This window comes from Ovis canadensis, chromosome 24 (assembly GCF_042477335.2).
Source record: "Ovis canadensis isolate MfBH-ARS-UI-01 breed Bighorn chromosome 24, ARS-UI_OviCan_v2, whole genome shotgun sequence".
Lineage (NCBI taxonomy): Eukaryota > Metazoa > Chordata > Mammalia > Artiodactyla > Bovidae > Ovis > Ovis canadensis.
The window spans coordinates 56,580,920-56,646,743 of NC_091268.1; the positions used below are offsets into that span (position 1 = coordinate 56,580,920).

Sequence of the window (65,824 nt, forward strand, 5' to 3'; positions counted from 1 at the left end):
GTGGGGCGGCGCGGAGGCCCCGGCAGGAGCCGCGCGTGGGGGGCTGCGCGGGGCCGCACTCGCGCGTGGCCGGCGGCCCCGTCCTCAGCACGGAGCGGGCCCGCTGCGCCGGCCGGCTCCCCGGGGCCGCGGGAGGCCCTGCCCGCTGCCGGCGCGGCCCCCTCCCGGCGGCCGGGCTCCCTCCTGGGCGCCCCCAGGGGACCCCGCAACCTGCCCTGCGGCCCACAGGTGGGAGAGCACGTGCGGGGAGCGGCCGAGGCCCCGCTTCCGAGCTGCGCGCCCTCGCGCGCGACACTCAGTGAGGGCAGCCGCACCTGCGGGGGCGGGCGGCAGAAGCCGCCTCGCCGAGGAGGCGGCACCGGCCTCCCGCCGCCAGAGGGCGCTGCAAGCACCGCGGCCCCGCTCGCCTTCCCACCCTCCTGCCCCGCCCCTCGCAGTTTTGCTTCCGGGTGCTCCGGAAGTCGGGCTGGAAGGACGACTTCCGGCTCCGGGCGGCCGCGGCGGTACCCGGGCGCCACTGCGATAGGCACCTATCGATCTCACCAGAAGGGACTGGGCCGCCTCCGCCGGAGAGACAGAGCCTCCCGGGATCCAAGGCGCAAAGGCGGGGTCGCGCGGCCGCTTCAGGAGTTGCTGCCCGCGGCGGGGCGGAGCGTTCGCCCCGGGCCGCAGTCCCAGATTGGAATGAATGGGCGAGCGGCGGGCTGCTGACTAGCGCCGCTCTTCCCCCCAGCGCGGCGTCGGCAGCGCGGAGCGGCGAGGGCTCGGGGGCAGGATGAACCGGGCCAAGCCCACCACTGTCCGCAGGCCCAGCGCTGCGGCCAAGCCTTCGGGTGCGCGGCCTCTCCCCGCGGCACGCGGCGCAGCGCCTAGGGTCGCGGCTTTGTTTCTCCGAGCCGAACGCGGTTCCTAGGAATGTTGTCTCGGACAGCAGTCCTTGGTCCCGGGGGCCCTGGGAGTCCCGGGACGGGGGTTTGGGACCGCTGCCACCGCCTCCTCGACCCAGGCCGTCTCGTTGGTCTGTGCATCCGAGGCCGCGGACAGCAAGCAGCCCAGGAGTGCTTGGCGGGAGGAGGGGGCGGTACAAGCAGGGGCTGACAGCGGGCTGGAGCCAGACTGGCCTCCAACCCGCGCTCCGCTCCTCCTAGCTGAGTGGCCTGGGCGCTTTACCTAACCTCTCTGTGCCTGGTGGTACTCAACCTGTAAAGTGAGGTTAATGATGCCTGTTTCAGAAACTTGTTGAGGGTGGAGGGAACGGATGCTGATCGGCTGGAAACGGCCTGGTCTGTAGTCAGCGCCGTGTGACTGTGCGTTGTTGCTCACTGGCCAGTCCCAGCACTGCTGTGGACTTGCTGGGTGTCTTGTTTTTTGGCCTGCCCCAACCGGAGTTGAATCCCCATGGAAATCGTGGGAGGTTGGAGTTGTTCTCAGACTCCCTTTCCACCTACCTGCTTTGTGAAGGCGCGTGTCCCTCTATAGGTCACCCTCCACCGGGAGACTTCATTGCTCTGGGCTCAAAGGGTCAGACCACTGAGTCGAAAACAGCCTCCACCCTGCTGAAGCCTGCCGCTTCCGGCCTGCCCTCGGAGCGGAAGCGCGATGCTGCCGCTGCATTGGCGGGTGCCTCGGCATTGCCTGGGCTCACCAAGCGCCCCAAACTTTCCTCCACGCCCCCGCTGAGTGCCCTGGGACGCCTGGCTGAGGCTGCGGTTGCAGAGAAGCGTGCCATCTCTCCCTCCATTAAAGAGCCATCCGTGGTCCCGATTGAAGGTAAACACAGCCTCTGGACATCTCCCAGAAAGCACAGCCCCTGCCTCGTCCCAGCACCAGGGTTCAGAAAGGCTACTTCCAGGCTCAGCACTGGAGGCTCTGGAGAATGGAGGATAGGAGTCAGCTGTGAGTTTGTTTTCCAGAGCATCTCATAGAACCGCACCTCTGCTTCAGACTGACAGTGATGAGAGGTGCTTGGCACTCAGGGCAAGGTGGCCCACATGGATCCGGGGCCGCTGCTGAGTGTGCAGCTCCGTGGCCCTCTCTGGGGAGCAGACAGCCGTGCAGGGGGCTCCTGCATTGGAAAGCCTCGTACGGATTTCTGTTGGCCCTGCTCCAGGGCTGGAGCCGGCGTGAGCCTGATGCCCTCCTGGAGAGCTGCCTGCTCCGGTCCTTGGGGAACAGGCTCACTCTTGTTCCCTTGCTGGTCTGGCGTATTTTCTGAGGCTGACTCTGTGACAATTTTCTCTGAGCACAGGAAGTCCAGGGCAGTGCAGACAGACAGGTGCTGTCCTTGGGGGCTGTGCGTCTCGTGAGGACCCTGTCCACCCAGGATGAGGTGGTTCCTGCTGCCTCATCCCTCTTCCCAGTTCCTAACAATGCAGAGTTTACCTGCGTGCTTTCTATCTCTTAGCTGATGAGGTCTCATGATAGCATTAGAGACAGGCCTAAAGCTTACCCACAGAAGCTGTCAGTTCTGCACCTGACACTCCCCTGTTTTTCTGGAGGTCGGGTCTGTTTAACATCACACCAGTCCCGGGTGTTAAAGTGTACAGGTGATCACGAGGCAGCCGGGGAGGGGAAGGCCCATCAGGGAAGCGGGGAGAGAGGAGGCCCGTCGGGGACTGTGGCAGGAAACAGCCCGACAGGCTGGCTGGGATTCGACTGGCAGTGAGAAGCCGTGGCGTGGCGGCCTTCGTGCTGGTGGAGGGGCCCGTGCTTGGGGCAGGGCCGGGGCTGCGCTGGGCAGCGGTGAGACCAGGGCGGAGGCTGGCCTTGGGCTGCGCCGAGTGGTCGCCGCCTCGGATCTCGTCTCAGGGTCCCTCCCCGGCAGCTGGGCCAGGTCAGCGCTGGGAGCACTTGAGGGGCTGAGTCCCAACTCAGGCCACAGCTCTCTCCTCACTGGCCGTGCTTCGGTTTTACTGTCACACAAGCCCCAGGTAAGGTGGCTTTGACGGTTACGTGGAGCATGGTTACGAAAGGCATGTCATAGAAGAGACGCATTTAGCAAAACAGAAGAGGCCAAGTTCAGGCGTCTGGCACTTGGAGTGTCTCCACGGCCAGGACCTTCTGAGCGCCACCCCTCTGTCCTGTCTGTCTGTCTTTCTCCCTGGCACGTGGAAATCACTCGGGGAGTGTCGTCCACCTCTGTCCTCCATGCATTTGAGTCAGAAATCTGTTGCGTCGCCATCACTTGGGTATCTAAAAACACAGTCCTAAAAAAATTTCTGAGTCAGAGAAGAAATCACAGTGGGAGTGAGAGAGCAGGTGGACCCAAACGGTCACACGTGCGGCACAGATCAGACACGAGGGGAGCCGAGCCTGGCCCAGGGGCCCCCAGAGGTGGGGAGCGGGGAGGGGGGCTCTGGTCCCGTCAGAGAAGGAAGGTGCGGGCCAGGATGCCCAAGCAGGTAGCAGGAGGGAGAGAGCACAGGGCAGCTGTGCGGGGGGAGAGTTGGAGCCCCCGGCGGGCTCTCTCAGAGACGTGGGGAGCAGCCTCTGAGGGGCAGACACGGGGAGGCTGTGGTGGAGGAGGAGGCCCACAGGTGGCGCCCGGCCGGCTCGCTTGGAAGCTTAGGAAAAAGGACCAATTTGTAGAAAAAGAGGTGTTCCTAGGCCAGGTCATCCTCGAGTAGCCATGTGGGTGCAGTGAGAGGGCTCTGGCAGTGCCCGGTGGGCTCCTGCATGGCCCCTCCTGGGGCTGGTCACTCCTGGGGGTCGGCGACCCCTGCACTGCCAACCTGGCTGCGCCCCTACTTCGCTGGGGACCTGGGGTCGTGGCTCCACCCCAGGCCCTCAGTCAGGTCCCTGGAGGTCACCCTTGGCAGCCCCTGGCCTGGGGGCCCCGTGGGGCGGTCTCGCTCGAGGCTGCCCGCCTGACCGGGCTGTCCCCCCGGCAGTCCCACCCACGGTGCTGCTGGACGAGATCGAGGCGGCCGAGCTGGAGGGCAACGATGACCGGCTGGAGGGTGTGCTGTGCGGGGCCGTGAAGCAGCTGAAGGTGACGCGGGCCAAGCCGGACAGCGTCCTGTACCTCAGCCTCATGTACCTGGCCAAGATGAAGCCCAACATCTTTGCCACGGAGGGCGTCATCGAGGTGAGGGCCGCCGCCCCCTCCGTGCCGGGGAGCGGGGAGGGCGCGGGCGGCGCTGGACGGGCCTCCCCGCCACCGTGCGGTCTCCCGCAGGCCCTGTGCAGCCTCCTGCGGCGGGACGCCTCCATCAGCTTCAAGGCCAAGGGGAACAGCCTGGTGTCCGTGCTGGCATGCAACCTCCTCATGGCCGCGTACGAGGAGGACGAGAACTGGCCCGAGATTTTCGTCAAGGTGAGCGGCTCCTCCCGGGCGAGCGCTCTTGGTGAAGGGGGCAGGGGGCTGCGGTCGGGGCGGGGGGACTGCTGGACCACCAGGGGGTAAAGGCATCTGAGGGCTGCGTGTGGCAACCCAGGGCATCTCTCCTGACCTGCTGGCTGTGAAGGGGCAGCCGGGGCCTGGGGAGGCTCCCAGCTTGCTCCTGCCCACACGCAGGGGGTCGCAGTGGAGGGCAGGCTGAGGTTCGGGCTCCGTCCTCACAGGTATACATCGAAGACTCCCTGGGGGAGCGGATCTGGGTGGACAGCCCACACTGCAGGACCTTCGTGGACAACATCCAGACGGCCTTCAACACCAAGATGCCCCCCAAGAGTGTACTCCTGCAGGGGGAGGCGGGGCGTGGTGGCGGGGACCTCAGTGCTGGTGAGAGCCCCTGCGGCAGCTGGGCTGGGGTTCCCTGTGGGAGGGGCCTGGACATGCGGCGCCTGGGGGAGCCGTGTCCACTAGGCGCTCTTTCTGCAGGAAGCAGCCCACACCCGTCCCTCACGGAGGAGGAGGACAGCCAGACGGAGCTCCTGATCGCCGAGGAGAAGCTCAGCCCTGAGCAGGAGGGCCAGCTCATGCCCAGGTAGGTGTGCCACACGCCCCCCGCCTGCATGGCCCCAGGAGAGCACCCCCCCCCCGCCTGCCTTCCTGCCTGCTGCCGTCCCCCCTCTGGCCTAGGTACGAGGAGCTGGCGGAGAGCGTGGAGGAGTATGTCCTGGACATGCTGCGCGACCAGCTCAACCGGCGGCAGCCCATCGACAGCGTCTCGCGGAACCTCCTGCGGCTGCTCACCTCCACCTGCGGCTACAAGGAGGTGCGGCTGATGACCGTGCAGAAGCTCGAGATGTGGCTGCAGAACCCCAAGGTGAGGCGCGGGACGCGCGCGCGGGGCCCTTCCGCGCCTGAGGCCGCGGGGCTGACGGCGTCTCCCTGCCCCCGCGCCCGCAGCTGACGCGGCCCGCCCAGGACCTGCTCATGTCCGTGTGCATGAACTGCTGCACGCACGGCGCTGAGGACGTGGACGTCATCTCCCACCTGATCAAGATCCGCCTCAAGCCCAAGGTCCTGCTCAACCACTACATGCTCTGCATCAGGTGCGCGCGGGGCCGCGGGGGGTGGGGGGGGGGCGGCAGGGGCGCGGGGGCCGCGGGGGGGGGTCGCGGGGGTGGCGGGGTGCGCAGGGCCACCGGGGTCGGGCGGCAGGAGCACGGGAGTCTGGGGGGCGCGGGGGGCGGGCGGCGGGGGCGCAGGCGGCAGCCGCTGGAGCTGCCTCTGCTTGGCCGTGCCCAGGGAGCTGCTGAACGCGCACAAGGACAACCTGGGCACCACGATCAAGTTCGTGGTCTTCAACGAGCTCTCCAACGCTCGGAACCCCAACAACATGCAAATCCTGTACACCGTGCTGCAGCACAGCTCCGAGCTGGCGCCCAAGGTGGGCCCCGGGGCCCCTGCCCCAGAGCCTGGCTGGAGGAGAGGGTGTGGACCCGCGGGTGCAGAGCGCTGTGAGGAGGCTCTGGCTGTGCAGCAGCGGCCGTTGGGGCCAGTCCCGGGGTGTCGGTCGCGGGCTCTCTGGGCAGGCCTCCTGTTGGCCCACGAGGATGAGAGCTGCGGGGGCCGCGTGGCCTGGGGCAGGCAGCCTGCAGCTCCCGCGCGCTCTCTCCGCAGTTCCTGGCCATGGTGTTCCAGGACCTGCTGACTAACAAGGACGACTACCTGCGGGCCTCGCGGGCCCTGCTGCGCGAAATCATCAAGCAGACGAAGCACGAGATCAACTTCCAGGCCTTCTGCCTCGGGCTCATGCAGGAGCGCAAGGAGCCTCAGTACCTGGACATGGAGCTCAAGGTGCGCGGCGCCCCGGCCCCGCCCCCGCCGCCGGCGGCCCCGCCCCCGCCGCCGGCGGCCCCGCCCCCGCCGCCGCTATCTGGTGTGCGCAGAGCGACGGCACCCCCAGGGCCGGGGGTCTATTCAGGGTGGATTTTGGGGGGTTTGGGGAGGCGGGAAGGGCCTCCGGAGAATAGGACTTGGGGCCGAGGGTGGCGGATCTGGAGTGCCGCGTGAGCGGGTCAGCAGACACCCCGTGGGGGTCCTGTTCTCTGTAGGGTAGCTCAGTCCAGCTCTGTGGGCTGAACCTCCCCCTGTGGCCTGACCTGGCCTTGCTGTGCCGGTTCTTGGTCCCTAGCCTCCTGCTGCCCGGCTGGCCGTGGTGGGGGGCGGTCAGAGGGGAGACAGGGATGTGGACCCGATGAGCTGAGCTGGGCTGGACGGGGCTGCTCTGTCGTGCAGGAGCGCTTCGTGGTGCATGTCACGGACGTGCTGGCCGTGTCCATGATGCTCGGCATCACCGCCCAGGTGAAGGAGGCTGGCATCGCCTGGGACAAAGGAGAGAAGAAGAGTGAGGAGCAGGGGGCAGGCTGCCTGCTGCGGGGGGCTCTCGTGGTGGGGAGGCGACCTTGGGTGGGAGAAGGGGGCTCTGCTCTGAGTGTGGGCCTGGGGCGGGAGGGTCGTAGCTGCAGCTCGGCTCCTGGAGTCCCAGGAGCTTTTGAAACTGCTGGTTCCTACTCTGTCCGGGCGGAGAGCAACCGCTCCCAGCCTGGGGTCGCCCTCTGCTGGTTTGCTTGTGCGGGTCCTGGTGCCTTTGGGCTGGGGGTAGGGTGGGGGCCAGGGCAGCGGTGTCTGGGTCAGCCTGCTCTGGGTCATCACTGACCCTGGAAAGGGTTGGCTGCAAGGCCCTTTAAGCGGTTGGCTGGAAGGACACTTGGGATTTCAGGATTTCAGTTCCCTGAGGTGTCCTCAACCCTGGAGGACAGTCAGATACCTGTTCGCTGAGCCTTGCTCCAGCCGTCTCGACCCCGCCCCGCCTTGGCCCCGCCCCGTCTCGGCCCCTCCCCTTTGAGGTCTCAGGATGCTTGTGCCGCCCAGGCGCCATAACCGTCTCCTCCTCCCCAGACCTCGAGGTGCTGCGCTCCTTCCAGAACCAGATCGCCGCGATCCAGCGCGATGCTGTTTGGTGGCTGCACACCGTCGTGCCCTCCATCAGCAAGCTCGCCCCCAAGGACTACGTGCACTGGTGCGGCTGGCTCTGCCCCGCCCCGGCCGGCCATGCTCCCGGGGCTTGCGGGTGACAGGCCACTGGCTGGAGCCAGGCTCTCTGAGACCAGAGGGGCCAGTGGGCAACAGCCAACGCCTCGTGGTGTCCGAGCTTCCAGCAGGGCCTGGGGGAGGCGGGGTCCTATCTGGTGGGGTGGGGCGCCCCCTGTTGGGAGGGGCCCATCTCCTGCCAGCCTCCCCGGCCTCACTGCAGAGCCAGGAGCCCGGCCCTCCCTCTGTGCACAGACTTCCCCGCCCATGGGGGCTGATGGGGTGGGGGCCCCAGGACCCCAGCCTGATGGCCCTCCTGCCCTGCAGCCTCCACAAGGTACTCTTCACGGAGCAGCCCGAGACCTACTACAAATGGGACAACTGGCCGCCCGAGAGTGACCGCAAGTGAGCAGGCCAGCTGGCGGGGGCGGGGCCATGGGCGGTCCCGCCCATACCCTGCGCCGCCCTTTCCCCAGATGCACCGTCTGCAGGCCCCTGTGCCCTCCCGGGTGCTCGGCTGGGCGGGGCCCCGGCCCCACCCCCACCTCCACCCCTCGCGTCCAGGCAGCACACACACGTGCCCTCTCTGCCCTCACCGGTCCCCGAGCCAGGTCACCCTCCCCAAGCTTCCGACAGATCGCTCCCGTCTTGCCTCTTTGGGCCCCACCGCGGGGTCAGCGTGCTCCCCTCACACCGCTGGAGCCCTCCCCCTGTCTGGGGGCGCGGCTTCGGGGCGAGCTGGCCTGTGGGCCCCCCGGGCCGGGCTCCCACTCAGAGCCCTCCACAGGGCTGCAGGGCCCAGTCCACATAGGCACCAGGTACAAGCGACTGCGAGGAGGGCGGGCAATGCTCCCTCTGTGCCCAGACCAGACTGGAGCTGGGGCTTCCCCTGCCCTGGGGGGTGGGCGGGCCCTGCGGGCCTGGGGTGGGCTCCCATGAGCCCGCCTCTGCCCCTCTGCCCGCAGCTTCTTCCTCCGCCTCTGCTCGGAGGTGCCCATCTTGGAGGACACGCTGATGCGCATTCTGGTCATCGGGCTCTCGCGGGAGCTCCCGCTGGGCCCTGCCGACGCCATGGAGCTGGCCGACCACCTGGTGAAGCGGGCTGCAGCTGTGCAGGCAGATGGTGAGGGCCTCCCGCTGCCGGCTCCCCTCCCCGCGACCTCCTGGGCCTCCGTGTGTTCTCTGCACGGTTGAACCTGGCAGGAGTGTCTGTCTCCCACCTCTCTGAAGGGCCGGGGTTGGGGGGGGGGCCTGACGTGGAGCCGTCCCCTTCTAGAGCACGCGTCTCGCTGCTGGTGGGCCTGGGCTGACCTGCAGTGTTGGGGGCTTGCCGTCCCCCTGCCCTCCCTGGCGCGGCCGCTGCACCCACGGGTGTTGGCGCGTCCTTGCCCGTCTGTGAGCCCGGCCGTGCTGCACCCTCGGGCACTGCGCACCCTGGCGCCCTGGGGCTCCTGCGGCAGCGCGTCCCGTGCCTGCATCATCCCTGCCCCACGTCCTTGCTTCCGGACGCCCGCGGCCCGAGTCCGGGTGGGACGCCCACCGAGGGACCTGCCTGTGGCTCCCACATTTCAGACGTGGACGTGCTGAAGGTGGAGCGAGTGCAGCTGATCGACGCCGTCCTGAACCTGTGCACCTACCACCACCCTGAGAACATCCAGCTCCCGCCAGGGTGAGGCCCCGCCCCGGCTGCCCTGTGTCCTCCTCCGCCCCCCTCTGCTGCCTAGTTCCCATGTGTGAGCTAGCAGCCGGGTCTGGCTTCCAGGCGACAGTGAGTTCACGCCGTTTCCTCGGCACTGACGGCGGTGCCGTCTTCGTTTGCCCTATGCGTCACTCGTTGGCGGTTGTGACAGGGTGGTCTCAGCGCACCCGCAGGGCTCCGCAGCCGCCGTCTGTGTGACTGACAGTGTCGTCCCTCCAAGAAGCCTCTCCCCATCCGCTGGTGCTCCCCTCTTCTTCCCCTCAAGCACATGGGGCCGTTTCCCGTGCATCCTGTAGCTTGGACGTTTCTAGACGTCTCGCCCCTGAGATGTGGCGGCAGGGTGGCCCCTCTCAGGACGCGTGTGCCGTTGCTGCCTGGGTCCCGACCCGTCCGCCTCTTGGACTGCTGGTGCCGAGGCTGAGCTGTGACCACCTTGCTTCCAGGTACCAGCCTCCGAACCTCGCCATCTCCACTCTCTACTGGAAGGCATGGCCCCTCCTGCTGGTGGTCGCTGCGTTCAACCCGGAGAACATTGGTGAGCGCCCCCTGCCCCGCCTCGGCCAGCCACGGCCACCTGAGCCTCTGTGGGCCTCGCCTTTCCGGGACGTCCCGCTTGTCGGGCCGGGGGCAAGGCCTGGCTGGGGGCCGGGGTCGGGCCCGGGCCCCGCGCCACCTGTCGCCTTGTGCCGTAGGCCTGGCCGCCTGGGAAGAGTACCCCACACTGAAGATGCTAATGGAGATGGCGATGACCAAGTGAGCCGCTCGCCGCACGCGGGGCTGGGGCGCGGGGCTCGGCTACACTCGGGCGTGTGGCGGGGGCCCGGGCCCTCAGGCCCCCGGAGGGTGCCTGTTGTCTCTGAAGTGGGAGTCGGCCTGGGTGCCTGTGCCGGACCGCCTGGCCCAGCGGCAGGGGTCTCGAATGGCCCTCCCCCACACATGCCGCTCTGGGTCCGGGGCCCTGACGCCTGTCAGCCAGCTCTGGAGGCACCAGCGCGCAGTTGTGTGGAAGGAGAGGGTGGCCGGCTGTGGTCCCTGAGGGACATCCGCTCCCTCACTGAGGTCTGATTGTGGCCGTGTTGCCGATGGCCCTGGGACGCCTTGCACGGTCTGACGTCTCCATCCGGTCCTGGGCCGGGGGCATCGCCATGGGCTCTGACCCCTACTCTTGAGCGCTACCTGGGGGCGGCACGGCGACAGGTTCCTGTTTCCTGGTCCCAGCAACTACTCGTACCCACCGTGCACCCTGACGGACGAGGAGAGCCGCACCGAGATGATCAACCGGGAGCTGCAGGTCTCTCAGCGGGAGAAGCAGGAGATCCTGGCATTTGAGGGGCACCTGGCCGCAGCCTCCACCCGGCAGACCATCACGGAGAGCAGCAGCCTGCTGCTGTCCCAGCTCACCAGCCTCGAGCCCCAGTGCGTGCGGCCTGGGCCTGGCGGGGCGTGGGGGCATGGCCGGGCGAGGGCGGGGGTGTGGGGCGTGGCTGGGCCTGAGGGGTAGGGGTGGGGTCTAATGGGAGGCCAGGCCACACTATGTGTGAAGCCAAGAGCCCCCCAAGGCCAGGCTGAGAGGGGAGGAGCCACGGGCCTGTGGGAGGACGGACTGCAGGTGGGAGGCAGGCAGGTGCGCCCCCTACCCACTCTTAGCTGGGGGCATTGCACTTGCCACTTTGACACATGCGTGTCGCCTGGCGCTCTCAGAGGGCCACCCCGGAGGCCTCCGCCTCACATCCTGGACCAGGTGAAAGGCCTCAACCAGTCCCTGCGCCTTGGGCACCTGCTGTGTCGGAGCCGGAACCCCGACTTCCTCCTCAACATTATCCAGAGGCAGGTAGGTACCCCTGAGGCTGCAGGGGGCTCTGGCATTCGATGAGACTGTGGGCTGGAGGGCGCGCCTGGAGACTGGGCCCCTCAGCAACGGCTCCGGGGTGCAGGGGGCCGCCTCGTGGGCAGTTGCGGGGGGGAGGAGGGCAGCCGGGCTGACTGGTGAGAGCCGTGTGCCTGCTGCCCGCCCAGGCCTCCTCGCAGTCCATGCCCTGGCTGGCCGACCTGGTGCAGTCCAGCGAGGGCTCCCTGGACGTGCTGCCCGTGCAGTGCCTGTGTGAGTTCCTGCTGCACGACGCCGCCGCCGAGCCCGCCTCGGGCGGGGAGGAGGAGGAGGGCGAGAGCCGGGAGCGGCGGGCCAGGAAGCGTCAGGTCAGCCTGCGCCCGGGCCCACGCGCCCGCCCTGACCCTGTCTCCCGACCTCAGACACCCGGGGCCCACGCGCCCGCCCTGAGCCCGCCACCCTCACACGCCCGCCCTGACCCCAGACGCCCAGGGCCCACACGCCCGCCCTGACCCTGTCTCCTGACCCCAGACACCCGGGGCCCACACGCCCGCCCTGACCCTGCCACCCTCACAAGCCCACCCTGACCCCTATCCCCTGACCCCAAACACCTGGGGCCCACGCGCCCGCCCTGACCCCGCCACCCTCACACACCTGCCCTGAGCCCGCCACCCTCACACGCCTGCCCTGACCCCAGACGCCCAGGGCCCACGCGCCCACCCTGACCCTGTCTCCTGACCCCAGACACCCGGGGCCCACACGCCCGCCCTGACCCCGTCTCCTGACCCCCGACCCCCACCCCCCCAGAGGCAGCAGAAACAGAAGCAGCTGCTGGGCCGCCTGCAGGACCTGCTGCTGGGCCCCAGGGCAGACGAGCAGACGACGTGTGAGGTGCTGGACTACTTCCTGCGGCGGCTGGGCTCCTCGCAGGTGGCCGCCAGGGCGCTGGCCATGAAGGTGCGGGGCTGGGCCCTCCGCGCCCCGGGCACGGTTGTCTCTTGTTAACACGACCGTCTTTCTCACCGGGGCTTCAATGGAAGAGACTGTCAGGGAAAAGAGCACGGTAGTAACGTGCAGACACTGGGTCCTGTCCCGCCCGCGCCCTTCCCGCTCTGGGGTGACCGGAAGTGTCCCGGGGCGGCCCCGTGTCCGTCCTGCCGCCCCCCCCCGAGGCGCTGGCTCTGGATTCCCGGGCAGCCGGCCCTCTGTCCTGGCAGCTCTGAGCGCGCGGCGTCTCTGCTGGCTGGAGGAAGCCGGCAGCCCCCGAGCCCGCGTATCCGTTTGCAGGGCCTGTCCCTGGTGCTCTCCGAGGGCAGCCTGCGGGACGGGGAGGAGAAGGAGCCGCCCCTGGAGGAGGACTCGGGCGACGCGGACGCGCTGCAAGGCTACCAGTGGCTGCTGCGCGACCTGCCCCGGCTGCCGCTGTTCGAGAGCGTGAGGAGCACCACCGCGCTGGCGCTGCAGCAGGTGCGGGTGGGGGCGGAGGCGAGGGGAGGGGCACCGAGGGGGCGGGGGCGGGCGTGGTGGGGCGGGGCTGCTCACACGGGCCCCCTCTGCAGGCCATCCACATGGAGACCGACCCGCAGACCATCAGCGCCTACCTGGTCTATCTGTCCCAGCACACGCCCGTGGAGGAGCAGGGCCAGCACAGCGACCTGGCCCTGGTGAGGGGCGGGGATGGGGGGAGCTTGTGAGCCAGCCGGGTCAAGAGCGGGCAGGCGGCTTGGCCACACCTTGGCTCTGGGCCCCGAGTGCCGAGCTCCTTGGCAGGGACCTTCTGTCCAGGGCAGGAGCACCCGTGTCTTTGTGGTCACCCAGCGCTGCTTACCTCTGTGGCTCTGGGCCAGCCTGGGACGCGCAGGGGCCAGGACGCGCACCCTGCTCCTGAGGGGCCCTGTGAGCCGGGCACGGGTCTGTGTTTTCCCGCGGCTTGCTCCTTCGTGGCTGTCTTTCTCCTGACCTTGCTCTTCTGTGGGTTTGTCGGCTGACAGCGCGGGGGTTCTGAAGGCCCCCAGTACCTGTGGAGGGAGTGAGTTGAGGGATTGGCTGAGGACTGAGGTTGGTGGGCAGTGGGATTCTGTCCAAGCCTGTGTTCTTGCCGAGGGGCCGGCGCCTCTGCCTTCTGAGTCTGGTCTAGGGGCCAGCCTGCCCCGCGTCACTGCTGCGGATTGCACGCAGATGCCTGCCTGGCCGTGGGCAGGCGGCTTTTCCCCGAGGGCCCCGAGACGCCTGTGTTCCTGCCACTCCTCTCCGCGGGGCCAGCCCCCTCCAGTTCACAGCCCGTGCGTCTGAGGGGGTGCACATGGGGCCTCGTCTGTCGTTGGCGTCCTGGCCGGTGTTGGGGTGTCTGCCTAATGGGGTGCAGCGTCGGGTGGCCTTGGACGGGGATGGGCCGTTGGCCGGGTGTGACGGGAGGAGAGCCCGAGCTGCTGACCCCGCCCCCTGCCGCCTGGTCCCCCAGGACGTGGCCCGGCTCATCGTGGAGCGCTCCACCATCATGTCCCACCTCTTCTCCAAGCGCTCCTGCAGCGCTGAGTCGGATGTGGTGCTGGCGGCCCTGCTGTCCATCTTCTCCCGCTACGTGCAGCGCATGCGCAAGAGCAAGGAGGGCGAGGAGGTCTACAGCTGGGTAAGGGGGTGGCCTCGCCGGGCCCGCCCCGCGCCCCGCCCCGCCCCGCCCCACCAGGTCGCCCCCGCCCGCCCCCTCCCAGCCCGGCAGCCGCACACCGTGCCTCGGCCTCTCACGCCGCCTTCTTTCTCCAGTCAGAGTCGCAGGACCAGGTCTTTCTGCGCTGGAGCAGCGGGGAGACGGCCACCATGCACATCCTGGTGGTCCACGCCATGGTCATCCTCCTGACTCTGGGCCCGCCCCGCGGTGAGCAGGCTGCGGGTGCTGGGGCCGGGTCCCCCGGGGAGGCAGACGCCCCTCCTAGGGAGCACGTGAACCTCTCTGTGGCAGGAGTTCTCCGGGGCAGGCGCTGTCCCATCGTCCTGAGATGCACGTGGGTGCTCCGGACACCTGGGCCTGCCCTTCCTGCTGGGTTTCTGGAGGTGGACGTGTGCACAGGGCTGCCCACCGAGGGGCCGTGGGTCCCTGCCACAGGCCTGGGCCTGGCCTTTGGCCTGCTGGCCAGGGGCTGTGTGCAGAGCTGGCCGATCCTCCGGCCGCCTGAGGCCTCCCGGGCTGGCAGCTTCTCCGTCCCTGCGTGAGGCTGATGGAGTCAGTGGCTGTGTGCCCTGTGTCCAGGGAGGCAGCCTTAGGCCAGTCTGGCCTGCTGGCTGCCCAGGGCTGTGTGGAGACAAGGGCGGGAAGGAGCTGGTTCGGCTGAGCCCACGGAGCCCGGCGCACATGCTGGTCTGGGCCTCACCCGGCTTCTGGGGGCCTGGCTGGCTCCCTGCACTTCGATTTCCTTGACTGAGACGGGAGAGCATGGTGGTTGTGAGGGTTGGATAAGCCTACTCCAGCCTTCAGCCTGAGGTCCCAGGGTGGCTGCGGTGCTGACCGCAGCGTCTCTCCTGAAGCTGGTGACAGCGAGTTCCAGGCGCTGCTGGACATCTGGTTCCCAGAGAAGAAGCCGCTACCCACGGCCTTCTTGGTGGACACATCGGAGGAGGCGCTGCTGCTGCCCGACTGGCTGAAGCTGCGTATGATCCGCTCAGAGGTCCCGCGGCTGGTGGACGCCGGTACTGCCCGGGGCGGGGGACGGCCCGGGGAGGGGGACAGCCCAGGGACGGGGACACCGGTACTGCCCGGGGAGGGGGGACAGCCCAGGGAGGGGGTCACTGGTACTGCCGGCGGGGGGACGGCCCAGGGAGGGGGATGCTGGTACTGCCTGGGGGGACAGCCCAGGGGGGTGGATGCCGGTACTGCTGGGGTGGGGGGGACAGCCCGGCGGGGGGGACACTGGTATGGCCCACTGGTATGGCCCAGGGGGAGCCAGGCCTCGCCTCTCACTGCAGGCCGTTGCCAAGGAGAGAGGGCAGCTCGGGGTCCTCTGGCAGGTTCCGGGGCGTCTGTTATTCGGCTCGTGTCTAGATCCTTCAGGGAGCTGACCTTGTCTTCAAGCTCTTATGGTCTTATAGGGCTCCAGAGAGAATGGGGTGCTGGAGGAGGGAGGGAGGCAGGTGGTCTGGACTGTGGGGTGGGCTGGGGCAGCTTGCAGTGAGAGAGAAAAGTGCCCAACAGCTGGGGAGGCCGGGCAGGTGGGGGGCGAGTTGGTTTGGGAACCAGGACACCTGGGCGAGTCTGACACGGGGCGGGGCCGGGGGGCCCGGTGGCTGCCCTTGGGGCTGTCGTCCGGCCGCTGAGGGGAGCTGCCTGCAGCCCTGCAGGACCTGGAGCCGCAGCAGCTGCTGCTGTTCGTGCAGTCCTTTGGCATCCCCGTGTCCAGCATGAGCAAGCTGCTGCAGTACCTGGACCAGGCCGTGGCCCACGACCCCCAGACCCTGGAGCAGAACATCATGGACAAGAGTGAGCGCCGGGCCGCGCCGAGCGCCCCGGGCAGGGCCTCTGGGCGGACGGCCGCCTCAGACGCTGCTTGCGGCTCCGGGGAGGCGCGGGCTCTGCGGGCGCGGTGGGGAGGAACCCCCGCCCTGGCCGTCCGGTCACCCGCGGTGTCCTCGCAGACTACATGGCGCACCTGGTGGAGGTCCAGCACGAGCGCGGCGCGTCCGGAGGCCAGACCTTCCACTCCCTGCTCACAGCCTCCCTGCCCGCCCGGCGAGGTACCGCGCATGGCCGCTGCCCTGCGTCCTCCGCCCGCTAGCGGGCTCTGAACCTCGTGGGCCTCGGGAGCCCTGGCGAGGCTGGGGTACCGGGCGAGAGCTCTCAGGAGGGCCCGTGAGCTACTCCTCTGTGGGCGGTGGGCCCCAGGCGAGCCTGGCCTCGGTTGGCAGGGCCCCAGTGAAACGGGTGGGAGGGCTTCTCACTGACACCGCTTCTCCCTCTTTGCAGACAGTGCGGAGGCGCCAAAACCCAAAAGCAGCCCGGAGCAGCCGCCGGGCCAGGGTGGGACCCGGGCCGTGACACGGGTGCGGGTGCTGGGCCCGGAGGACGACCTGGCTGGTCTACTCCTGCAGGTAGGGCCCCCGCCCCAGCCCCTCCAACCCCACCCCCCGCGCGGGCCCTCGGCCTGGGCCCCTGGGCAGTGGCAGGCGCTGCAGAGCACACGCGCCGTTCCCTGGCTGACACGCTTGCCCACGCGTGTGTGTGCACAGGTCCACACGTGCTCTCCAGGGCCTGTTGCCCTGGGCCCCTGTCCCCAGTCCACGGCCCCCTCCGCACGCCCGCCTGGAGAGTGTGGTGGATTAGGGTGTCCACTGACGGCCCCCTTCTCTGCACAGATCTTCCCTCTGAGCCCGGGCCCGCGGTGGCAGAGTTCCAGTGCACGCCCCGCCGCCCTGGCACTGCAGCAGGCCCTGGGCCGGGAGCTGGCGCGAGTCCGCCAGGGGAGCCCCGAGGTGCCGGGTGTGGCCGTGCGCCTCCTGCAGGCTCTCGCCACCCTGCTGAGCTCCCCGCACGGCGGCACCCTGGCCCTGGCCATGCACCGCAGCCATGTCCTCGCCTGCCCCTTGATGCGCCAGCTCTGCCAGTACCAGGTGGGCAGCGGGCGGGCCGCGTTCGCCTTGCCCGCCCCGTCCGCGCCCGCACACGTGCTCGCCCCATCGCATGTCCTTGGGATCACTGTGGGGAGCTAAACACGGGCCCTCGCCATGGAGGGTGGGGCGCCGTGCGGCGGGTGGGTTCTGGGGGTCTGGCCCTGTCTGAGCCGTGCCTCACCCACCTCCAGCGCTGCGCACCCCAGGACACTGGCTTCTCGTCGCTCTTCCTCAAAGTGCTGGTGCAGGCCCTGCAGTGGCTGGACAGCCCCTCTGTGGAGGCTGGGCCCCTGCAGGCCCAGCTCAGACTGTTTACTGCGCAGTGCTCGGCGCGGCACCGGATCAGCAACGGTGAGGCGGGGCTCCCGGGCTCTGCCGCTGTGTTGGGGGTCCTGTTCCCAGGGGGGCCCAGCGGTATTGGCGTGCATGGTTCCAGGAAACAGTGGTTTCAGGACCGGGGCCCAAGGGTGGCCCCTCGGGGAGGGGAGTGTGTGTGGGAACTGGGGGATCACTCCCGGGGCCCTGGCGGGAGTCCAGCCAGTCACACTCTCCCCTGCAGTGCGGAGTGGGTTCTTGCACCTGGTGGAGGCCCTGACGTTCCGCGGGGACCCGGAAGCGGTCAGCTCCACCGTGCGTGCCCTCGTGGCCACCCTCAAGTCTGGGGAGCAGTGTGACGTGGAGCCCGAGCTCATCAGCAAAGGTACCTGGGCCGCGGGCTCCACTGAGGACCCCCTTGCCGCTCCAGAGTCCCTCTGCCGGGCACCCCCAGCAGAACAGAACCCCGGGAGCGGGGCTGTCTATCCTGGAGCCGGGGCCCGTGTGATGGGCGCCCCCTCTGCCCTGCAGTTCTCCGGGGTTTGATTGCGGCGAGGTCACCTCACTTGGAGGAGCTGCTGGCCGCGCTCCTCTCCACTGCACCTGCCGTCCCAGCCTCGGGGCCCGTGGCGGTGGTCAGCTCGCTGCTGCTGCCGGAGAAGGAGGAGCCCCTGGTCCCAGGGAAACAGGATGCCGACAGCTGCAGGTGAGCCGGCGGGGCTGCGGTCGCGCCTGGGGACAGCCCCGGGCAGCTGTGTCTGACCCCCGGCCCCCTTCCCTGCAGCCAGGAGGCCGAGCGCCTGGGGCCCTGCTCGGGGCTGCTTGTCGACTGGCTGGAGATGCTGGACCCCGAGGTGGTCGGCAGCTGCCCCGACCTTCAGCAGAGGCTGCTCTTCTCCCGCGGCAAGGTGGGCCTCGCCGTGCCCAGCGCACGCTCTTCCTGTTGGTTCTCACAGGCCCCAGGCTGGAGTCTCATCAGCCGGACAGGTCCTGAGTGTGCCGAGCCAGTTGCCACGACCGGCCAGATCTGGTCACAGAGGCGGGAGGGCAGGGGCGGGGTTGTTCCCTGTGGGCCCAGGTCCTCGCAGGGCGCTGGAGGGAGTGGAGCCCAGCTCCCCTGACGAGGGGTGGGGGCTAGAGCCCGCCTCAGGGCCCTTCAGGCCGTGGGAAAACGCAGAAACACTGACCGGGAGGCCGGGGAGGGGCTGTGTGACCCCTGCCCTTGTTCCTGCCCAGTGCTGGCGGGTGTGCGTTTCTGAGGGTGTGGGTCACACTTCTGCGCCCAGAGCGCTGCTTGCGTGTCCCCGCTCTGAGAGGTGGGTTCAGTTCAGCCCACGTTTAATCTGCGGAGGGAACCACTAGCCTGGGAGGCCCTGCCCTGAAGTGACGGCTTCTCTCTGCCCTGTGCTGCCTCCCACGGGCTGCCTGCTGTCCACCGGCCCCACTCACCAGAGCTGGGCAGCCTGGTGGAGGCCAACCCAGGTTTCCTCCGTCCCAGGGCAAAGGCCACCCTGGCCCCCAGGTGCCATCTTTCCGGCCCTACCTGCTGGCCCTGCTCACACACCAGTCCAGCTGGCCCACCCTGCACCAGTGTATCCGCATCCTGCTGGGCCGGGGCCGGGAGCAGAGGTGAGCCCCCCGCCACCCAACAGGCCGGCTCCTTCCTTGTCACCCAGGGCCGTGTGGAGCCGCCCAGTGCAGAGCTCCTCTGGGAGCCTGGCCCAGGGGATCTGGCCCAGCACCACTCTGGCCCCCTCAGGACCCAGCAGGCCCGGGTGGCCCTGCTCTGGGTGGCCGGTCCCCTGTGCTCTAGTCACAGTGAAGGGCTGTTTGTGCCACATGGCTGCAAGCAAGGGTGAGTGGGGGCAGGGCTGGACAAGCTTGGGTGGGTGGCCCACGTCCTCTGCGGCCGGCCAGGGTCCCAGCTGACGGGGCATTTTGCCCGTCCCATCCACCTCCCTCCGCCCAGAGTCACGCCTCCTGCTGGGTCTGGCCTCCCCGCCTCCTCCAGGTTTGACCCCTCGGCCTCCCTTGACTTCCTCTGGGCCTGCATCCACGTCCCTCGGATCTGGCAGGGCAGGGACCAGCGCACCCCGCAGGCAGGTTTGGGGGGTGTCCCCTGCCCGGAGGGCGGGGTGGCCCAGGCACGGCCGTCCCGCGCGGGGCTGACCGATGGCGTCCAACTGCAGAAGCGGCGGGAGGAGCTGGTGCTGCGGGTGCAGCCGGCGGAGCTCGTGGGGCTCGTGGAGCTGATCCTGGCTGAGGCGGAGGCGCGCAGCCAGGACGGGGATGCGGGTGCTTGCGGGCTGCTCCAGGCGCGCCTGCCCCTGCTGCTGAGCTGCTGCCGCGGTGGTGATGAAGGCATCAAGAAGGTGACGGCACACTTGACGGGCTGCGTCCAGCAGTGGGGCGACAGGTGAGGGCCCGCCCGGCTCAGACTGCGCGCGGGGGTGGGAGCTGCCCTGGCCACGCGACCACTGCGTCTGCTCTCCCGCAGCGTGCTGGGCCGGTGCAGCCGCGATCTGCTGGTGCAGCTCTACCTGCAGCGGCCGGACCTGCGGGTGCCCCTGCCCGACGTCCTGCTGCACAGCCAGGGGGCCGCTGGCAGCAGTGTCTGCAAGGTAAGGCCTGACGGGCTCCACAGGGCGCCTGGCTCCTTTGCTTGGGGGTAGGAACCCAGACCGGGAGGTAGGGAAGTGCTTTTTCTCAGAACTCGGTGAGTGTGGATGAGTATCTGAGGGCAGAGCCCACCCTGCCGCCCTCTCCTGTCTGACCTCTTGGAGGGTCCTTCCTCCTCCGGGAAGTCCTCCAGGTGTGGAGCGGGGCAGAGCAGGCGTCCCCCCGTGTCCCTCTCATTCCATGATGGGGACTGTTGAGAACCGCAGGCTGCACGCTGGGTGTGACATCTCCTGAGCCCTGTCTTCCTGCTCTGTCCCCACATGTCAGCAGAGTCTCAGCAGACTCTCTGCACGCGCGTGCTGACTTCAGAGCCTCTCTGCTGGGCCCGTGTGGACAGCGTGTCCCTTCCTGGCTGCCTGCCTCCCCTGCCTGCCTAGTGTGGGTCCTCTGTGTTCAGCATCTGCCTTCCCCTCCTCTCAGTGGTGCCGGGGGGCGGGGGGGGGTGCTGTGGTGGGTCTCCCTGCCCCCTCCCCGCCTTCCCTGGGCAGGGCTCTGAGTCAGGTCTGCCTCCAGCCCTGCGTCTCTGGAGGAGGAGGGAGCGACGTTTCTTTAGCTGTGCTTTCTTTGCTTTGTGTGTGTCCCGTGTCACACACCTGAAGTTAGCTTTACCTGTGGGGTCGGTCTTTCTCACCTGAGATAGTTCAGGGCTTCTGGTCTGTCTGCGGTGAGCGGCTGACGTCGCACTGTGTGCTGAGGTTGGCCGGGACCTCCAGCTACAGCCAGCTTGATCATCTGAAGCCCCAGAAAGCAGCGGGGGCAGGTTTCTCTGGGACACCATCAGGGTCCTCAGGGACTGTGCCAGGCCCTCGGGGCTGAGCCCTGGTGGGCAGGTGGGCAGGTGGGCATGAAGGCTGCGAGGGCCCTGGCCGTGACTCCCTGCCCCTCTCAGCTGGACGGCCTCATCCACCGCTTCATCACCCTCCTGGCGGACACCAGTGACTCCCGGGCATCCGAGAGCCGAGTGGCCGACGCCAGCATGGCCTGTCGGAAGCTGGCGGTGGCCCACCCCCTCCTGCTGCTGAGGTACTGCCTGTCTGTTCGGCCTGGTGTCTCCCCACCCCCAGCCAGGGGCGGGCCCCACACCTGGTGTTCCTGCAAGAATGGGCTCTGCGGCGGTCATCCTGTGGTCGGTCAGGGCCGGAGGCTGCTTGCTGACAAGCCAAGCCTGGGGGGCGGGGCGGGGCGGGGCGGGTCAGTCAAGCAGCCGCGAGCCTCACAGTGGGCATCTGTGGGCTCGGGATGGGCTCGGTCCCAGCAGATGAGATCTCTGAGGGGAGGGGCTGGGGGACGCCCAGGACCAGGCGGCTCTGGCTTGGCCGCAGGCACCTGCCCATGATCGCCGCCCTCCTGCACGGCCGCACCCACCTCAACTTCCAGGAGTTCCGGCAGCAGAACCACCTGACCTTCTTCATGCACGTGCTGGGGGTCCTGGAGCTGCTGCAGCCGCAGGTGTTCCAGAGCGAGCACCAGGGGGCGCTGTGGGACTGCCTGCTCTCCTTCGTGCGCCTGCTGCGGGTGGGTGCCCCGCCCCCGCGCCCTGCCGCGCTCCGCCCCCGCCGCCATGCCCCGCCCCGCCATTCTGAATTCTCCCCCCAGTCGGCTTGTCCTCCTGCGCCCACAACTGCAGCGGGCTCAGTCCTCCTGACCAGGAGGCGGGGGTCTGTCCCCAGAGGCCGGTGGGTGAGGGCAGACGTGGCTCCAGGGAGCCCTGCAGGAGAGCGGAGCCCCGGGCCGCAGGGGTCAGGGGCCGGGCCAGGCTCCCAGCTGCCCCCTCCGTGGGGAGCCCCTGCGGGGCGTGGGGCGTGCGCCACAGCCACTCCTGAGCCTCAGGGACCCAGCAGAGGGCGGCGCCCGGCGGTGTCCAGCCTGTGCTGTGAGGCTCTGGGAGGGGTGCGAGCGGGACGGGGACACGGCCTCCGTCTGCGGCAGCCCCGGCTCTGAGCGCTGCCCCGCGCTGCCCTTTGCAGAACTACAGGAAGTCCTCCCGCCACCTCGTGCCCTTCGCCAGCAAGTTCGTGCGGTTCACCCACAAGTACATCAGCTGCAGCCCCGCGGCTGCCGTCGCCTTCCTGCAGAAGCACCTGAACGTGCTACAGTGAGCGCGGCCCCGTCTGCGCCGTCTCGGCCGGGCCCGGCGGGGCGGGGCGGGGCGGGGCTTGGCGCTGCGAGCTCCCGGGGCCCGGGGCCGTGGCGCCCGGGCCACAGACGCTGGGTCTGCGCCAGGCCGCCCTGAGCTGGCTCCCTCCTCCCCGGCTCCCTGAGTCCCCGACCCCCATGCTGCTCAGGCACAGCCTTGTCCCCCCTGCCCCCGTGTGGCCCTCAGGCGGACCTTGTCACCCCCTTGTCCCCCCACGTGTGGCCCTCACGCAGACCTTGTCCGCCCCCCCATATGGCCTTTAGGGAGACCTTGTTGCCCTTTACCCCTTTGGTGTAGTCCTCACGCAGAGCCTTGTCTCCCCCTCCTTGTCCCCCTAGTGACCTGTCCCTTGACAGCAGCGACCTGGTGATGCTTAAGTCCCTCCTGGCGGGGCTCAGCCTGCCCAGCAGGGACGGCGGGGCTGACCGGGCCCTGGACGAGGAGGGTGAGGGTGAGTGGGGCTGGGCTTCTGCTGGGTGGGGGGCGGGCTGGACTGCCCTGGGTGTCCCTGGGGTGTTGTTGGCCCCGGCTCTGTGCCGCGCACGCAGCCCCAGGTGGTGCCGTGGCCCGTGTGGCGTCCGGCACCTGCTCTCTGGGACCAGCCAGTCCTCTGTCCCCTCGCCTGGCCGCGTCCACATTCCTGCCCCTCCTCCGCGGCCCTCACCGCCCTGGCAGCAAGCCGGCGCCTGCAGCAGCGTGTCCAGCGAGTGGTGGGTTCGTGAGCGGGCTGAGGACCCAGGGGCCGCCCTGACGCTGGCCTCTCATGGCCCCCGGGGACTGCCCTGACGCTGGCCCCTCACAGCTGTCCTGCCCCGGTTTTGCCCAGTCATTGGTGCTGAGTGTGACTCTCAGGCACCCACCGACACGCCTGGCACAGTGCTGTGTACGGTGGTACCTTTATTGAGCACCTGCTGTGTGCAGGGCAACAGGGAGCGCGAGGCTCTGGGGAGAAACCCGTGTCTCCCAGGCGGCCCCCAGCAGGCTCGTGGTCTCATCGCGCCCACTGAGCGTCTGCTGCTTGCTGGCACTGTGCCCGGCCTGGGCAGGGCCACGTCTTCGGGGGTCTGCTGGGACTCCAGACGCTGCTCAGCAGGGACACCCCTCCCCTCCGTGCCAGGGCTCTGTGGCTGCAGTGTTGAGTCTGTCTGGGCTGCACAGGCCCTCTGTGGACGGCGGCTGGGGGCGGGTCATCCTGTCCCCCCGCCCGTGACAGGCACTAGCTTCCTGTCTTGCAGACGAGAGCTCGGCCGGCTCGCTGCCTCTGGTCAGCGTCTACATCTTCACCCCTCTGACCGCAGCCGAGATGGCCCCCTACATGAAGAGGCTGTCCCGGGGCCAGACGGTCGAGGGTGAGTTAGGGGGATGTGCGCCCTCCAGGCCGGGGTGCCCCCATGGTGGGCAGTGGCCCCCATTCTGTTCCTGCGGTCCTGGGTCCCAAACCAGCCCTGGCTGGCTCGGCTTCTCCTGGGGGGCATCCAGAAGATGGCAGGGCCCCTGGGAAGGCTGGGGGGGCTGGGTCTCTGCTCGTAGTGGGGGTGGGGGCACGGAGAGGGGCCTGGAGGAGGAAGCTGGAGACCAGAGTGAGGGGTGGGGCTGCTCTGCTGGCCGGTGTCCTTTGGGAACCCCCTGGAGTCCCCGTGGACACCAGGGAAGGGAGGCCTGGTAGGGAGCTGAGCCCGGCAGCCCCTGGTCCCTTCCGGGGAGCTGAGCCTGGGCGGCCCCTGGGGGAGGGCAGGGCGGTGTGTCTGCAGCGTGACTCTGAGGTGGGCAGGGACAGATACCCAGGGACATGGTGCACACGCAGGTCCCGGACCCCACGGACCTGGAGGAGGGTCTTGGGGGAGCGTGCACCTCCGGGTCAATCCCAAACCAGAGGTGCTGTCCCGGTGGAGTCGGGAGGGTGGCAGAACCCCAGGCTTGGTGTCCCAAGGTGCTGGGGGCTCCCCAGCATGAGTGAGCGCTGAGGCAGTGTGGGGGGTCCCAGGAGGCTTGGCCACCTTGTTCTGAGCAGCTGTGCTGCACCCGGGACCCTGGGGCCTCAGCCAGGCCGGGATCCCTGCCCAGCTGGTGTGGAGGCAGCAGCGGGCCAGCCACAGACTCCACCCGCCGCCTCCAGGTTGCTGGGGTTGGGGGGACACAGCTCTGTCACATGTGCCCTCTGCCTGACTTAGATCTGCTGGAGGTCCTGAGCGACGTGGACGAGATGTCCCGGCGGAGACCCGAGATCCTGGGCTTCTTCTCGGTGCGGAGCGGCCGCGGGCCCCGGGGATGCTGGGGTGGGAGGCATAGCCACTGCCATCCCCCTCCCTGCAGGGGCAGGGTGCCTCGTCATCCAGCCCGGGACGAGGCGGCCCAGCGAGGCGGAGCGGGGCTGGGGGAGTGGGGTCCCCGGCCGCGCTCGCTGAGGGGGGAGCCCCACCGGGAGGTGGCCCCGCTGACCCACCTTCCCCCACAGACCAGCCTGCAGCGGCTCATGAGCTCGGCCGAGGAGTCCTGCCGCAGCCTGGCTTTCAGCCTGGCCCTGCGCTCCATCCAGAACAACCCCGGGTGAGCCAGTGTCCCCGGGGCAGGGCTGTGGGGGGCCTCGGGGCCTCGGCCTTCCTGGCTCAGGGCGGGGGTGGGGTTCGGGCCCCCTGAACTCGTGGCTCTTTCAGCATCGCAGCCGACTTCTTGCCCACATTCATGTACTGCCTGGGCAGCCGAGACTTTGAGGTGGCGCAGACGGCCCTGAGGAACCTGCCCGAGTACACCCTCCTCTGCCAAGGTCAGCTTGCTGCCCCTGGGGGCCTCAGTCCTCCGGCCAGGAGCGAGGACGGGCAGAGGCTCCGCCCCTGGCAGTGGCTGGGGCGCGGGGCAGAGCTGACGGGCCCTCCCCCGTCCGCAGAGCACGCGGGCATGTTGCTGCACCGGGCCTTCCTGGTGGGCATGTATGGCCAGATGGACACCAGTGCCCAGATCTCCGAAGCCCTGAGGATCCTGCACTTGGAGGCTGTGATGTGAGCCGAGCCTCGGGACCACCAAGGCGGGCCACACAGCGCTTGGAGCCCACACCCAGGGCCCCAGCCAGCAGTGGGGGCCGCCCACCCCAGAGGCCATCCCGCTTGCGGGTGCTGGGGGCGCAGCCAGGGGGAAGGGCGCTGACGTCCTGTGGGTCGTGGCTCAGAGTTGGGTTCAAATGAAGCGTGTTGAATTCCTTGATCCCACTGGCCTGCGTGGTTTCTGGAGACCTGGGGGGGCTGGGGATGATGAGGGGGAGCCGGGAGCCCAGCCCGGCCCGCCGGCCCCTAGTGGGGAGAGACCTGGGGGGGGCTGGGGATGATGAGTGGGAGCCGGGAGCCTGGCCCAGCCAGCCGGCCCTTAGTGGGGACAGGGCGTGTCCGTCTGGAGACAGGAGGCCCCCTACCTGGGCACAGTCCTGGCCCTCTAGCCAGCTCTCCTTTCTGGCAGCGCTGTGGGGAGAGACGACGGTGCCCGGGCGCCCGCTGCCCATGGGCCTGGCTTCATTGGCGCCTGGGGGAATGGGGAGTGCTGGGGATGCAGACCAGGCCCCGCTCCGTGCCCAGAAGGGACCACAGGGCCTGAGGCCTGAGCCTGCAGGCTTCCCTCCCAGAAGCCTCTGTTCCAGCCCCACGGGGATGGCCAGCCGCATCTGTCCACTGAGCGTGGCTGGCGGCCCCACGGAGCTGCAATGCTGGGGGGTGGTCTGCCCGGGAACCTGGCCTGGGGCACCGAGGGCAGGGGAGGGCCCTGTCCAGTGAGGGCCCTGGGACCCTCTGGCAGCACTGGTTTCTCCAGGCCAATGTCTATCTTGCGGGGTGACGCTGTCCCCCTCATCGATGCTCATAGCAGCGGGGTGTTCCCCGCACACAGGGCGCCTACGTCTTCCCTCCCACTCCCCCCCCCCCCCCCCCCCCCGGTTCATCACTGCCGCCCCACCCCCCCCAGCCACCAGGGGGCACTGAGGCTCTGACGGGCCCAGACCCAGGAGGCCAGCCTGGGTGAGGTGGACAGGCCCGTGGGGCTGAGGGCGGGGGCAGGCAGCGCTCCTGCCCCCAGGGGTGGGGCTGTCCTCGCTCGCCCCGCGGCTCCGGGTTGGCCGTGGCCTTGTCCGGCTGCAGGATGCCTCGCAGGACCCCTCCCACCCCTGGGCCCTCACCTAGCCTCCCTGCTCCCCGAGCCTCTGACGGGCCAGCCACGCAGCTGCCTGTGTGGTTGCTCCTCAGGGTCCAGGTCCCGCCCACTCCCCAGTGGAGCCCCAGACCCACTCCTGTCCCGTCTGTGTGGCTCCTGCCCAGGGCACGTGGGATGGATGCCCCTCTTGGGGGCCGGAGTCCCCTTGCTGCCCCTGCAGAGACGGGCATGGACCTGAAGGGTCCCCTCCCAGCCTGGGCGCCCTGCGGGGAGCCCCATGGCACCTCCACAATGCCACAGCCCCCCATCTGGGCCTGGGTGACGGCCGTGGGGACACCTGCAGGCCTCACCCGGGCCAGGGTGGCCGGAAACAGGCGCCCTGGGGTTTGGGGGGATGGGGGCTGGGGCGTTTCACCCCAGCATGGGCTGAGGACAGGCCCAGACGGCAGGCAGACTCCAGGGGAGCCTGCGGCCCCTTGTTGCCCAGTCCTAGCAACGTCGGGGCTGAGGCTGGCAGGGAGGCACAGCTGGGCCCTGGGGGAGGGGACGCTGCCCGCCTCCACCCACAGGGGCAAAGGCAGGGCTGCGGGCGGGTGGCTGCGACTCGGTGGCGTCCGTGGCCCCTGCGTTCACCAGCCAGGGTTCAGCGTTGCCTGGCGGGTGGGGCCCGCCGGGGCGCTTGGGGAGCACATGGCCCTGCGCGGGGTGGGGGGTGGGGGCAGAGCGGGGGTGCGGGCAGCCTCCTGGCTTGGCTCCGTCCCCGTGGGCGCCCTCGGCCAGCTCCACTCCACACAGGGATGCCTGGCCGAGGGCCCAGTGGAGGGGGGCAGGGGTGGCGTGTGCGTGTGTGTGGTGAGGGGTTGTGGGGCCGCAAGGGAGCCCCTCTCAGGGAAACAAGGCCACCTAACAGGCCCCTGTGCGCAGCCCGTGCGGGCAGCAGCCCGAACCCCGCTCCCTGCATGGTGGAGACTCGGGGCCGCTCCCCGCTGAGCAGGGCGGGCTCAGCTGCCCAGGCGGTGTCCGAGGTCTGGGAGCCTGGCTGGATCCACAGGGCCTGGGAAACGGGCCAGACTGGGGTTGGGGCTCCTGCGAGTCAGGAAGGTGGGGAGCTGAGGGGGTGGGTGGAGCCCCTGGCTCCAGCCCTGATGCGTAACTCCTGCACCTTCCTGGGCCTCAGCCCCCTCAACAAGCAGAGGGAGGCAGTGAGCTGAGGAGTCCCGCTGGCCCCCAGCCCCCTCGCTGTCCGGGGAGGGCTGTCAGAAGGCGCAGCGGACCTGGCTTTCCTCACCAGGTGCAGAGGGGTGGGGCCAGATGCACCGTTGCCATGGTGACGAGCTCACCTATGTTCTTACAGCCTCATTAACAAACGCTTCCTGGTTTCGTTTTTTTGGTCCTGGCAAGGGGTGGACCCTGACCTGCAGGCAGCCAGGCAGAGGGCCAGAGAGACGTGGGCAGCGGGGGCTCAGGACCCAGGTGTCCTCCCGGAGGTTCCCAGCAGCAGGGCGGCGCCTTCACCCGGGGAGGGCCGGCTCGTGGCCCCGCTTTGCAGCTGAGGCACTGAGGCTGTTGGTCGTTCAGGTCCCATGAGGTCAAGCTGCCCCGGAGTCCTGGGCCCGGACACTCCATCTTTTCCTCCCTCAGAGCAACTGAACCCTGATGCAGCTCGGCCTGGCGGGGCTGAAGGGGGCTATCTCAGGCGTCTCGGCCGCGAGGGCTACGGCGGGGGCTCCCCCAGGGTTGCCAGCCCCTCCCTCCCAGGTGAAGCGGCCCATTTTAAGGCTCTGAGGAGGACAGGCTGACCCCGGGGCCCTCTCCCCGGTCCAGGCCCAGGCTGGGCCCCCAGAGGTCACCAGGGGCTCAGCTCCAGGGAGCTGGGAAGGGCTGTTCCGAGAAGGTGGGCTGTCCAGTGGGTTTTGCAGGATGTGGAGTTTTGCGGGACTCAACTTGCTAAGCTACAGTTGCAGCCCTGGGCACTCGTGCCGCAGCGGGGGAGAGCCTGCGGCCCCGGGTTCCTGTCGGTGCCCTCCCAGTGTAAAGCCTGGCCTGGGAGGTCTGTGGGGCTCAAGGGGCCCAGAAGGTGCGGCCGACACACGGGGCTCCATGGGCATCGTCCAGAAAGTGACCACGTGCCACGCGCGGGGAGCAGGGGCATTGGGGCAGGACTTCAGGCGGCAGAGCCCTGGGCCCCACTGACCGCTGCAGCGGAGGAAGCAGCTGCTGACTGCCGCCTGCTCTGCTCACCCAGGTGAGTCTCTGGGGGGCTCTCAAGGGCCCTCGAGCCCGGCATCCCTGGCCCACATCATCGTCGGCATCCCTGGTGCCCACAGGCCGGGAGAGCCCACGGGATGGAAGCGCCGTGTCAGCAGGAGCTGGGGGGCGCCGGGCCCCAGCCGCCCCATCAGCCCGCCGCCCCTGCCTGGGTGCCCTCGCCCTGAGCCTCTGCTCCACCCCCGGGGTCCTCCAGGCCTGGCCCCTTCAAGGCCAGGGCAGCCGCGTCTGAACTCTTAGCCCCGAGCCAGGGGCAGGTGGCTCGGAGCACCCCAGGCCTCCACGGCCAGCTCAGCATCCCTGACTACAGCCCCCGCTTCCATGTGATAGAATGTGACAAGGCCTGGGTCTGGGGGCTGTGAGCACAGGAGTGCTCAGTGAAGGGGCCCCATCCTTGCGGCCTGCTCTGTGAACAGAGAGGTGCTGCAGCCTCGCCAAGGACACATCACTGCAGGCAGGGCCGGCTTCCTTCCGCCCTGGTCCTGCCGCCCGGTGCCCCCACCAGCCCCTGCGTGCTGTTAACAGGACTAGAGGGATGGGCCCCATTACACAGGGTTCCTATAAATGGCATGAGGAGAATTAATAATGTATTTATAACACACCGTCGTGGTAGCCGAAAATGATCTATAAATGTGCGGTTAATGTTTTATAATGTTTTTGTAACCCGTTATAAATGATAGATGGCGGACTATAGATGCCGGATCAGATATTCATAATGCATTGTGCGCAGCGCTGGGCTGCTACAGCTCGGGAAAGCCATTAATAATAAAGTGGATGGAAATGTAAAAGTTACCGACATGCCCAGCAAAGCCGTTTATAATGAAATGTAAAATTCGGCTGTTGGAAGCAAACCGTGAGCCCCAGCCAAAGCACCGGCCGGGTTTGCCCGGAGCCCGGGGAAGGAGCGGGTCGTGAATTATTCGTGAGGTGTTCGGACGAGAACATATACCATCCATAGCACATCGTATAAATATGCTATTAATATACGCGAGGCAGCGTGCATTATTCATGGGCCCTAATTAATTAATGGGTGGCCCCCTAAAATGGGGTGTCACAGCTTCCAGCTCCCTCCTGCCTGGGGTGCCGGCATCCACAGCCGCCTGTGTGAGCCACCAGCTGAACTGATGACGGCCTTGGGAACCGGGAGGACGGGATGCCCCTTGGATGCTCTGCTGCGGTCGGTGTGACCCTCTGGGTACCCTTGCAAGTGGCTCTGGTTCCCCTCGGGGTGCTCTGCTCAGCTGTCCCCGAAGCACCCGGCGATCACTACCGCAGCTGCCCGCACTTCCACGGGTCAGCCCCGGTGCTGCTGGGGACAAGCCGCCCGCCTTGCTGTAAAGCTCAGGAGGCTGAGACAAGGAGGGTGACAGATGGGGCAAAGCTGTGCAGAGCGCGGCTGCCAGCCCGGGCCCGCCCGGTGGGGTCCGAGCGTGTCTTCCACACAAGCCCGGGCTCCCAGCCGAGACAGCCCTGCCGCGGGGGTCAGCCTGGGAACCCCTGTGCAGTGTGGCCGCTCCCTTGGGCATCACGCTGCTTGGCAGGGGACGGGGGCTCTGAGAAGCCCTGCAGGAGGGGCCTTGTGGGTGGGTGCCTTTCCCTTCTTTCTCCGCCCGCCCCTCACTCCCGCTCTGGTTTCCCCTCTCTGCCTCAAGGCTCCAGGCACTGCCAGCTCTGCTGAGTCTGGACAGGCACCCCCGGTTTTGTTCCAGCTCAGGCCGTCAGCCTTGACCACATCTGTTGCTTGCAGTTCAATCTACCGGTTAAAGGGTCTGCAGACCCCACCCCCCCACTCCAGGGTCCCCCACCGCGAGCCTGCCTAGGGGCCCAGCAGGCTCCTGGATGCGAACCTGCTGCCTGTGCCCGAGTGTCCCTGGTCCCCAGCACTGTGCCTGCCAGCCTTCCTCCCAGGGAGGGCGCCCAGCCTCACCCAGAGGTCTGGAAAGCAGGAGTGGGGAGGTTGAGGCCATCTGGCCTGGAAGTCCTGCCCAGGACCAGGGTGGCCACCCGGGCGGGAGGCCGGCCGGGCTGACCCAGGCTCCCCCGGCCCTCCCCCACGCCAGGGCTGGGGCTCCGAGGTCTCAGCTCTGTGTGCTGGCCCGGTGGTCCCCTCTCCCCTCAGAGCCTCATTTTCCTGAGGGGCAGAGCAGGTCAGGTCCCACTTTGGGTGAGAAAAACGGGTGTAGACATGCTAGAAAAGGCTGGAGTGGGGCCGGCCTGGCCCTGCTGCCTCCCCAAGCCCCCCAGCCACCCCCACAGCTGGGTCCTTCCATCCCTCGGGAGCTCCTCCACCCCTCGGGCACTCGCCTGGCTTCATCCCTGCTGCGGAGCTCCGAGCACACCAGTCCCTGTGCCTGGGACACTCGCCCCTTCCTCTGTGACAAGCCAATTCCCACTCACCCTCAGGTCTCAGTTCTCATGTCCCCTCCGCAAGGAAGCCATCTCCTGCCTCTGGCACCTCGTTCACTATCTAAAGGGACTGTGGGTCCCCTTGGGGCACAGCACGGGGTCAGTTTTGCCTTTGTCTGTGTTACGTGTATCAGCCAGGTAGGAATGCTAGCTGCTGTAACAAACACGTCCCAAAGTTCCGGCACCTGGATCCAGCCTGCCAGTGTTTCTCACTACCCAGCGGCCAACCTGGTCAGTGATGACCTTCTGCCGGACCTGCACTGTCCAAGCTCCTCCATCGGCAGCCCCATCATCTGGTAAACTCTCCACGCAGCCAGCAGGCCGTGGAGAAGTCAGAGACGGAGCGCACCCACCGCCTCCGTCGGCCACAACAGTTCCTGACCTGCGGGGAGGCTGGAGACACGGCTCCAGGCAGCGGGAAAGGCAGGAAGAGGCGCGCGTCTGAGGGGCGGTGGTGGGCAGGGACGTGGAGAGGTGACTCAGTGAGGGCTGGACGGCCCGTTCTGAAGACAGTGCTTTTCTGTTGAGTGGGGGCGGAGGGGTTGGAGGAGGGGTTTGACAAGTTGGGGGGCAAGTTTTGGCTCCCACTGTTGTCGAAGACTTTGTACTGAGAAGAGACTGAAGGTGTCACGCCAGGAGCAGAGGCTTGGCTAGGAGATTCCTGGAGAAACCCAGGCTTGCAGCAGCTGATGGCTGTGGAGGTGGTGGCAACGGTCAGCTTCCGGCTGGACTGGATGTGGGCAGGGGGAAGACAGGAGGCGAGGGTCATGCCCAGGCTTGTGGCCCCAGCAGCAGGACCACGGCAGCGGCTGTGGGTGGGGCTGGTTGGGGGCTGGGAGGCTCAGGAGTGGCTGAGTGCAGGGGGCCCTGGGGCAGAGGCTCTAGGCCAGAGGGGCAGGGCAGGTGTGGGAGGGTGGGGCCAGGCAGCAGCAGGAGATGTGATAAGAGGCTGGACTTCACTCAGAGTGCTCCAGGGGCCAAGTAGGGAAGGGCTCCTGCAGCAGGCTTTCTGGAAGGATCCCTAGGCTGTGGAGGAGGGGCCCGAGGTCAGGGGCCAGGTGTCCGTGGCCTGGACGGGAGGGGCCGCGGCGGGGAGGTATGGGCAGCCTGGGGGTATCCAAGGTAGAAGGTCGCGCTCTCTGTGAGGTGCTGAAGGGGACACTCCACACATGCCGCCTGCCACGCCACTGTCCCCAGAGGCAGCCACGCAGGCAAGGGACAGCTTAAGTTGCTACGAGTCAGCGCTCCGGCCACCTCCCTCTTCCTTCTGAGCCCCCAGCCTCGTCCAGCCCTGTGACCGCCCCTCGTGGCCTTGGCCTTCCCCTGCCTCACTGGCTTTTCCAGTTCTAAATTCTGCCCTGGGGTCAGGAAAACCTACTTGGCTCTAACACTAAGCACCAGCCCAGCCGAGCTGGCAGGACATCACCCTTTGTCCCCCATCTGGAAAACCCCAGCAGGTCAGGGCAGCCGCCACGGGCTCAGGTTACAGGTGCTCCCTGTCTAGTACCTGCTTGCCCCTTATGATGGGAAGCTCACCAGCACTGGGCCCAGTTGCAGAAAGGAGTTGCCTCTGCGCGGGAAGGCCATCTCCACTCCTTCTGTGGGCACAGAAGCCTCCCTGTCCCCTTGCTGGGGCTCTATCGGGAAAACGCCTTCTTTCTTGCCCGCCGCAGCCTTGTCTGGACAAGCCCTGGGCCCGGCCGGGTGGGCGGGGTCGCCGCACATGTCTGATGCGTTTCTGGCTGGCTGTCCTCCTGCACACAGACAGGGTTCCCAGAGAACGCGGACCGCCGGGAGCAGCCCCGTAACTGAGGTCCCCACGGGGACCCTTTCCTTAATAACCTGGGGCTCAGATGCTCGTAGCGGAAAACTGGGACACAGACCAGAACACCGAGACCCCCCAGGGGTCTCGGGCAGGGAGACTCCTGGAGGACGTCGCCCCACCAGCAGGGCAGCCAACGACACCACGCCTCTTCCCCGGCCTCCGCTGCCTCTTCTTTGTATCCGGGAGGTTCACGGGCCCGCCGGCAAGACAGGCCGGATCGGAAAGTCCTTCCAAAGGCCGGAAATGCGAGGGCCGTTCCTGCTGAGCGCCGGGAGGGCGTGGGGGCCACCGGCCGGCCCGCCTGGCGGCACCCGGGTCAGGCCTCAGTCTCGGTGACTGAAGGGTGCGGGAGGCGGCTGGAAAGAACGCGTCGAAGCGCCTCCGCCGGACCCCGGGGGGGAGGGGCGAGGGGGCGGGGACCGGGCGGGGCCTGTGGGGCGGGGCTTGCTCGGGCCGAAGCCTTGCAGGGCCAGGCGGGGGCGGGACCCGGCCGGGCCCGGGGGCGGGGCCTCTCCGGGGGCAGATCCTGACTGGAGGAGTGGGGCCTGGGGGCGGGACCTGGGGGTAGGGGGCGTGGCTTAGCCGGGGGCCAGGCCAGGCGGGCGGGCTCCGGCCGCGTTCCCGCCGGCTTCTTGTCCTCCTGGGGCTCCTCGGCCGCGGCTCCTCGTCCTCCCAGCGCTCGGGATCGGGGTTCTCGTCCGCCCCCCGGGCTCGGGCCGGGCCGCGGCCCCCCGGAAGCGCTGTCCGAGCTCCGGCGCCGGCCGGGCGGACACCGCCGCCCGCATGGCGGCCATCAAGGCTCTGCAGCAGTGGTGCCGGCAGCAGTGCGAGGGCTACCGAGACGTGAGCATCACCGACATGACCACGTCGTTCCGCGACGGCCTGGCCTTCTGCGCCATCCTGCACCGCCACCGGCCGGACCTCATGTGAGTGCGCCGCCGCCCGCGCGGGGCTGCCCGGGCCGGGCGCGGGGCAGTGGGCTGCGGTCAGGACCCCCGGCCCGGCGGCACGCTCCACAGGCTGCCCCCCGCGGCCTCAGTTTGCCCGACCACCAAGTGGAGCTGGGCCGGAGCCAGGACCTCCGGCCGCCCCCGCCGGCTTAGTAAATCCGTGACTCAGGCCAGCGGCCTGGGCTCTGGCCACAGCCAGCCTTCCTGGCTGGCCTCCCTGGGAAAGGGCCGGCACAGCTGCCCTTCCGGGCCCTCTGAGACCCCCCCACTGTCCTGAGACCTAGCCACCAGATCAGGGGCCCTTACTGATCGGACTGACTGCGGGGCACTGCCCCTCCCCGAGCCTGATTAGGCACCTTTAGGAATGCAGCCCAGGGTCACTGTAGGGGAGGAGCCAACAGAGCCGAAGGCTTGAGACCACCCGGGTCCAGGTCCCACTGGCTAGGCCTCAGTACACTGGGGTGATAGGGCCAGAGACAGGAGCGTTGGGCGGTGGGGAGGTCTGGGGACTAGGTCATGTCCCCCCAGGAGCGTCTCGGAGCCGAAGCTGGGAGGTGGACCCTGCCCTGCTGCCAGGCCTTGTCCCCATTTTGGCCTTTCCATCTGTTAGGCACTCAGCAAGCACTCTTTGACTGGGACCCAGCTGGCTGGGACAAAGCTCTGTGCCGTGAGGCCCTGGGCCCCCACAACGTGAGAATTCACAATGAGTAAAGTTCCCCGGGCGGGTGCCTGGGCTGGTCAGATGGAGGCTCGGGAAGTGTGTCCTCAGAAGATGCCTTCAGGGAAAGCAGGGTGTTTCAAAGTTCTCCCAAGAAGTCGTGGGTGGAGCCAGAGAGGGGTGGAGCAGGTTTTCCAGGGAGCCCACAGATGGGAGAGGCCCGAGGCTGCACCTCCTACAGCAAGTGCTGCCCTCGGGTCTGCAGACCTGGAGACCAAGGCCCAGGGAGGAGGCATCCTTGCTTGGGACAGAGCAGAACCAGGGTTAGCACGTGCCCCCCCGCCCCCCGCACCCAGATGTCCGCTGTACCCCCGGGGACTGTCCCCAGGCCCTCTAGAGGGAAGCCGGTCTTAAGAAAGAGGCCCGCGAGGATTTCCTCCTGCAGCCGGGGGTTGTGAAATGCATGTGTGGAGCCCATGCTCTCTGCCCCCAGCCCCGGCCTGGGGACGCAGCGAGTGTTCCACACTGAACACCTGAAGCTGGGCTTTGAGGGGTGGGCTGGGATCTTGGAGGCTGGGGCAGGCAGGGTCCTGGGGAAGGCTGGCTGGTGACTGAGCCCAGGAAACCTGGAAGGGTCAGCGGGAGGAGTCTGCCACTGGCGACACCACCAGCGGGCGCGACCTTCTGCCAGCCCCGCAGCCTCAGGACACCACATGGGTGTAACTGGAAATTTGGGGCCTTTCCGAGCCCCAGGAGTGCCCGACTGTTCTCAGCTGAGTTGGGGTTGGAGGCCTTTGTGTGTGTGTGTGTGTGTGTGTGCGCATGTGCGCGCGCGCAAGCCTTTCCCGGCATGCACTGCCCACAGGTGAGCACAGGCGTGCACATGTGGGTGTGTCTGTGTCCTGGCGCAAGCTGGTGTCATGCAGCAGTTCCGATAGCCGTTACTGAGTGCCTGCTGTATACTCAGCACTGTGTGCTGTGCAAGGTGGCCTTGGCCCCTGCCTCAGGCAGGGAGTGATGTAGAGACAGGCACGTGGGCAGAGGCTCCAGGCAGCTCCAGGAGGTGGTAAGGGTGGGGCAGGGCTGCTGGGGGAGGAGGAGGCCTCGCCCTGCGTGCGGGATGGCGAAGCCCCTTCCTGCTGGCTTGGTGCCCGTCACCTGCCCCCACGGACTTCCAGCTCCAGGGGGTGGGGGGTGTCCGCTTTATGCATTGCTGTGTCCCCAGTGCCTGGGACAGTATCTGGCACGTGCCAGGAGGTTAGTAGCTAACAGCACGCAGCTGGAGGTCAACAGATGTGGCTGGTGCTTGGGGCCCAGCAGGCGAGACTGTTGCTGCCCGGTGAGGGCTCTGCAGGCGCCTGGGAGGAGCAGATGAGGGCAGAGGCAGCCCGTGGCCACAGAGGCAGGGTGGAAGCACGTGGCTGCAGCCGGGGAGGGCCACAGGAGGCCAGAGGGACACGGAGCTTCCGCAGGGAGCTCAGCCCTGCCGGCGCCTTGATGTTGGAGTTCCCGTCTCCAGCGTGGAAGGGAGTGAACGTCTGTTGCTCCCAGCCGCCCTGTCTGCGGATGCGTGTCACGGCAGCCGTGGGCGGTGCATCAGGCTCCTGTGTGTGGCGCGGGCCTGGAAGGGACGCCACAGATACTAAGTGCTGGGATCCCATGAGTGTGGGCCCAAGTGCGTCATGGGCCTCTGTCTGTGCCCTAAGCACCCCTCTGCCACCTCTGGCTCTGGCCACGCCTCTGGCCAAGGGGGTGGCCTCCCCAAGAAGCTCTGAGTGGTGCAGGATGGGGAGGAAGCACGTGGGAACTTGGCAGGATGGCTGTCCTCCTGGTCAGACCTGGGTGAGACGCCCCCTCCCCCCATCCTGTGAAGACCCCCGGCAGCAGGAAAGCGGACATCCTGTCTCGGCCTCTCCTAGCTTTTCACCCGAAGGCCTTCCCTGTATCTCCTCTCAGGCCTTCCTGCCGCCTGTCTGCTCCTGGCGCCCAGCAGAGGAGCGCAGCCCTGGGGGAGCGGGCGCTGAGCCCGCCAGCGGGGCTCCGGCTGCCTGCTGCTGGGTCCTCACGGCGGCTCTGCCCAGCAGGACCGGGGGGTCCCGTGTGCCCTGCGCTGGTTGCCCGCAGGCTGGCCGGTGTGCAGTGCGTGCTGCGGGTGGGGAGACAGGCTCACCCTGAGGGCTGTGCCTGCCCCCAGCCTGCCTACCGAGCCCACCCTGCAGCTGTAGGTGTCACAGGTGGGCCCGGAGGTGCCTGCCTGCAGGGTCTGCTTCCCTAGTGACGCCACACCTGCCCAGCAGCCTTTGAGCTCAGAAATGGCTCAAAGTAAACATGCCCGTTCCGCCCCCGGGCAGTAAACCTGTGGGGCTGGACCTGGAGGGACCAAGACTCCAGGAGGCCGGGAGGAAGGCGGGCGGGCATGGAGCCAGGGCGGGAGCCCTTCCCAGAGGCAGGGCTTCCTTCTCCAGGGCCTTTCGGGCGGGTGGGCGGGCCGCTGGAGCCTCTGCCTTGTGGAGCCCTGGAGGGGTCAGGAGGCAGGGAGCAGGGCACCGTGGGGGGTGACCTGACCTTTCCCTGCAGCTCCTATCAGGCTGGGCCAGAAGCAAGGGTGGTGGTGGGGGTGCTCCCTGGCTGCTCTGGGAGACTCACCAGTCATGGGGGTCAGGAGGCCCAGTCCCAGAGGCCCCCACTCAAGAGCTAATTACTGGGCCAGGGCAGAGGGGCCAGGCCCGGGCATGAGATGGCCTCCCCCGACCCCGCACCCGTGCTGGCTTTGTGGTCAGCAGGAAGCCACATGGGGACCAGGCCCTGGCTATGGCCTCAGAGCTGTAGCCCAGCCCTGTTGTTGCCTTCCGGCCGGCTCTCCAGAACACCTGTGGGAAAAGGCTCGGGTCCGAACCCCCGCCCGACTCCCCTGTCAGCCGCTGCAGGAGCCCCAGGCTGACCCCTCTTGGCTGGGCCTGCTCAGGTGGGGGTCAGTCTGCTCTGGCCTGGGGGAGGCCTGCAGCCGGACGGCAAGCAGGGGGGCATCCTGGGGCCAGCCCCGCGCGTGGGGACCCCTCCCTGCCTCGCCCTGGCTGCCTCTTCGCCCCAGCCCCCCAGCTCTGCCCGCCCTCCCCCGGCCTCTTCCGGGGTGTCTGCCTTGGTGTCTCTGGCCCCAGACCAGCTCCCCCCGCCCCGCATTCCCCTCTGCCCCGTGGCCTCTCCTGTCTCCTCTCTCGGTGCTTTGGTGCCTGTGTGTCCTTCCGTCTGTGCCTCAGCCTGTCTGTCCGTCTGTCCCCCTCTCTGCTCCCCTTCCCTGTGGGATTAACCCCAGATGTGCTGGGGGCACCTGGAAAAAAGGCTCTGCTTCTGGCATTCTCCACCCCCAGCCCCAGCCCCAGAGCCCACCCCCACGCAGCTGCTTTCAGTTCCAGGAAATAAACAGTGTGAGGTCAGCCCTCCAGGAATTTGGAAGGGGGACACACTCCCAAGAGCCCCTGGGGCGTTGGAGGTCAGCAGCCCTGCTCAGCTGTGGCCGTGGGGGGCAGGGGCTGTGCGTGCCCGGGCACTGTGCCAGGCTGGGCGCCGGCCAGGGCAGGGCACGCAGACCCAGTGAGTTCATTCATTCAGCCAGCGTTGCAGCAGTGAACAGATGCCACAGGGGCCCCTCACTCAGCGAGCACCGCACAGAGGAGCTGTCAGCAGCGTTTGTGGAGCACCAGCTGTGTGCTGACCCCAGGCAGGTGCCTTGGAGTCGTAACAGAACATCCATGATTTTATCGTTACTATGGTTATTTTATTTTTGGCCACAACAAGTGGCTTGTGGTATCTGATTTCCCCAACCAGGGATCAAACCCGTGCCCCACCCCCAGAGGGGAAGCACAGAGTCCTAAGCAGTGCACTGATGGGGAAGTCCGGGAACACGTCTGATTCACCTGGGAGGGGGGTGCTCTGGGTCCCGCCCACAGGTGTGCAGGTTCTGACCCCTCGAGGCCTTGAACTGAAACACGAGCTGGTGATGGGCCTCCCTGAGTCAGACCAAGGGATCAGCCCGCAGGGCCTGTTGGGCAAGGTCCTGCAAACGGGCAGCTGAGGTACAGAAGGAAGCCGTCCCACCGGCCTGTCCAGGAGCCCCGGGCGGGTGTCCGCGAGGCTGGTTCCCTCTGGGCCTCCGCCCTAGACACGCGGATGCGGTCTGCTCTGCGAGCCTCCACTCTGGGCCTCTCTTCGTCCACGTTTCCCGTTTAGAAGGACGCCAGGCGTTTGGGGCTAGGGCCCCCGCTGACTTAGCTTGATTCTCTCTGTGAAGTCCCTGCTTCCCATCAGGGTCATGTCCTGAGGTCGTGGGGGTTAGGGCTCCAAACAGCCCCTTGGGCGGGGGGGAATAATTCAGCCCATCCCACCGGGGATTCGCCTGCTGGGAGGAGGCTGGTGGCCTGGGGCGGGCGCTCCTTGGCGCTCTCTGAAAGGGTTTGCAAGGCCCCTCTGACTCTGGCGTTTCCGCCACCCCGCTGGACCAGGTTGATGCCGGCCGAACCCCCTGCTGAGGGGGCCATGAGCTCAGGCTCCGGGAGAAGGCACGCTCTGGATGCAGGGAGCAGCGTGGGCCGAGGCCCGGAAGCAGGAGACAGGGAGTCTGGGGAGAGCCGGGTCTGGGCGGGGCATGGTCTGTGGGACTGGCCGGGGTGGTCCTGCCCAGCCAGGGAGCCTGGGAGGCAGCTTGGCTTTGGTGCTGAGGGTGGTGGCCTGGAACTTGAGTGGAAGGGCGGTTCTGCACCCTCTGCTGGCACACACGAGCCTGCTCAGCGGGGCTGGCCCCGAGTCGTGGGTGCCCCAGCTTGCCCTGGGTTCTGAGACGCTCACTCTGGGTCTGCAGGCGGACAGGGTCCTGTGGGCAGCTGGCTGCCCCCAACCTCGCAGGACGGAGCCGCTGCAGCCCCCCGGGTGGACCGAGGCCCACACAGGGGGCAGAGGGCTTCCTTCTTCTGCTTGTTTGGAGACAAAACAGACCTTGTTATCCTGCCCTGCGGCACCGAGCATCTTGCTGAGGACGTGGCCAGTTTGGTCAGTGACCCAGGGCAGGTCTGGAGAAGAGATTGGGCTTTCAAAGGGGTGGCTGGGGGCGGCCGCCGGGAGGGGGACTCCTGAGCCCCCAGATGCTGAGGTCAGAAGGGCCAGCCTGGCCGGGAGCCCAGCCAGTCCTCCGGCCACGGACTGAGTGGGAGGGGAGGCCAGGCGCCACGCCCCCCTTCCTGCCCTGCCATCATTTGTCCCTGCAGACAGGTCTGCCAGCCGCCCTATCCCCGGCACAAAGCACCTCTGTTCTCCTGGGTGGTCTCACATCTGGGACTGGTTACCTGCGAGGTGGGGGTCCAGGCAGAGACTGGAGGGTCCCGAGGAGCCGGGCAGGGCAGTGGAAGCCCGGAAGCCCGTGGCCGACCCCCTCGACGTGTGGCCCAGGGCCGGCCTCAGTTTCCTCATCTGTGTACCAGGCCTCCCCAGGATGTCAGGGGTCAGGGGGTCAGTGCACAGTCAGGGCTGGGAGCCAGGGACTCCCTGGCCAGGTGGCTGCAGGGTCTCCTCTCTGTGACCTCCCCAGCTTCGAGATGGCCGTGAGCAGCTACAGTTGCCGTCTTAGGTGGGGCCCCAAGAGAAGAGGGCCCTGCCCGGGTCGGGCAGCTCTGGGGTGCAGCCCTCAGCTCTCTCCTGTGCCCCGAGGCTTCCAGAGCAGTTCACCTCAAAGTGGCGAGGCTGCCGCCCAGCACGTGGACAGCCAAACAGACTCGTATGTGACCAGGCCACCCGTAGGCGTCGGGCCACCCAGCTGAGCGTCCAGGCCTGGGCCAGCTGCCTACTGGGGCCCGGCTGAGTCTTTGGCTTGGACCGTCGTCCAAGAGGTGCCGTGCGGTACTGCGCGGAGTCCTAGGCCCGGCCTGGAGCTGGTGCAATGCTTCTCCCCTTCTGGAGTGATCTCTGTGCTCCGGCCTCTCCAGGCCAGGCCTGGGGCCCCTGCACACTGGCGGCAAAGTGCGGGGTCGCGGTGGGTGTGGGGGCTCTCTGACATTCTCAGCCTGGAGGGTCTGCCCACTTAGGAGGACAGCTGGGCAACCTCAAACGCCAGGACTCTGGGGCCTCGACCCTGCTCTGGCCCTGTCGTCCTGCTGTGTGGCCTCGGGCACTTACGGAGCCTCTCTCCCACGTCCCTGTCTGTGAGTGGGGCGGTGTTTGTATGGAGCCGAGGACAGCAGCGCTCGCGGGCGGCGCTGGACTCACACAGGGAGCGAGAGGAGCCCGGAGCTGGCGCGGGGCCCGGCCTGCCCTGACCACCGGGCTGTGCGCACCTCCGTCCGTGGAGCTACTCGCTCTGGGACGCTGCCTCTTGGGAACCCCCAGCTCCCTGCCAGGGGGCCGCCCTCCCTGAGTGGGGGCCTGGCCAGGCTGATCACTCTGCCGCCCGGGGCCTGCTTCCAGCCACACTTAACGGGCGGCGCGGTGATCGGGCGCAGCCTCCACAGGGCGAGAGGTCACGGTTGCAGCTGGGGGCCCGTGTGGGCCGCGGAGCCCAGGTCAGTGCAGGTGCTGGACGGCCTCCCGGGCCAGAGCCCTGCCCTCCTCGCGGTCGCCATGTGACCTGCTCCCTTCCCTGCCCCCACCCCGGCCTCGGTTTCCCCCTTCCCCCCAAGCCCTTCTGGCTCCTCCTTTCTTGGACCCTGAGCTACTTTGAACACCAGTGTTCCTATTTTCCAGAAACTTCGATGCTCTCAGGAAGGAAAACATTTACGAGAACAACAAGCTGGTGAGTGCCCACTCATGCCTCCCCGGCCCGTGTCCCAGGGACCCTCTTGGGGCAACGTCCCCAGGGGTTGCTTCAGAGTGGCTGCTGCCCGCAGGCGGTCAGGGGAAGGGCCAGCCTGTGCGGGGCGCCCCCGGCTCCCAGAGCTGCCCCTGATCTTGCCGGCAGGTCCGCCCAGTCCCTCTTCCCGGACCCTCCTTCCCGCCCGTGGCGGAGCAGGGGGAGTGGGTGGGGCGGGGCCCCCGGGGGTCCTGGGATGGGCCTGCTCCCAGGCTAATAGCATCCACTGCTGCCTGGCCCTCCCACCACGGACCAGCCTCAGCGTCTCTGCTGATCAGCGAGCTCCTGACCGCCCGCTGATGCCAGGGCACTGGCCCGTGCTCACGGCGCTCCCTCGCGGGCCCGGCCCGGGTGCAGCCGCCGCTCGGCGCAAGCAACGGGGATTTAAACGTGACTTAATCGAGATGAAATGAAATGGCGTTTTCAGTTCCTCAGTGGCTCTGACCACGTTTCAGACCCTCCCCAGCCATGCGTGCACGGCTTGGAATGGGACACGCGCACCGTGACAGGGTGGTTAGACCACCTGAGCACGGAGGGCGTGTGTGCGGGTGCCGCAGGGAACAGGCGCAGGTGCAAGGTGTGGTGAGGGGACGGGGGTGCCTCCCTGGATGAGGCCGGGACGGGGGCTGCAGAGGTGAGGCTCTGGGGCTGGAGGGCGCCCTGCTTGTGGGAGACAGCAGGCGGGGTCGGCAGGGACGGAGGGGGAGGCTGGAACAGAAAGAGGAGGCTGGAACAGAGCTGGAGGGGAGGCTGGAGCAGAGGGAGGAGCCTGGAGCAGCCAGCAGCCCCGGGGTGTGGGGAGAACCTGGCTTCTTCTCTGAAGGCTGTTGTGCTGGGAGCCGCCCCTGGTGCCACAGGGTCCGTGCCGGGCAGGGGGCCAGCCGGAGGAGCCAGATCCCGCCTGTGTTTTGAAGGAGTTAGAGGCGGTGGGAGGCTTCTGTATCTGGCGTGGAGGGGCCGTCACTGCTGGGGGGCTGCAGGTCTGCGGGCCCAGGAGCCTGTTGGATGCACAGAGATTGGGGGAGTCGTGGTAGTTTAGAGGAGGAAAGCAGTGCGGGCAGGGGAGGCCGCCCGAGGCGGGGCGGGGAGACGCACAGGCCGCGGCCAGTGGGGAGCCCCTCCTGCCGGTGCCCTTCCCGCTGCCCCCGGCTTTGGCCTAAGACACAGGTCCCGGTTGGCCTGGGGAGGGCTTCTCCCATGGAGAAAGCTGCCCCCTGACCTGTAAGGCCTGTGTCAGCCAGGGGCACACAGATTCGGGGGTGGGGGACCGTTGAGGGGCGTCCACGGTGATGGGCTGGAGTCCCTGAGCATCAGGGCCTGGACCAGCCCCCGGCTCCTTCAACCCTGTCATCGGGGTGTGATCCTCATTGTACAGACGGGTAAACTGAGGCCAGGGAGCCCACGCAGGCTGAGCAGACCACAAACCAGAACCTGACCTTTCTGGGCTCCAGGCGGCTCTGCTGCCTCGGGCCCGTCCCCCTCCTCCAGGGGTAGCTGGTGGTCTGGCCAGAGAAGGGTGGGGTCTCCTGGCCCCCCTGCTGACCCCCGCCCTCCCTCAGGCCTTCCGCGTGGCGGAGGAGCAGCTGGGCATCCCGGCCCTGCTGGACGCCGAGGACATGGTGGCTCTGAAGGTCCCCGACCGGCTGAGCATCCTGACCTACGTGTCCCAGTACTACAACTACTTCCAGAGGGGCGCCCCCGGTGAGTGCCCGCCCCGCCAGGCCCCCGCGGCCCTCCCTGTCCGCCGGCAGACGCACCCAGCTCCCCCGTGCCCCTCCGGGCCGGGGTCTGCCTGTCTGCACCCCGGGGGTCTGTGCCCACAGCTCTCGCCTCGGGAGGCATGGCTGGACCCACTAGGCTCTCAGGCCTGACACAGAGGCCCCCCGTTGGGTGCTGACAGTCAGCTGGCCCCGCAGGGCGAGGCTGGGGGCAGGCTGGGCAGGGGGTCAGCTGGCCCCGCAGGGCGAGGCTGGGAGCAGGCTGGGCAGGGGAGGGGCTGGCGGGAGACGCCACTCCAGCTGCTTTGTGCAGCAGCCCCCCCCCCCCACCTCCCACCACGCCTCGCCTCACCCTGCTCAGAAATCCCCGGATCACTCTGGGCTCAGGGCCAGCCTGCCCTAGAGCCCCACTTGGTGGGGGAACAGAAAGTCCCTATTCCCTGCCCACAGAGCAGGGCTCTCTGGGATGGGAGAGGATGGGGGGGGACGGGATTGAGGGGAGGGCAGGGGATGGGGGAGGGGAGGGGGGAGGCAGGGGAGCAGGGGGAATGGAGGAGGGCAGGGGATGGGGGAGGCAGGGGAGCAGGGGAGGGCAGGGGATGGGGGAGGCAGGGGAGCGGGGGAGTCCAGGCCCTGTTTCGAGTAGAAGTGGTTGGGGCCACGCCCCCCCGCCCCTGCCCACACCCCCCACCCCGGCTCCCACGCTGGCACTGGCACCTCCAGGTAACCCACACTGGGTGGGGAGGGGGAGGCTGGACTCTCGGAGCCAGCATGTGGGGCCTGGGCCCTGACCCCGCGTCTCATGCCAGCTGAGCGCACGGCCGGTGTCAAAAGGCCGCCGTCCGATGCCAGTGAGGAGCCGTCTGGAAAGAAGGCCCCGTCCCAACTCACACCCAGCCCGGCCCGGGGACAGCCACTGTCTCCAGCCAGCACAAACCGCACGGTCCAGCGGAGCGATGGGGGCACGGAGGGTCCCCCGCAGAAGGCTGTAAGTGCCCAGCCTCTCGCTGTGGTTCACGGGTTCTCCGTCAGCTTTCCCCGAGCAGGGCTCTGGGCCCTGAGTGTGCCCAGGAGGGGGAGGCCCCTCAGGACTCAGACGTGGCCCCAGCTGCCCCCTAGACTGGCCCCCCGAGCTCCCTCAATGCTGTGTGATGGTGGGGGTGTGATGCCACCGCACAGAGGGGTACATGGAGGCCAGGGAGGCCCTGCAGGCCCGGCAGGCGGCAAGCAGCTGCTTTGCCTCAGCCCCTCCCCCACCCGGTGGGCCCGGAGGACGCGCGGTGTGTCCTTTGCTCCCAGGCCAGCCCTGCAAGATGAGGTGCACACGGGACGGGGTGTGGTGGCCACTCCAGGCTTCCCCGCCTGGGGCGCTGGAATTGGGTTGCATTTCTGCACCTTGGGGTGGGAGCAGGAGGTGTTGGAACCTGTCCTGGTCCTCGGGGCCCCCCAGCATCAGCCCCCAGCCTCCCTCCCCTTGGGCCAGGCTGGAGACCTTGAACGAGTCCAGGCGTGAGCCTGCTCCGGGGCCTCGGTCGGCAAACTGGGATCTTCCGGCCCCTGGACAGCTGGGCGGGCTGCAGGTGGGGGGTGGCGCAGGCAGCTCAGCGGCGCCCACCCCCCAGGGCCAGGCCGCGGGGGGCTCCCTCAGCAGCAGCTGCGGCGTCTGTGGGCAGCACGTGCACCTCATGCAGCGCCACCTGGTGGACGGCAGGCTGTACCACCGCGGCTGCTTCAGGTGGGCCTGTGGGCGTGTGTGCGGGCCCCGTGGGCGTGTGTGCGGGCCCCGTGGGCGTGTGTGTGCGGGCCCCGTGGGCGTGTGTGCGGGCCCCGTGGGCGTGTGTGCGCGCCCCGTGGGCGTGTGTGCGGGCCCCGTGGGCGTGTGTGTGCGCCCCGTGGGCGTGCAGGCGCGTGTGCATCTGTGTGCGTGGTGTCTGCACCCCTAATGAGGGCCTTGGGCGAGACGGCCTCACAATGATTGGGGGATGGGGTGTTTGTTGAGTGACTCGCCAGCCGCACGAGGGGACACGGGACGCACGTGCGTGTGCTCTGGGAGGAAGGAATGAACGCGCATGTGGCTGCAGCCTTCCCCGCCCCCCAGGTGTAAGCAGTGCCCCAGCACGCTGTACTCGGGGGCCTGCAGGGCCACAGGAGAGCCCGGCGTCTTCGTCTGCTCCAGCCACCACCCCGAAACCACCTCTGCCAGCCCCACGTTGCCCAGCCTGGCCTCCAAGCGGCCTGGGGCCATGTCCGGGGACTCGGAGACCCCTGGAGGCCTGAGGAAGACGCGGGAGGCGAGCGGACAGAGAGACGCGGGGCCAAAGGCCAGGCCGCCCGGCTGGGACCCCACGGCAGGCAGCGCGTCTGCCAGAGGTTCCGCTCCAGCTTCAGCCGACCCGCCAGCCCCCGTTTCATCCCGAGTCCCCGTGGGGAGCCCAGCTGCGCCCAGGCTCATGGCGGGCCCCGCAGGGGGTGAAGCCGGAACTCATGTGACCAGCAGCTCCCTGACGGTATGGCCGTCGCCAGCAGGCAGACCCCGGCCCACCGGGACCCCGTGTGCCCCGGACCCTTGCCCAGCCACACCGCAAGGCTGGGCCACACCCCGAGTCACAGCCCCCCAGACCAAACTCAGTTCTAGGCCGGCATCTCCAGTGCCAGGAAGCACCCCGGCCTGGACCCCGTCATCCTCTAAGACCCAGCAGGCTCGGGAGCGGTTCTTCCAGACCCCCGGAGCTGCCCCCAGCCCTGGCCCGCCCGCTGCAGATGCGCCCTCCATGGACGGCCGCAGGGAGCAGGCGCTGAGCTTCCTCCGCAAGGCCCTCCCGGAGCTCGGGGCGCCCGGCAGGTGGGTGCAGGAGGGGCCTGGGGCCCGGTGGGGTCGGGGCAGCTGGGGAGGCGCTCGGGGCTTCGGACCTGCCTGGCATGTGGCACCGGGGCTGCCCATCCCCGGCCTGTTTCCCAACCGGGGGGTGTGGGGACTGAGGAGGGCCTGGTGGCCTTAGGTGGGGGCCATGGCTGGCCCTGTACAGCCAGCCGTGTGTGTGCAGGGGGGCTGCCCACGCTCAGTCCACATGAGGACGCCATGCACAGATGAGGGGCCGGGGCCACGGGTGGTCTGAGCGTCAGCGGGGCTGAGCATGGCCCAGTGTCTTCAGCGCGCGGGACCCAGGCCTGCGGGGTTGTGGGTAGAGGCGGGTCTCCGCGCTCGCATCCTGGGGCTGCTGGCAAGCGGGGCCCAGGTGGTTGCAGCTGCAGGCCTTGTTCCTTCACAGAGCTGGAGGCCCTGGGAACAAGCGCCAGAGGTGGGCAGGGCCGCACCCCAACGCAGGCTTGCAGGGGCTCTCGCCTCATCCGGCTCTTGGGGGCGCCCGTGGCCCCGGCTCGTCTCTGCTGTCTTCACGGGCTCCTGTCTGTCCATCTGTCCTCTCCTCCTCTCCTTTCCCTCTTGTCTTTGACGTCAGGGCCCCCCCCGCACCCCGTCCAGGATGAGCAAGTCGTAGCTTGATCTCACCTGCAAAGAGCCTGTTTCCAAATAAGGTCACGCCCTGAGCCCCTGGGGGGATGAGGGGGGTCCCCATGGCGCCAGTACACACTGGAGGGTCCACGCCAGGCCGGTGACAAGGCTGCAGCCACTGCAGAGCTGTCCCTCCCATCGGGGGCGCTCCTGGCTCGGAGCTGCTGACGCCGGCGAGGGCCAGGGCCTCCCAGGGCGGGCATGGGCAGGCAGACCCCTGCCCCTGCAGCACTGAGGGGTGTCCAGAGCTCTCGGGGGCCGAGGCCGCGTGAGCGCCCCCGGGGTGCGGAGCTCTCGGGGGCCGAGGCCGCGTGAGCGCCCCCAGGGTGCCCCCTGTGGGGAGCCCAGTCTTGGGGGACCGGGGGAGAGAACTTGTTTGCCTGAGCGGCCTGGGGCCCCACTTCCTGCGCGAGTGTGCCCCCAGGGATGCAGTGGCTGTGGGCGGGCCTCGTGCATGTCACTCAGGACGGAGCGTAGACTCTGCCCTGCAGTCCGGCTGCTCCAGGTGGGCCGGAGGGCCAGGGAGGGAGGTCTGGGTGCTGCCCACGCCCTGCGTGTGGTGCCTCGGGGGGTGTTCAGTGCCAGCCGACCCCAGAGCTCACAGGAGGGAGTGCCTGATGCCCACACCCGCGGCCCTCAGGAGAGTGGGCCTTGGGAAGCATCTCAGGGAGATGAGGGGCTGCCTACTGCCTGGGGGTTGAGGGGGCTCCCACCCCTGCTGACACCTGTGCCCCCCCACAGGGCCCCCACTGCCGCCACCCCTGCTCCCAGCTCCCGTCCCAGATCTGGGGGGCCTGGAGCCAGTCCGCCAGCCAGGGCACCACAGCCGGCGTCCCCACAGACCCTCAGCTCCCCTACGAGGACGGGGCCTCCCCCGGCCCCGGGTGTGGGCAGCGCCTCATGGCCATCCCAGGAGGCCAAGAAGGGCCCAGCTGCCTCCTCAGGGGCCGTCGGGGCCGGTGCTGGCTCCAGGCTGAAGCCAGAGGCCCCGCTGGCCAAGGGTAAGAGCCCCCAGTGTGGGCGGGGCACGGGCTGGGCTGTGGGGGTGGCGGGGTCCCCGGGGTCCTCGCGCCCAGCCTGCCGCCGTGTTGTGGCCGCTGTTCCCAGCCCGTGGTCCTGTTTCACAGCCCGGCTCCTGGGGCCAGTCTCAGGGGCTGTCACCCACTGGCCCAGCCCCACAGCCCTGCCGCCCCGTAGTGACGGCGCTCTGCCAGGGTCCCCCTCCCGGGGGTGTGCACCCCTGGTCCATCCCCCTCCGGGGGGGTGTGCACCCCTGGTCCATCCCCCTCCCGGGGGGGTGTGCACCCCTGGTCCGTGCATCCCTCGTCACTGCCCGGAACCGGCCTCGGGGCCTGCTGTCTGAAGGCCCGGATGCCCCCGACTGCCCTGGCCTTGTGCTCCAGGACTGCACACTCGGCTTTTTCTTGGCACCGGGGCTGCCCCTGAGGGCACCCGTGGGGTCACTGGGCGGCTCAGAGGACGCAGGATCCAAAGCATTCTTCCCACTCTTTCGTGGCTGAGTTCCCGGCCGGAAGGCCACTCTGCCCGGAGCCAAGGAGGCCTGCAGTCACCCCACACCCGCACGGAGTCCCCGGGGCTCACGCACCCTGTTTGGCAGCAGAAGCGGGCGGGGACCCCCCAGGCACACAGCACAGGGGGGCGTCCTTCCCAGGAGCTCCCATAGGGAGCGCCCCTTCCCAGGGGCCAGGCTGGCCGTGGGAGCGCCCGAAGTGGGGGCGGTGGGAGGAGCAGGAAGGGCGGCCTTTCCCAGCAGACCGCTTGCTCCCACCCAGGCCTGGGCGCCAGCCCCCAGGGTAGCCCGGAGGACCAGCCGGCAGGGTGGAGGGCCCGCCTGAAGCCCGTGGAGAAGAGCCCTGCAGACAGGTGCGTGCGGCGGGACCCCGGGGCGCCGAGCCTCCCCCGCCTGCGGCCAGGGTGGGCACCGGGCAGGCACCCAGCAGGCGCTTCTCAGGCCGGCCACACGGCAGCCCGTGCGGGTCAGCTGTGGAAGCAGGAGCCTGCGGGGACAGGCCATGTGCCCTCGGGCCACTGGACTCGGGGGGGTCAGGCGGCTCCAGGGAGGGTCCACCAGGACCGTTGGATCCTCACTGAACCAGCCTGGAGGCCCCGGGGAATGAGAGCACCCGCGGTGCGTCCCCCCAGTGCTGACCCGGGACCCCCACTCACTGCAGGCTTGGCAGAGAGAGGGGCGGGGAGGGAGAGGGCCGCTGCAGGTCCGCGGTGCGGGGCGGCCTCCCTGTGAGCCGCAGGGGACCCATCCTCATACACGCTCCGGGCACCTAAGCACACGCTTGCACCTGAGCACCCGCGTCTGTGCTCCAGGTGAGACCATCGGGGCCGAGAGCAGCACGCGTACCCCAGGCTGGTCGGCACAGGGTGCGGGGAGGCCTGTCTCCCTCCGCTGACCTCCTGCCTCTCTGCCCAGGGTCCCGGAGCCAAAGGAACCTCAGGTCCTGGGAGAGCCGAGGGCAGGTGATGCAGCTGGGAAGGCATCCGGGAGCTCCAAGGGGGGCATCCGGATCACGCTGACCTCTGTGCGGGTGGACAGGACGCCGGGTGCAGCCAACCCCGGGGCCAGCCTCCCAGGTACTGCTGGCCAGAGGCCCTCAACCCTCCTCCGCAGGCAGCCCTGGCCTAGCAGGCCCTTTCCTCAGGGGCAGAGCAGCCGGTGGTCCTGGCGGGCGGGCATGCGTGTGTGAGGCGTGACTGCGCGTGTCTGCTCCCAGCCACGCTCTGCCGCCCCAAGCAGGTCCCCTGTGCCCTCAAGGGCCAGCCTTCTGTCCCCTTCCCCTCCTGTGGACGTGGCCAGCCGGGCAGACGTGGATTGTGGCCTGACACCCGTGTGGGCGCCCCTCCAAGGGGGCCCAGCTCAGGAAGGCAGGAGGGGGAGGGCATGGGCCTACAGGCCTGACACTTGGCTCGTCCCCACCAGGGGCAGCCGTGTCTGCGTCCGCATCCCCTCTCAGGAAGCTGGCCGTCCCAGCCAGCCTGGATGTTTCTGGCGACTGGCTGCAGCTTGAACCGTCGAGGAAGGAAGGCCCTGCCCGGAGCCAGAAGGAGGAGGAGAAAGGTCCTCCGCAAGGCAAACCAGGTGAGTCCAGGGCATACCACGTTCCTGCTTGGGGCCCTTTGGAGAACATGCCCCCTGGGGCTTTGGAGGATGCGTAAGAGCTCATGAAGCCTAGAATGGAGGGAGACAAGCCTCCAGTGCCAGCAGAGGCGAGCACAGCTGGACGTGCCCGGGCTCCGCGCGTCTGAGGTGGGGCTGGAGGTCTGGAGGGTCTCCCACGTGAAGGGACAGCGAGACGGGATCGAGGCCCCGCCTGCCTCCTGGAGGCTGAGCCACCCTGGCAGCCACGGGGCCTCTGCTTCCGGCGTCTTGTGGGAAGGGTGGCTGGGGTGCTGGCAGGGCGTCCTTGCTGCCGACCTGGAGGAGGGCAGGGCCCGGATGAGCACGGGGTCTCCTGGGATGTGTCTGCCAGCTCGCGCTCTTCGGGCACCAGCAGGGGCTGCTGGGCATGGCAGGCATACCAGGCTGCCAGGGTGTCCCGGGGGGCAGGGCTGGGTGGCCCCCACTGCAGACTGCGTCTGGGTCACGCTGGGCCTGGTGCCTGAAGAGGCTTATGCTGCCCCTTCCCCAGGGAGGCCGCCAGGCCCCGCCGGTGTAGCCGCTCTGCCTGCCAAGTCGGCAACCTCCCCAGTCACGGTGAGTGGGCTGGGGTAGGGGTAGGTGAGAAGCTCAGCCCCGGGGCCCGCGGCCGCCCCCGCCTCTCACCACCCGCCCATCCCCAGCTACACCCCGACTACATGCCGCCCGAGATCCAGCGGCAAGTGCAGGACATTGAGAGGCAGCTGGACGCCCTGGAGCTCCGGGGCGTGGAGCTGGAGAAGCGGCTGCGAGCGGCCGAGGGGGGTGAGCGCCCCCCACACCCCGCGTCGGGCCCCCTTCTCCCTCGCCACCCAGCACCCTGACCTGGCCTTGACCAGCGTGGCCCTGGGCCCCTTGGCCCGCCCACGCCCAGCCCACGCCTCTCCGTAGATGACTCGGAGGATGCCCTCATGGTGGACTGGTTCCGGCTTGTCCACGAGAAGCAGCTGCTGTTGAGGCTGGAGTCGGAACTGATGTACAAGTGAGTGTCTGGCCGTGGCCCCCTGGAGGGGCCTTCTCCGTGCACGTACACGGGCGTCCACACAGGTGTGCTTGTGGGCGTGCTCGCAGGTGGCTGGCTCACAGCCACGCCCCCTCTGCAGGGCCAGGGACCAGCGCCTGGAGGAGCAGCAGCTGGACCTCGAGGGGGAGCTGCGCCAGCTGATGGCCAAGCCGGGTGCGTCCAGCCAGTGGTGCGGGGCGGGGCTGCGGGGCTCCGGGGTGGGCTTCCCCGGGCCCCCGGCTGGCTGCCTGGCTGAGACCCTCAGCCTCTCTGTGCTTGGGTTTCATTCCTGGAAAGTGGGGGCGATTCTAGCACCCTCTCCTTCGGTGGTGGTGAGGGTTGTGCAGGGCGTGCTGGGAGCAGCTGACGAGTCTGTTGGCGTCGTGGTTCCCGCGGCTGAGTGCTGGGCTGGGGCTCGGGTCCTGGCAGGCCCGCCCCCACTTGCCGTAGTGCCGCGAGCCCGCTGTGTCTGGGACAGGCGGGCGGGCGGTGTTGTGTGCGTGGCTGACAGCCGGGAGGGGCCCGTAGCGCCCGCCTCCCGTTCAGGTGCTGTTCACTCATGCCCCGGGGACCCCCCTTCTCTGCCGCGGGAGGATCCTGACCCTTGGGGAATGGGGACACCGCGTCCCTGAGCAGGGTGGGGACAACAGGGCTCCGCTGACGCCAGCTGTCTCCGCAGAGGGTCTGAAGTCCCCCCAGGACCGGCAGCGGGAGCAGGACCTGCTGGACCAGTACGTGGACACGGTCAACAACCGCAGCGACATCATTGACTTCCTGGATGAGGACCGGCTTAGGTGAGAGGGCCCAGGGGGGTCCAGGTGAGGAGGGTCCGGTGGTGGGGAGTCCAGGTGAGGGGGTTCCGGGGGGGGTTCCAGGTGTAGGGGGTCCGGGTGAGGGGGGCTCAGGACCTCCCCTTCCGATCAGCCGGAGGAGACCCACCCTGTGCATTTCGCAGGGGGGGCCCGAGGCGGAGGGTGGGCCCTGCCAGGCAGCCCGGCTCCCAGGGTCTCCCCTAGTGAAGCCCCTGGTGCACCCCGGCCCTTCCGGTCTCGGGCTACTGTCCCGGGTCCTGCCAGGCCGAGAGGCGGGGACTTGCGCAGGGCAGGAGAGGGTGGTTCCGTGGTGTGGCCCGCGGGCAGGCGGCGTGAGGGCGCCGCACCCCCGCCGCCGCCGCGTGCCCTCACGGCCGCTCCGTTTCAGGGAGCAGGAGGAGGACGAGGTGCTGCGGAGCATGATCCAGAAGCTGGGTGACCGGGGGCTCCGGCGCAGGGGGCGGGGCCTGGGGGCGGGGCGGGGCCCGGGGCGGGCCGGGCCGGGGGCGGGGGTGGGGCGGGGCCCGGGGTGGGGGTGGGGGTGGGGGCGGGGCCCGGGGCGGGAGTGGGGGCGGGCCGGCCTGCAGGGCCGCAGAGGCGTGGGGTCAGGAAGGCTCACCGAGAGGGAGTGAGTACCCGGGTCTTGAGGGGCCCCGTGGTCGGGGCGAGGGGAGGCCTCGTCCCCCAGACGCGCCCAGCCCGGCGGGTGCTCTCCAGGCAGGCGGTCGGCGCGACCCCTGAGGGCGGCGGGTGGGCTCTGCTGGGGCCCGGGAGGCCCCGCGGGTGGGAGGCCGTGGGGAGCCGGCCTCCAGGTGGGCGAGCGAGGCCCCTGTGTCCGCCCCCAGACCTGCAGAGGAGCGGCGAGGAGCAGAGGAAGAAGCCCCGGTTCCGCTTGTCCAGCATCTGGTCCCCCAAGAGCCGGAGCAGGACCCCCGAGTAGCCGCTTGGCGGCGCTGCAGAACCCGCGTCTGCGGGCCGGGTGGGACCCACGCTGCCCCACTGCGGGGTCGGGGCGCCTCAATAAAGAAACTGACGCGTGGCCTGGGCTCCGTGTCCCTTCCGGCCCCGAGCTCCTGGCAGCCCAGAGGTCTCAGCCACCCTCCGCCTCTGCCGCCGTGTGGACAGGCCTGTGGCCTCGGGCGCTTGCAGCCTCTCTGGCCCTGCTGGCTGCTTCCTGGCCTGGCCGCGCCGACAGGCTGGATGTGAGCCTTCAGGAGCCAGGGCCGGGCGGGATCTCTGCAAACCGCACCAGGTGCTGGCCCCCACCCCCCTCGTGGGGGTCCCTGTCTAGATTGTGACTTTGACCTTGGAGGTGAAGGCAGACTGGGCCCCTGTGGGCGGTGTTCCTGGCGTCCAGCAAGGGAGCTGGGCCCCGCCCTGCCCGACGCTGGGTGAGGGGGCCACCGTCCCGCAGGGCAGGCCTGAGGGAGCAGAGCTTCCTCGCGGCCCAGACCTGCGTCCTCAGCGGCTCCAGCCCGGGCCCCTGGACTGCAGTCACACTCCCAGGGCTCAGCCTCCCAGCCGGGTGTCTTCCTGTGGGGTCTGCAGCCACCGCGGAGCCCACCTTGATGGTCCTGCCCCAGGGACCCTCGGCAACAGCAAAGCACTGACACCCCCCCGCCTGGCGACAGGCGGCGTCAGGACCCCGTGGGTGCCCATGGGGGTGGGAGCCCCTGGCTGAGTGTGCTGGGCCCACCGGCTCTCAGCTCTCTGTCCTCACGGGCTGTGGGGGTCTCCGCTGGGGTCTGGGGACCCGCAGTCAGGCGGGGGGCTGGTCCCCGGCTGTGCTGCTCAGCCATGTGGCCTTAGGCCGGGGCCCTGCCCTCCCTGAGCCTCTGGTAGCAATGGGCTGCGTGTTCCCGGTGAGGTTGATGGGGTCACGGGGCAGAGCCTGGCCCAGCAGTGGGTGGAGGGGCTCAGAGACCTCCTGCCACCCCCTGGATCACAGCCAGATCCCACTGGAGGGCGGGGTGACAGGGGGCTATGGACAGCCCTGGGCGGTCAGTGGGGCCTGGGCCCTGCAGGGACTCGGCCAGGTAGGGCAGCCTGACGTCCTGTAGGCGCTGGGCACGGTGGTGGCTCTGACCAGAGGCCCAGGGCCCTCGAGTGTTAGGAGGAGGATGGGGAAGGGCCCTGGGGCTGTCAGCCTGACCCTCCCTGAGCTCCAGCCCCCACACCAGCCTCCCACGTGGGCCCCTGCGGCAGTGCAGCCTCTTCAACACCAGGGGGAGGCAGAGGGCCACTCAGCAGAGCCGATAGCTGCATTTTACTGACAAGGAGACGGGGGCTCAGAGAAGTGCGGCCAGCTCCCCAGAGTCACACAGCAAGCTAGGTGTGGCCTGGGGCTGGAACCTACGGCCCGGCTCCAGCACCCCTGTGGCAGTGCCCTCCAGGTGGCCCTGGAGCCCGGGTGGGCAGGTGCACAGGGCATCTCGAGATGGGGTGGGAAGGATTCCTCCCAGCGTGTGTGAGATTGTCCAGCCTGTTAGGGATGGCCTTGGTGGGGACACGCACCTCAGGGGCACCCCCCCGGGGAGAGAGGGCTGCCCTCCATCCTTGGGGCCCTGGAGGCCCCCCCTGAGGGTGCTGGGGGGCTCAAGGTAGCAGAGCCCCTGCTGGCGGTCACACCCCAGGGTCTGAGCTGCTGGCAGGCTGTGCTTGCTGTCCACCCGGGGGCCAGCGCCCGGTCATGGCAGGTCAAGCATGGCGGTGTCCTTGGGGGCCGAGGAGTTGCCAGGTCATACAACATGCATTCCATCGGGGGCAGGGCAGGAGGGGATGCAGGGACCACCCTCGAGGCATATAGGTGGGGCCCGGCTTCACTGCGGCCCCCAACTTGGAGGAGAAGCAGGTGGTGCTCCCGTCCCAAGGGACCCCAACGACTGCGAGGGGCCTGCAGCCCAGATGGGAGCGGGCTCGGCAGCGTGCAGTGGGCTTGAGACCCACCTGTGCATCCAGGAGGCGCTCAGTACGGCCTTTCTCTTCCCAGACGTGGCCCGGAGGAACCGCGCTGCCGTTGTTGGACATGGTGGTGGGCTGTGTGTTCGGAGAGGGCTGTTCCCCGGGGGTCCTCCTGGGGCCCACACACGGGCCTGGGGCCTCACCGGCAGACTTGCAGGGCAGAGGCGAACCTCGGACCAAGGCCTGGCTGTGTGGAGGGTCCGGGGTGTGAGGGGAGCTTAGGGTGGGGAGTGGGCCGGCATGGCTGCGGGAGGAACGGGGAGGTGACCCAGCAGGGCTTCTGTCTGCCGGGCCCCGTGCCCACCGGGAGCCTCCCACCCGGCCTCCTCCCCTCGCTGCCGCCGGGGCCTCCACTGACCCAGCCTCCCCCCACCCCCCCCCCACCCCCGGGCAGACGTGTGGCAAGCCCTGACCGCCCCTCACCTGGAGCCCCGCCCTCCACAAGCCTGGCTCCAAGACAGGGCTCTCCTTGAAGAGGCTCCCTGAGCCCCTGGCTGCCCACCACCCGGGCCCTTGGAGGTCACCCTGGTTTAGGCATTTTGTCTCGAGGGCGTTCCACGTGCTCGAGTCAGGGAGCTGGGCCGTGTCCCAAACCCAGGACCATGCCTGGCTCGCAAATGAGCCGAGCACACGTGGGGTGAGTGAGCGAGTGAGGCCCGCCTCGGGATGTGACTCTGGCCCACTCATCGCCCTTCCTGGGCCTGAGCTTTCTCACCCAGTGAGGGGCTCTCGATGCTGCTGGGGGTCCCCCGGCCCCCGGACAGGGCCGGCCTGAGCCCCGGGGTGGCGCAGAACTGCCTTGGGGGTGGGGGCACTGCCCGGGGCTGGAGAGCTATGTGGGCTCACGTGGGCAGAGCGCCCACGGGGTGGGTGGCCCCTCCTACCCTGCTTGGACCTGACGGAGCCGGGGAGGGGTCAAGGTCTTGGGGTTTCTGGGCTATCTCAGGGCTGGTGGCCCCACCTCTCGGGCCCAGAGGGCGCTCAGCCTGGGGAGCCCCGGGCCCCCTGGAGTGTCAGAGGTTCTGCCTCTGGGGACGCCCTCCCAGCACAGCCCGTGCGCAGGAGTTGCGGACAAGCACGCACGTGAGGCCCCAGTAGCTGTAAACAGCGGCGGCCTCCTTCACCCCCGCAACCCCCACTGGCTGGTCTGGCCCTTTCCACAGATGACCCGGGCTCCCTGCGCCCACCCCCCAGCCATCTCCACTCCCACCCTAGAGGGGGTAGGGGCCCCCCTGGGTCAGAGGCAGGAGGAGGAGGGGTCAACAGAGCCATCCTTGGCTGGGCGGGGCTGGCGGCAGGGGGTGTCCGACCGTGGGGGCCAGGGTGCAGGCGCGGCCTCGGGAAGCAGGCCCATCTTGGGGGCCGAGGAGTCAGGTGAGCAGCAGCGCCTTTGCCAGGAAGGTGGTGGGTCCCGGAGGAGGGCCAGGTCGCATGGCAGGCGTGGTGGGGCCTGGACTCTGGTGTCCTTAGCCTCCATCTGGGAGGTGCGAGGGGCAGAGCCTGGGCCCCGTCCAGGCCCCCTCCTGTCTGGGACTCACTGCGGGGGGAGGGCCCCCGGTTTGGCAGGAGCCGCAGTCGCCCCACAGACGAGTCTCTGTGGTCACGTTCTCACCTCTCAGCATCTCGGGGGTCCTGGGAAGAAAGGGCTGCCCAGGCCTCTAGAGGACACACGCAGGGTGTGGCCCGGCTTCTGCCAGCCCACCCGAGTCTCCCCTGGGCCACTGACCCCAGGGCTGGCCGCGGCCCTTCCTGGTGGAGTCAGTGTGAAGGCGCCAGAGGTTGGGCCGGGTCTGCTCCCGGGAGGGGCCTCCCAGAGCCCATGGGCCATGCTCTTCTCTCCCCCCCGGGGCCTGTCCTGCCCTGGGAGGGGTCTCCTTGCCCGTGGTAGACGCAGGGGTGGGCCTAGGTGCATGCACACTAGTGCATGGGGGCTCGTGTGGACCCGCAAGGGGGGTGTCAGACCTTGGCTGTAAGGTCACGGCACTCTGGAGCCCGGGGACCCGGACGGCGCTGTGTGGGCAGTGGACGTGAGCTCAGGGTGGACACCCCCTCAGCCCACAGGCTCCCAGCCCTGCAGGAGGGCTGCGGCAGGAAGACGGGGTCCCGGCCCTCCTCCTGCCCCATGTGTCTGTGGCGCTGCCTTTCCCTGCACATGGGGCCTCCTGCCCTCCGAGGCTGCTGTGGCTCCCACTCACCCCAAGGACAGAGCTCTGACTCCGGGGCCTCCCCATGCCGCCTCCCACCCCTCCCAGCAGAGGCCGGCGCCCGGGGGCCTGGGGGCCTGGGAACCCCTCTGCAGGTCCAGCCAGGCTCCTCTCCCAGCCGTCCTGTCCCGGAGTCCCAGGTTCTGTGCTGACGGCCTCTCCCAGGACCCTGACGAGGGCAGATGGCACGGCCGCCGGCTCGTTATGCTGCTTGTAAAGAACGTCCCCCCGACACACACCTCACCTGCAGCCGCTGACACCTCCCGAAGTCCGTGAGGATGGAATCCGATCGGAACGCAATCTCCAGGACATCTTATCTCATCACAAATTGAAATTATATCGTATTAAATTAAAAAGCTGAAACCGTTCGGTTCGCTCTCGCACGGCTATGTGAAGCTTCGTCAGTGCTTTTAAGAACCTGACACTTCCGTATGGGCCATTTCTCTCATTTATTGAGGCGGGAGGACCTGCTGGGGAGGGGAGGCGAGCGTCCGGCTCTGGGGCTGGCCCCGGGGGTGGACCCCCCCCCTCTGCGAGTAAGGGGCTGGGATCAGGGTCCGAGGCTCCACGGAGGGACAGGGGCGTCTTAGCAGGAAAATGCTGTCTCTAGGATAGCTGGGGAGAGGCAGGAACTGGTGGGACCATGAGGGACAAGCTGAGCAGCTGGAGGTGCAGCGGGGAAAGCCCCTCGGAGCTGCGGGTTGGAGGGCGGGCAGGTAGCTGAGCAGCAGGTGTGAGCCTGAGTGTGGCTGGGCTTCCATGGGACAGAAGAAGCTGGGCTGCAGCCTCAAGTTCCGGCAGAGCCCCCCGCTCGCCAGTCGCCAGTCGGGGAGGGCGCTCAGACGGCCTGCGGGAGGGGGCGCCGCGCACCTGCTGTGCGGCCAGTCCCGGGGAAGGCTCGCCCCCAGGGCGAGAGGCGGGCGGGCTTTCCCACACGGCGCCCGCGGGAAGGACAGGACCGCCCGTTCAGAGCATTTTATGTTGATCACGTGTAGAAATGGAGACATTTCACACATAGCGGTTCAATAAGATACGTTACGAGGCTGATCTCGTCTCTCGCTCGCTTTTTTAGCACAGGTGCTAGGGAATTCGCCACTGCGCGCCCGGCCCTCGCCGCCACGGCCTGAACTCTGTCCGGCAGTCAGGGCTGCTGCCCCGTCAGCGGCTCGCTATGACCCAGCCTGCCCGCTGGGGTCGTCCGCCTGCGCCAGCTCGGTGTCCCTCTATTCCCGCCCACCTCCGGGGGTGCGGACACTGCCCGAGCCCACCACCCCCGCCTCTGCCCTCCTTCGAGACCCCGCCTCCCCTCTTATCACAGGGCCAGCGGCGCTCTGCACGAGCCGGGCTGAGTGGCCGCTGTCCAGTCCCCACAGAGGGCCCGTTCCCACCCGCTGTCCCCCAGAGGCCCCACCGCGTCCCCTGCGCTGCTTACTCCCAGGGCCCTGCGTGTGCCTGAGAGCAGACCCTGCTGGCTTCCCCATTTCGTCTGGATGTCCCCCTCCAGGGTAGACGGCTCACCGGTATCCTTAGCTCAGGCTAGACAGCCCCCGCCCCAACCCTAGGAAATGAGTCTTACTTAGTACAAGCCAATCATGACCATTCTCATTCCCAATAAAGGAGGCTCTGGGAGGCTCAGACGGTAAAGAACCCGCCTGCAACGCAGGAGACCAGGGTTCAATCCCCGGGTGGGGAAGATCCCCTGGAGGAGGGCATGGCAACCCACTCCAGTACTCTGGCCTGGAGAATCCCCATGGACACAGGAGCCTGGTGGGCTGCAGTCCACGGGGTCACAAAAGAGTCTAACAGGACTGAGAGTCTTGGTACACACGCAGAACCTCCGTATCTTTGGATTTCTTATGGTGTAGGAATTTCCTAGGGCTGCGAAAACAGAGTACCACTAACTTGCTGGCTTGAAAAACAGAAATCTGGGGATTCCCTGGCAGCCCAGCGGTTAGGACTCTGCGCTCTCACTGCCGAGGGCCCGGACGCAACCCCGGCTCAGGGAACTAAGATCCCACAAGCCGCATGGTGCAGGCAGAAAGTACCCGGTTCTGGAACCAAGGTGTCTGTGGGCTGGCTCCCTCTGAGGCTGGGAGGAAGGCCTGCTCTGGGCCTCTCCCCAGCTCCTGGTGTTGCCAATGATCCCTGGCGTTCTGGCGCGGCTGCGTCAATCCGGTGTTCCTGCAGCCTCTGCCCGCTGTGCAGGTCTGGGTCCAGACGCCCCCTTTCACAAGGGTCAGGGCCGCCACTGACGACCCCATTTCCAAATAAAGTCGCACTGTGAGGTTCCCGGTGGACATGACGTTTTAGGGGACAAGCTACTCTGTATGGGAAAAGTGTCGCCTTTTTGTTTTACTCAGATTTTCTGGTATTTGTAGACGACTGGGAACTGATTTCCTGGAGTGGAGGTGTGGCCCCTAGCAGAACCTCAGACGTGGACCTGTCTGCGGGAGGGCCGGTGGGCAGTGGGCAGTGAGGCCTGGCGCTCTGGTTGGAGAGTCGGTGATCCTAATGACGAACTCGTGGAAAATTAGATGCAGCTGTTACCCTGTGCTGCCTTAGCTTCCAGACCACAGATTCATCAAAGCTGGGGAAATATTAGGAAGACACTCAGAATACCAGTGCTAACTGACTGCCTCTTGTGGCCTTTGATAGGTCTTATGAGGGAGGTGGGTTTGGGGTGAAGGGAGCCAACCCAAAAGCTAGAGGAAGGACACTGAGGATTTGCTGACAGAGCACTGCCATCCAGGCTGATGAAGCCTTCCACGGAGGAGCTTTGTTGCGGGAAGAAAGCCAGTTCTCATGGTCCAAGCTAAAGCTCTTGCCAAAAGCAGAAAGGAAGTAGAAGGCTCATCGGGAGGAAAGCTCCCGTTTCTAGGCCTCCCTGCAAACATCCCATTAAGACAGTCATATGATTATGTGAGATGCCACCGCCCTCCCATCTTTGCTGGACGCCACCTGGGGTGTGGGGGAACCATGGTGGGACTTGGGGCTCACAGTGCCACAGCAGCCAGTTTGGGGCCATGAGGGAAGTCACCACACAGAGGCTGGCAGGCCAGAAACAGGGAAGGCTCCTGGGCGTTTGCTAACATCCTGTGGCTGTTGCCTTGCCCAGAATTAGCCGATCTAGAACCTTCCTATGTGGAGACTTCTTGTTCTAAGGGGTAATAAAGCGGGATCGTGTGAGCCTCTGCCTTGCATGTTCTGATAGCCAAGTCGAGCCCCCTAAGGATGCCCAGCTACGTGTGCAGTCCTTCCCCTTGCCTGCGTGTGCCCCACCCAGACTGTGAGCCCCACGGCCATGACGACCTCGCCCGACCACGCGATCACATACTCCCTCAGGGCCTGCTCGGGGAACGAAGAGGCGGCCCCCCGTCTGTGGCAGCGTGGCCCGGGCCTTGGAGCCCGTCCTCCTGAGCTCCCTGCCCTCCCTGCAGCCTGCGGCGGGTCCGTGGTACGACCTGGAGCAGGGCCCTGGCTCGCTGAGAGTGGAGACCCCGGTGCTGGTGTTACACCGTGCTGCGCTGTGTGCGGGCGGCCTTGTGCACTGTCGGCTCGTCGGGGACTGCGGCCCGCTGGTCCGGGAGCGGGGCCGGGGGGATCTCAGCAGCCCCCCTTTCCTCTGGCCTCAGGTTCACCTGCCACAGGGGGTGGGCAGCCCTCACCCTTGGGAGGGTTGGAGCAGAGTCGGAGAAGCTCTCCAAGCCCAGCTCCACCCGCTGATGGACGTCGAAGAGCTGGGCGCACAGTCCCGCCCCCACCTGCCCCCACAGTCTCCAGTCTTTCTCCGCCGCGCAGGATACTCTGTGCTGACTTCCAGCAGGCCCAGGAAGTCCCCTCTTCTACCCGCCCATTGCAGAAGGCTGGGGTGCTGGCCGGGCACGTCAGCCCGTGGGCTTGGATGCGGGGCTGGGAGGGCTGCCCTCCTCCGCTGGCTTGCTCAGGCTGACCTTGGAGTGACCCCAGGCCCAGTGCCCCGCCTGGGGGTGGCTGTCACCTCAACAGGAGGAGTGGGGAGGAGGGGGGGCGGGGCGGGACCAGCCTGCAGCACTTGGCGGGGCTCCAGGCCGCAGCCAGGTAGCCGGCTGCCTGCCTCCCTCCCTTGGAAGTGGGGGGCCCCCCAGGGGACCCCCCGTATCACGTGACCCGTCAGCTGACAAAACAGGATGACTCAGCCGGCAGCTGTCGGCCCCTGAAATAATGACAAAAACAATTAGCAATCCAAGCAGTAGCCTTTCCTTAATTATCTCCTCCGAGTTTAATTAACTAGCTAAATTATCAGCAGTAATGTAGGCATTAATTATGTCAAATTACAGTGTAAAACTCACAAAGTGTGGAAAATGTCAATTCAGCTTGGCTCACCTGCCAAGCGGGGGTGGCGGTGTGTGCGGTACCTGCGCTTCAACCTGCGGGCTGAGGCCACGGGGCCCCGGGTGGGCGGGCTGGGGGGGTTGCCGGCCACAGGACTGGACGCTCGAAGGTGTGGGGACCGGGGAGCTGGGCCCCGGGGACACGGACGGCGCGGTGGGGACGCTCCTGTGAGGACCGAGGGAGGGAAGGGAGCCGCTCCCGGACCAGATGGCCAGGATGCTGAATTATTAAATTATGAATATTAATACAAATCAGACACAAAAGAGGTAATAATTTTGCTGCCCTACAGAAATAATTAACATAATTTTGATAAATTACATGATAAGAGAATCTCAAAATTGAGGTAGATTTATCTTAATTAATATCTTGGACCGGCTCTGAAAGGTAAATTGTTCCTTGGGGGCTGGGGCAGGGTGAGTCCATGGTGGGCCGCAGCCCCCGGCCCAGGCGTCGTTTTGTCTCGAGGCCGGGGGGACATGGCAGGAAGACGGGGCACTGTCTGGCCCAGGTGCACTGGGGCATCTTGGGAGCTGGCCTGCTCCGGGCCAGTTTCCCTTTCTGGAAGCCCAACTGGTGGGCCCAGCTGGCCTCGTAGGGCCTTTAGCTCTGCCTAGCACTTTGGTTCTCCCATCGGAACATTCGGCTGTGCCCTGTCACACCTGCCCAGCAGGTAAGCCATGCACCTGCCTGCCTACCTGTACACACCTGGCCGGGAAAGCAGGGGATCCAGGAGCTAGCCCCAGCAGCTGGTTCTGAGTCTCCCCTGAGCCTCAGCTTCCCTTTGGTATGATGGGAGTTGGGCCCGGACTCTGAAGACTGTCGGCCACCCCTCCTGCCAGCCCCCATTTCCCTGCCAGTCCTGTGATGGGCAGTGGCAGGGGGACAGTCACTGAACCAGAGGGAGACTTCTGAAGACAGTGGACGAGCCTGGTGCAGTTGGCGCCCGGGACATTCAGGGCCCACCAGCCGGCCAGCCCTCAGACCCCGGCAGCCTGGCCCTGTGAGACCTGGGACCATGGGCGTCCCACCGGGGGGCTTGTCACCTAGGAGGCCCTGGTCTCCTCGAGGCCCCCCACTCTGCTGCAGCCGCGCTGGCCTCTCTGCTGTTCTCAAACAGAGCAGAGGAGCGCCCGCCTCAGGGCCTTTGCACCTGCTCTGCCGGCCAGTGATGCTTTTCCCTGAGTTGTTGCCTGACTCCCTCTCCTGCTCAGAGGTCTTGGTTTCACAGGGGGCCTCCTGGGGGCTCCCCCTTCACCACCGTGATTTCCCAGCCCCCTGCCCACCTGCATTCTTCAGAGACCTCCAGTCAGTACAGTATGCACCTGCTTATGCACTGCCAGGCGCCCCCCCACCCAGAACACAAGCCCCACCAGGGACTTGAATCATTGCTGTTGTAAACTCAGGGCTTGGCACACAGTAGGTGCCCAGTAAAATTCTATGGTGTCCTTCACCTGAGGGTTGAGAGGTAACAGGGCCCAGAATACAAGGGCCCAAAGAGTTCTTCCACCCAGGGTGGCCTTGTGGGCCCGGAAACACTTCACAGGTGGGAAACCAGGGCCAGGAAGGCAGCGAGGTGGAAAGCGCTGGTCCGCGGGACAGACTCTGGCCTCTAGACCACACCCCTCTAATCACTGGGCGGCCTCGGCTTCCCATCTGTGAAATGGGAGAACAATGCCTGCCTCACAGGTGACCCCCAGACCTGGGCTTGGGGGTAGGGAGAGCTTCATGCACCACAACCAGTGATGTCCAGTGAGGTGACCCCTCGGGGCTGCGAATCTGTGACAAAGGCTGGATCTGCCAGAGCCGCAGGCAGGCAGCCTGGTCCAGGGAAAATGGAAGGCATTTTTCCCTGTGTGACACGGAGGCCAACTGCTGGGGATTAGCCAGGCCTCGAGTGACATCAGAGGGCAAAGCCCTAGGGGTTGGCGAGGACTTGTGTGACGTCAGAGGGCAAGACCCTAGGGATTGGCCAGGCTTCACGTGACGTCAGGGTGAAGTGGTGGGTGGGAGAGGCCTGGGCAGTCTTGTAGAGGAGGTTACGAATTTTGCACTTAATCCTGAAGTTTAAGGGGGTCTTTGGGGGGTGTGTCAGGCCTGAGTAATGTATTTGGGTTTGTTTTTTCTTAAATGTTTAATTATGAGACATTTCAAACACACAGAAAACAATATAACGGATACTAGCTGCCTCACCACCAAGACTGTGAGCTCAGTCACGGAGTCGTGTCCGACTCTGTGCAATCCCGTGGACTGTAGCCCGCCAGGCTCCTCGGTCCGTGGGATTCTCCAGGCAAGAATACTGGAGGGGGCTGCCGTCTCCTCCTCCAGGGGGTCTTCCCGGCCAGGACCGAACCTGCGTCTCCTACCTCTGCTGCGCTGGCGGACGGGCTGTTTGGTTCTTTACCACTAGCACCACCTGGGAAACCCCCACTCCCAACCAAGACTAAACAGCTGTGAACAGTTCACCACTTTAATCGGACCCCTGGCATGCACTCTCATTTTAAAACATTTTTTATTTTGGGATAGTTTAGATTTACAGAGCAGGTGCAGAGACGGCACGGAGGGCTCCTGGGCACGCACAGGCCATCCCCACCTCCTGCAACACCTCACCTCGTCTGGTGGGCTGTGGGCGCTGGCAGAGACACCCAGGCTGGTACCTTCCTGGTAGTTCACCCCACACTGGACTCAGATTTCCTTGTTTCCACTAATCCCCTTTCCTGTTCCGGGATCCCACGTGACATTCAGTCCCTGCATCTCCTTTGTTTTGTGACTGTCCTTGCTTCTGAGGGCCTTGGTGGGTCTGAGGGACTCTAGGTAGGCATTTTGCAGGGCACCCCTTCGTTTGGATTTATCTGAAGCTTTTCTCGGGCTTAGGCAGGGGTTCTGGGTTTCTGGAGGAAGAGTCCCGTCGTCAGATGTGAGTTTTGAGAACATGAGTCTGGCTGCCCGGAAGGTGGTGGAGGGGCTGCATCCAGGCCCCTCAGGGTGGGCAGGACAGGACCCGGGGGTGGGGGTGGGGGGGTTGGGAGAGGGCTGGGAGCTCAGGACAGTAAGGGAGGGGCAGGTGGGCGGCTCAGGAGTTGAGTCTTGAGTGGGGCCAGGAGGACCCCTGTCTCTGGCCTTGGTGCCTGGGTGGGCGGCTGATAGAGCTGGGGAGGGGATGGGGCCTGTCGGGGTGGGGGGTGAGTGGGATCTGCTCTTTTAGAATGTCGCCCCCACTTGGCAGCTCAGGGCCACCATTGCACACTGGGCGGGGGGGAGGAGAACGAGGGGTCTGTGTCCTGGTGGTGGATTCATCAGGCCCCGTGCTGGGGTATCTGATGACACTCAAGTGTTTAATTACAAGCTTCTGAGTACCGTGTGCTGTGAACGCTGTGGGTGGGGAGAGTTTCGGGCTCCATCCCGCTGGGCGCTGCTTCTGAGCCCCTCGGGTCCAGTCCAGGTGGGGAGGGGGGTCTAGAGAGCCAGGTGGGGCAGGTTCCCAGGCCACTGAGGCCTGACCTGCAGGCCCAGGGGAGCAGGCAGACCCCAGCACAGGACTGTGGGGGCTGCTGGAGCCGGTGCCCGAGGTCTGCGTCACTCAGGCCAGGCAGGCCCCTCCCTGGAGACTGGGTCCTGAGCATCACTGAGAACTCGCGTGTGACCCCGTGCCAGTCAATTCCTACCTCTTGCCTCTGTTTCCTCATCTATAAAATGGGTTCATAGCAGGCCTTAGAGTAACCCATCTTGACCAGGAGACAATGGGGACGTGAGCAGTGCACTCAGCTTCAGTCTCACCCAGCTGTCTGTCTGTCCCTCCCTTCATGTCTATCCTTCCATCCTTCCAGCAACTGCAGGGGACATTTGTCTGCCCAGCATCTGAACATAAGAAAGCAGGCATGTTGAGCTGCTTAGCCTGAGCCTAGCCCACTTGGCTCAGCCTACAGCCTGCAGGCACATCTGTGCCGGGCGGGTGGGCAGGTGTGAGCCTGGGCACACCCGCGTGCAGCTGTGTGCACATGTGTGTCTGTGTGGGGGCACCAGGCAAATGGTTACAGCCTGGAGGGACATCTGTCCTGGGCCCTTGGTCTCAGGCCTCCTCACTCTGAGCCAGGGATTGAACGAGAGAATGGAGGAAGTCAGGCCCCGCCCTGACTGTTCTCTGGGGCCCCAGAGGGGAGCCTGTCATCAGCGCGGGGCTGTGTGTGCCGCGTGCCATGTGGCTGTGGGTCCAGGTGGCTGTCCCGCCCATGGCACGTCCCGCCTGCGGTGGTCTTCGGAGCCACGCACGCTTCAGGCTCCCCCAGCTCTGCCCCAGCCTCAGGCTGACTGTCTGTAAGCTGGGTTGAAGGGCTCAGCAGCACCACAGCCCTTGAGCTGTGTAGACGTCCTCCCCACTGGGGTCCCAAGTCCAGCCCCCAGGTCGGGCAGAGGTGAGGGGGGGGGGGTCCTGGCCTGAGGATGGGTGCGGCGATCCACTTCGAGCCCTGTTTACAGCTTCCATGGGGAAGTCGCACTGCCCGCGCCTCCACTGTCCCACCTGAAAAACGAAGGCCCGCTGGCCTGGCTGTCGGGCAGGCTGTCTGGACAGAGTGAACCAGCAGTGACCAGCATCTGTCGCCGCGACATCCCACAATAGGGTCTCCGAGGCTGGTTCTGGAGCCGTGCCACAGCCAGAGCCAGCCCAGGCATCAGCCCATTTTCCAGATGACACCACTGAGGCTCAGAGAAGTGAAGCGACCTGCCCAGAGCCCCACAGCCAGTCAGGGGGCCAGTGGGGTGCAAACGGAGCTGTATGTGGCTGGGGGCCCACGTAGCTGGTGGACAGGAATTCGGACAGCAGGGCCTGGGGGCTGGGAAAGGAGGGCTGGCAGAGGGACTCACCCAAGGTCAGGGACATTGCCCAGCCAGGCCAGCAGCTGCCCCTCCCCCTCCCCCTTCAGGGTCTCCCTGGCGTGACCCCCCCTAGGCGCAAGGCCTGCCATACACTTGGCAGAGGCTTTCCCAGCAGCAGGCTCTTCCCGGCTCCTCTGGTGACTTTAACTGGGCTGGCACCCAGGCCGACACCATCTGCCCTGCCAGCCCCTTCTTCTCCAAGAGGCCCCTCCCTTGCAGCAGGATGGTGGGCGTGGGGGCCTGGGCGGGCAGCGGCACTCGGACTTCCCATCGGGGACTGGCATGGACACTGGGAGGGACCCCGCAGGAGGCTAGGCCGGATGCTAGACCTCCAGAACCACCAGTCCCTGGACCTGCTCAGTCCTTCACGGGTTCCTGGCATCCTGCACTGCCTTGCGGGGTAGGGGGGGAGGCGAGAGGCAGGGACAGGACCTGAGAAAATACCTCTTCTAGC

At 67.7% G+C, this 65,824-nt stretch overlaps 2 protein-coding genes across 9 annotated transcripts; both read left to right on the forward strand.

Moving 5' to 3' along the window:
- Nucleotides 1–468: 468 nt before the first annotated feature.
- On the forward strand, nucleotides 469–24,877 carry INTS1 (integrator complex subunit 1). Of its 3 annotated transcripts, none has more exons than XM_069569668.1 (47): nucleotides 469–833; nucleotides 1,480–1,770; nucleotides 3,891–4,087; nucleotides 4,178–4,315; nucleotides 4,564–4,723; nucleotides 4,823–4,928; nucleotides 5,024–5,210; nucleotides 5,294–5,439; nucleotides 5,636–5,777; nucleotides 6,011–6,187; nucleotides 6,629–6,737; nucleotides 7,292–7,412; nucleotides 7,751–7,828; nucleotides 8,389–8,546; nucleotides 8,996–9,092; nucleotides 9,566–9,657; nucleotides 9,815–9,875; nucleotides 10,341–10,538; nucleotides 10,824–10,953; nucleotides 11,139–11,318; nucleotides 11,758–11,907; nucleotides 12,238–12,417; nucleotides 12,510–12,614; nucleotides 13,412–13,579; nucleotides 13,714–13,825; nucleotides 14,473–14,634; nucleotides 15,275–15,421; nucleotides 15,577–15,675; nucleotides 15,905–16,029; nucleotides 16,294–16,548; nucleotides 16,740–16,899; nucleotides 17,108–17,248; nucleotides 17,395–17,569; nucleotides 17,648–17,771; nucleotides 18,362–18,492; nucleotides 18,833–18,962; nucleotides 19,053–19,279; nucleotides 19,361–19,484; nucleotides 20,432–20,565; nucleotides 20,865–21,057; nucleotides 21,510–21,637; nucleotides 22,018–22,130; nucleotides 22,915–23,028; nucleotides 23,851–23,921; nucleotides 24,135–24,226; nucleotides 24,334–24,443; nucleotides 24,564–24,877. In XM_069569668.1, exons 1-47 carry the CDS (start codon nucleotides 776–778, stop codon nucleotides 24,677–24,679), a joined length of 6,612 nt encoding a protein of 2,203 aa, XP_069425769.1. In that variant the 5' UTR covers nucleotides 469–775; the 3' UTR covers nucleotides 24,680–24,877. The 3 variants fall into 3 exon arrangements, with proteins under 3 accessions (XP_069425769.1, XP_069425771.1, XP_069425770.1); XM_069569670.1 differs by having other exon boundaries at nucleotides 18,875–18,962; XM_069569669.1 differs by having other exon boundaries at nucleotides 11,797–11,907.
- A 7,995-nt stretch (nucleotides 24,878–32,872) lies between these two features.
- MICALL2 (MICAL like 2) lies at nucleotides 32,873–52,001 on the forward strand. 6 transcript variants are annotated; one of them, XM_069571480.1, is made up of 19 exons: nucleotides 37,527–37,635; nucleotides 38,417–38,960; nucleotides 40,644–40,692; nucleotides 42,309–42,450; nucleotides 43,277–43,455; nucleotides 44,090–44,202; nucleotides 44,566–45,309; nucleotides 45,737–45,766; nucleotides 46,720–46,979; nucleotides 47,772–47,862; nucleotides 48,425–48,585; nucleotides 48,932–49,090; nucleotides 49,641–49,705; nucleotides 49,792–49,912; nucleotides 50,039–50,129; nucleotides 50,251–50,324; nucleotides 50,830–50,944; nucleotides 51,351–51,397; nucleotides 51,808–52,001. In XM_069571480.1, the coding sequence occupies exons 4-19, from the start codon at nucleotides 42,366–42,368 to the stop codon at nucleotides 51,900–51,902; spliced, it is 2,430 nt and encodes an 809-aa protein (XP_069427581.1). In that variant the 5' UTR covers nucleotides 37,527–37,635; nucleotides 38,417–38,960; nucleotides 40,644–40,692; nucleotides 42,309–42,365; the 3' UTR covers nucleotides 51,903–52,001. The 6 variants fall into 6 exon arrangements, with proteins under 6 accessions (XP_069427577.1, XP_069427578.1, XP_069427579.1 ...); XM_069571476.1 differs by lacking the exons at nucleotides 37,527–37,635; nucleotides 38,417–38,960 and adding an exon at nucleotides 32,873–33,235; XM_069571478.1 differs by lacking the exons at nucleotides 37,527–37,635; nucleotides 38,417–38,960 and adding an exon at nucleotides 32,878–33,235 and having other exon boundaries at nucleotides 51,358–51,397.
- The last annotated feature ends 13,823 nt before the right edge of the window (nucleotides 52,002–65,824 follow it).

What these genes read in the sequence shown, in the direction of transcription:
- MICALL2 (XM_069571476.1), top strand. Translation starts at nt 33,093, where the DNA reads ATGGCGGCCATCAAGGCTCTGCAGCAGTGGTGCCGGCAGCAGTGCGAG. An exon ending in GAGAAGAGCCCTGCAGACAG is followed by an intron (nt 47,863 to 48,424) that starts GTGCGTGCGGCG and finishes CTCTCTGCCCAG; the next exon opens with GGTCCCGGAGCCAAAGGAAC. An exon ending in TCCTCCGCAAGGCAAACCAG is followed by an intron (nt 49,091 to 49,640) that starts GTGAGTCCAGGG and finishes CCCCTTCCCCAG; the next exon opens with GGAGGCCGCCAGGCCCCGCC.
- INTS1 (XM_069569668.1), top strand. Translation starts at nt 776, where the DNA reads ATGAACCGGGCCAAGCCCACCACTGTCCGCAGGCCCAGCGCTGCGGCC. An exon ending in TGTGGCTGCAGAACCCCAAG is followed by an intron (nt 5,211 to 5,293) that starts GTGAGGCGCGGG and finishes CCGCGCCCGCAG; the next exon opens with CTGACGCGGCCCGCCCAGGA. An exon ending in GCTCCGAGCTGGCGCCCAAG is followed by an intron (nt 5,778 to 6,010) that starts GTGGGCCCCGGG and finishes CTCTCTCCGCAG; the next exon opens with TTCCTGGCCATGGTGTTCCA.